Source organism: Schistocerca gregaria, chromosome 1, assembly GCF_023897955.1.
Source record: "Schistocerca gregaria isolate iqSchGreg1 chromosome 1, iqSchGreg1.2, whole genome shotgun sequence".
NCBI classification, from domain to species: domain Eukaryota; kingdom Metazoa; phylum Arthropoda; class Insecta; order Orthoptera; family Acrididae; genus Schistocerca; species Schistocerca gregaria.
The window spans coordinates 977,870,753-977,942,841 of record NC_064920.1 but is presented as its reverse complement, the minus strand read 5'-3'; the positions used below and the strand labels follow the sequence as shown (position 1 = coordinate 977,942,841).

The following is a 72,089-nucleotide window of genomic DNA, read 5'->3' as shown; positions in this document are numbered from 1 at the left end:
TTCTTCGATGTATTCCTACAACCATGGCCATATTCTCCGATAACCCTTTCTTCTACTCATTCTCCTACAACTGCATTCCAATACTCCATCATTAGTTTTCATCCCTCTTTACTTACTGAGTTACCAGTTAAATATTCTCATATACTTCCCCTGTCTCTTCTTCACCTTGTGACGTCAGCACGTATACCTCAACTACCGGTGTTGGTGTTGGTTGTCTGTCGATTCTAATGAGAACCACTCTCTCACGGAATTGTGCACATTAACTCAGTCCCTGCCTGAATTCCTATTCATAACGAATCTTACTCCCATTGTACGATTTTCTGCTGATGTTGATGTTACCGTGTACTCATCTGACCGGAAATCATTATCTTCTTTCCATTTCACTTCACCGACCCACACTATATCTAGATTGAGATTTAGCATTTCCCTTTTCAGGCCTTCTAGCTTCCCTGTACCTTTCAAACTTCTGAAATTTCTCGCCTCCACTCGTAGAAGTTTATCCTTTCGTTCATTATTCAGTCATTTTCCCATGACCACATTCTCGTTGGCAGTCCCCTCCCTGAGATCCGAATGGGGGAGTAGTCCGGAATCTTTTGCCAATGAGAGATCATCATGATACTTTTCAATTACGGGCCACATGTCCTGTGGATACACAATGTGTCTTTCACCTAATGGTTTCCGTTGCCACCTGCGTCCTCATGCCGTTGATCACTGCCAATTCTTCCGTGTTTTAGGGACAGTCTTCCATCACAAGGGCAAAAGAGTGACCTGAACATCTGTCCGTTTCTCCGCCTCTTCCACAAGGCCGTTGGGTGTATGAGGGTTGGCATCTTGTATCGGAAGTCTTTGGCCGCCACGGACAATGAGTTGTTTGCTATAAAAAGTGTCATCTTCTAAATTAATCTGGAAGGATATTATTTTTATCTTAGGGCCTTCGAAATTCAAATCTGTTATCAGGGAAGGCCTCTATGACCCTATAAATAGATGCTCTGAAAAATAATTTGTAAAAAGATTTGGCTTCCTCGAAAATTATATATTATCACGCCATCTCTTAATCTAATCAACCCACCAGATTGATGGTCTGTATGCTGGCCTGCGTGGATGTGGTTTTTAGGCAATTTTCCACATGGTGCTATACGTTCTGCAACAGATAGACTCTGCGGAAACTTTCTCACACCTCCACACAGAATTTACCACACAGGCTGTTCGGCAAGTAAGTTCCTATCTGTCGCAAAATGGAAATTACTTTGAAAACCAAAAATGTTTTATTTTCAATAGTTAGTTAACCCTACAGCTACTGCCCTACATACTCGCAACTCCCACTTACACATTTGTCATAACGCTGCAGCAACTTACAATACCCTCGCCATAGAAGGCAGCCGCCTGTACTTTCCACCAATTCTCTACACTCCTCTACAGTTCGTTGACTGTGCCAAAATGCTGGCTTCATGGCCAGCCGTTCGTGTGAGCAGAAATGACACAGGATGAGCCAACAATGGGCTGTGTGGTGGGTGATCAAACAGTTCCCATCCAAAACGCTGCACGAGGATCTTCATTCCCCCTGAAGGGTGTGGCTGATGATAGTCATGAAGAAATAAATGCGTGACAGTTATGTTATGTGGACTGCATAACATCAGGCGAAATCTCTCACCAGGCCATCATACTTGGCAGAAAACACTCTTTTCTAGGCATCTTTAAGTGCTTTCTGTGGGCTCAGAATTGAAAAGAGCAACCTGCTACAATAGACAGGCATACTAGCGACACATTAGAGCAAAACTTTCGGATTTTCAGAATGGTTTCCATTTGGGCCCGATCGGAACTTAGAGGAAGGCGGAGCAAGATGGGGGAGCTAACTTTAAACCCTTACAAAAGGAACAAAAATAAACAAATTCAAGTAAGTTTGATTATCATGTGTTTACTTAACCATTGAATTACAATAGCATGGAAAGAAACCTGCAAACATGTTACATTTAGTTAGAAATATCTCGATTTAAAACATAAACTACCAATTCCCCGTCTTGCCCCATATGTGGGGTAAGATGGGGAACTAGCATGAATTCATCTCTAAAGCTTAAATAAGGACTGGAATAACGAAATCATGTGACGATAAGGTTTCGAAACATGGTTCTGCGAATTTTAGTATCAGGTATTACGTTTTATTTAGGTCTGTTACTTTCACATAGTACACAAGTGTGGACAGCCTCGTCATCATCACTTTCTATCCCTGCACAAGTGTCGTGTGCCCAGCGTCCGCAGCTAATACACCGAATCCAGCCTCCTTCAGAGACGTCATAGCAGTATAAACATTCTTCACTCTCTTCCTCATTGTCATTCGACCTCAGTTTATTATCCCTTGAGCATGAAGGGGTGGTTAGGACGTCAGTAACGAAAATGGCTCTGAGCACTATGGGACTTAACATCTGTGGTCATCAGTCCCCTAGTTCTTAGAACTACTTAAACCTAACTAACCTAAGGACATCACACACATCCATGCCCGAGGCAAGATTCGGATCTGCGACCGTAGTGGTCACGCGGTTCCAGACTGAAGCGCATAGAACCGCACGGCCACACCGGCCGGCAGACGTCAGCAACGTTCGTCACATTTTCGTTGTCATAATGTCCTTTTGGTGGTATCCCAGGTTTATTAAACATCTTTGAGAAGAGTTTTCGTTTACATGCAGCACGTTTGGGGACTCCTTTTCGTTTAATTTCTTCAGATAGTTCACTCCTATTAGGAGATTCGGTTAAAACAACGGGTTTTCCATGCCTTTTAGATTTTTATCCACCATTTCAGGTCTGGTAACCTGAAAGTTAGACGAAACAGAGGCTTGATCGTCAGTAGTTAATTGTTCATGTGTTTTACGTCTTGACAACATCTTTGGTATTTGGTCATCCGTTTCTGTAACTTCAGATGTGTGAGCCTGATGAATGTCTGTAGTTGAACAGGGAAGGTAATCACTTCCTTGAAACACATTTCTTTTTACAGACCAAATGCCTGTTCTCCGAAACCCGTTCACTGCTGTGGACATTTTACCTGAATGAATGAAGGCTTTGCCGAATAAACTTGCGGTCTGTTGCAGCGTAACAACTTTTCCAGGATGGGTGCGAAACCACGATCTTACTTCGTCTTCGTAAAATTTACTGAGAGGTTTCATAAATGCCACGTCCAATGGTTGAAGACGGTCTGAGCAGCTCCATTTTCGCGGGCCACATCTGTCAGTTCTAAATTCTTAGTGTGCTTTTTGTGGCCGTGCAATATGAGAAGTATTGGTCTTTCCTTGACGCTCCAGTAAATTCAATAAACTTCTTAAACCAAGTCAAAAATAATTCTTTCGTCATCCAACCAGTTTCTTGGACTTCTGCCCAGGCACCAGGGGCCAGGTCAGTCTCAAACGCTTGTCGCATTCTTTTTAGAGGATAAATTAACATAGGTGGTACGTAGCGCCCCGTGGCTGAACCACAGATTTATGCAGTCACAGTCTGGCCTCTTTCTGCTGAAGTAACTGCTCCCACCGGTCTGCGCCCTTTGAAAGCAACCACCTTTGTGTGACATTTTGGAATGACTGTTAAACGAGTCTGATCGCAATTGAAAATTCTGTCTCCTGTAAACTTGAATGGGTCTTATTGACTTTCTAACAGATCGAAAAACCGATCTACAGCAACTCGATTAAACCCCATTGCTCTGGTTTTCATATTGTTAAGGTAGGATTTCGTGCAAGAAACCCATTTAACCAATCTCTTCCAGCAGATTTGGCTGTAGTATGAAATGGATGTTTTATGTTGTTTCGTTCAGCTAGCTGAAAAGCACGTTCACAAAGTTCTTTAAGTGTTAGGCCAAAATACTGTCCATCCATCGGTGTTAAGTAGTCTTTAAGTTCTGCCTCTTGTTCTGAGGTAAACACACTAGTGATTGTTCCTAACCTTTTCACAACTGTATAGCAAGTATTAACACGTTCCTTTCCTACATGTCGTTCAATAGTTGTCTGTGGCACGTTGAAATGTTGAGTAGCTCTGAAAGAACCCATATGGCCTTCTATAACAGCATTTACAGCGCTTTCCATTGACTCCAATGACCAATCTTGCCTCGACGTTTGTCACCGATACTCGCGAACCATCTGAAATAAAACACGTGGAACGTACTATTGAGTCAGATCATTCCTGGTAATCTATATTATATAGTAAATACCATATTTCCAATAGTCAGTCGTTAAAGCATAGCAAGAATACTGACTTTGCACGTTTTGTGTATTTTTATTCACCATATAGCCTAACGCATACTTTGTAATTAATTAGGAAACTTTGGAATAACGAATACCATTCTGTTTACCATCGTATTCAACGTATAATGTACGTGTTCAAAACCCGCAGCGAGGTAAACACATGAGACGATAAGAACGTAATGGTTGGACAAATAGTAGAGGCAAAACTTGGAAGCTCCCCATCTTGCCCCACCCTTTCTTGCCCCCTGCCATGCTGTCAGGTTATGTTACACCTACATGAACACTATTTAGTGAGCATTGACCACTGACACAGCAGTTTAATGTTAATAACACGTACTATTCAGTGCTATGTACACAATCTGCACAAATGTTCACGAAACACATGTTTTAGGACCTCGAAATGTGTAAAACATTGCAAATCGGTATAACAATTGTACGTACCTTGCAAAGCTCACAGAAACAACCGCGAAACTAATGTTCAGCAATGTCAACACACTGGGACCTGTGTATTGATGATGTTGAGGTAGCTATCCGCAGATGGCAGCACTCTAACTGTAGCTTATAGCCCTTCCCCGTCTTACCCCGCCTCCCCGTCTTGCCCCGTCTTCCCTTACTTTCAGAATAGCTTTCGTATTTCACGAAGACATGGAAATATTTTTATATGTTATTTTACAAGTAAAACTAAATAAAAAAGTTCTGATAAACATATGTCTGCAAATGTTTAGTTATGGAGTTACGACCAGTAAAAGATTTTGCCTGAAATTTAGCAACTTCACTAATATGAAGCCATCATAATACTGTCAGGATAACGTAAAGCGCGATTTACTTTTATTTTGTTGTTATTGATCTAGTGAATGTAATAGAACATGTGCAACACGTATATCTGCAGTAGTTTTCCAAAACATCCAGAGAAGCAAAGATGTAATTTCATAAAAATTTTAATTCATTAAGTCCTTGGCCCAATTTATTTTTTAAATTCCAGACAACTACACAGAGCATTCAAAAGAATTTGTAGGGAATTTAATTTTGTAGAAATGATGGTAATAACGTTAACTGAAACTGTATGAATGTGTCATATAATCTTCTTTTATTAATACCACAGCATGCGTGAATTCATGTTAAACCGGAAAATACAAAGTCAATGTCGATTAAGCACCAATGAACTTTTGTGTATGGGGACGGACGAAAGACATAGTTTATGAGGACAAAGACAATAAACCTGATGTATTACTTGCTCTCATTATGAATGCAACAGACAAAATTAAGAACAACCGCATGAAACTGAAACAAGCAGTAAAATCTGTTCATACACGTGCAGCTAACTGTAGTGAGCTCAACGGAGACAGTTTTGAACATTTATTGCGAATGTTTTGTGAAAGTGTGTGAGCACTGTACAACTTTCTTTACAGTGAGCCTTGCTTTTCCAGCTGGATTAACTTTCCTACATAGTTTTAATTATATGTGACATTTGTTTGAGTACAAAAGCCTCTTAGTGTTAAAATTTGTGCATCATGGTCTGAAAGGCTATTCTCCATTTTACTGACAGAATGCCCATCTAGAAATGAATAATGAATAAAAATATTGTCTATGGCTGTGCAAGTGTTCCGCTGCTCCCTAGTTGGAAGAAACACAATCTGCATTAGATCTTATGAATTTAGGAGATCTAACAACGTGCTTTTTCTTGCTAAATCATATACAAAATTAATATTGAAATCACCACATTTCAGGTACTTCCTATAAAGTGAATGAAAAAGCATCTCTAGCTTGAGCAGAAATTCTCTAAAGTCAGAGTTACGGGACCTACAACCAACAACAATTACAAGTTTAGTTTCACGAAATTCAACTGCCCCTGCAGAACACTCAAATATATGTTCAGTGCAGTGCTGTGGTACGTCTATGGACTCAAATGGAATACTTTTTTTACTTATATGGCCACTCCCAAACTCCGCAAGAAATTCCTTGAAAAACAGCAGGCTGAGCTGTATCCTGGCAAAGGAAGCCTCTGAATTATCAAGTTCGTTAAGTGGTGATCCGATTTCAGAGTCAACATATAAGCAGTTCACTATCTTTATCTCTAATACCTCTTATATTTTAATAAAATGTGCTAATTCTTTCTCTACCTGGGAATATGACGTCCTCTGAAGGTGATTCCTCAGTTACAGGGACTTCCTTTAAGCAGGTACATCTATCAGCTGACTTCAATCTAAAAAAGATGCACCTCTTTCATCAACTACTACTGGAATATTTGCATGAGTGATCCCACCACCACCCACTACACTGTCATCTATAAGCTTTGCCAGCCTCCCCTTCCCATACCTATTGAGGTGCAGAAGACGCTCTACATTACCATCTAGTTAGTAGTCTTCAGGAGATCAAAACGAATTACGTAACGTATGTTACACATGTTTCTACGCTGGAAGCTATCTGTCGATTTAATGGAAAGAAATTTCTTCAGAAACCTAGACTGATAAATATTATTTTTGTATATTTATATGTGATTTATATTTTCGTATTCTTATCACTAACAAACCAGTGTTCTTGCGCTGTATTATGAGTGGAATGTGTTACAACTATGCGTTCATGTCTATGATTTTTAAGTTTCCAGAGATCAGAAGATGACAGCAAGCTTCCGTCGAAACCGGTCATCAAGAAATAAATAACATTTAGTGTCTTGGCTTCAGAAGAAATGTCTTTCCATTAATTACAGGATGAGTTAGATAAGGTATCTACGTGGTGCGGATAGTGGCAATCGACCCTAAATAACAACGAGGGTAAGATCCTCCAAATGATATAATGGCTCTCTTTCTCCTGATTTTCTTTCTGATTACAATTTTTTCTCGTCGCTATGGCGTAAAATGCAGTCCATTTACCTTTGCCGATGTACGAGGCGTGCTGAAAAGTACCGTTTCCGTGTCTTTTATATGAAAACTAAACCAACGTTATTAACAATCTTCCTCTCTGTTCTTCGCGTCTACATATTAGCAGCCCTCTGCCGCTAGAGGGCTCCGAACTGTAGCTGTTGTAAGGCGAGTACGTCGGTGCGTGAAAAACAGCGAGCTGCAGTCGAGTGTCGAAGAATTCCTCCACACATGGAGCATCCCCTGCTTCAACATGGCAGTGCCAGACAACACACAGGCGCCGCAACATCTGCAATGATCAGACACTTTGAGCTCACTGTCATCGATCATCCTCCATACAATCCCGATCTGGGCCCATTCGATGTTCACCTGCTCCCGAAACTTAAAGAGTACCTTCGAGGACTTCACTTTGATAGACATAAAGCGTTGCAAGCAGAGGTGAGACTGTGGTTCCATCAAAAACGTCAATCACTGTTGCAGTGATTGTATCGATGAGCCGGTCTCTGTCGTTGGGAGAAATATGTTCGTCACCAGAGTGATTATATTGAGAAACAAATATGTGCACTTGAAAAATAAAGTCGTACAATTTTAACAACGTTTGTTTTATTTAAAAACTGCTTTATGTAATCGAACTGGTGATGTTGCTCTTTTGATTTCAATTGCTTGAATGTTAAATTTCAGTGGCGGAAATTTTATTTATTATTACAATTTTACCTCAAATGAAGAGGAATTTGTTTTTAGAACGCCGTCGTATAATTTTTTTTCTCATGTTACATTCTCCTCAACTGACATGATGTACTCTCATGTTCAGAAAAAACAGAAGACTTTGAACGACTAGAGACAGGACATCCATGTTCACAGGACATGTACATTAGTATGTTCTGCAGAAATGACTACCACTTAAGTCACCTTGATTCCGCATGTGACCTTTTGCCTAGGAGGCACAGGGTCCGCCATGGGCCCTGATAACTTCTTTCGTGCGTGATAGTATCGACGTCCTGTGGTATAGCCATCCATGCTGCATTCGTCTGTTTCTAAAGTTCATCTGTAGTGGTTGGCACTGGATCACAGCTGTGCACCGTCGTTTCTCTATGTCCCATACATTTTCGATTGGCGACAAGTCTGGCGATCTGGGAGTCAGGGCTAAAGGCTGACATTCTGTGACTCCAAGAGGGCACATGCTCGTGCAGCAACATGTGTCGTGCACTATCGTGCTGAAAAATGGCTTCTGGGGTGTTGTGAAGGCCTATACTTGGCGCTGTATGTGTTAAGCGAATGTAGGCCCTGTCATGTCGCTCCCACCTGACTGAAGTGAACCAAAATGCGTCCATCATTTGCAAACAAACAGAAAATGGATTGGTCCGAAAACACTATCTGATGCCATTAATGTCCACGGTAACGTCTTTCCATACACCTTTGCCGTCTAGCATGTTTCTGTACATGTCAAAGATAAGAGGAGAAGTGAAAGTCGTGCTGCAATAGGCGATGACGGACTGTCACCTCTTATAATTTTCCACAGTTGCACCAGACCAGAGGAGGACGCAGATCTGTCCTTCAATGCCATTCGGATGAGCGCTTGTCTGTAGATGGTCTGTGTGGTGCGATCGAATTCATCTCGTCATGTTCTACGGCCTTCCTTGAACCATTCAGCACTACCGCTTGCACTGCTGAAACACTCCGTCCCTTACGAGCAGCTATTTCCCGGATGGATGCATCACATTCTCAGACCAACAATGCGCCCTCTTTTAAACTCACTGATTTGACGGTACGGTTTGCGCATACATCTGCGAGACGTCCTGCACGTCTGCTCAAGTCACACTGTTGCATTATCTTCGCTTTATAGCGCCAGCGAGAGCCGCAGTCACATTTCACCAGTAGGTGGTGCTGCGCTGCGATATCGATGTTGATCTCGAAGCGGCGGGCCCATGTGGTTCAATTGCTAAAGATTTCTCCAGAACTTATTAAAGTACATCTTCTGCCAATATGAACGTCCTATCTCTAGTGGTCCAAAGTGTTCTGCTTCTTCTGAACGTGAGTGTATAAGACTTTTTACTTTTGTGATAAGCTTTGCAATCAGTCTCGAGAAACAGTTGACAGTAATTTATTGTTAAGAAGTAAGGTACCTCCTTGGCGTCATGGAGCCCCGGCAGGCGCAACAGCGGGCAGTTGATATCGCTCTGTGGACCACCTCAGCCGATCGCGGAGCTCTCTCGCCTCACACGAAATGAAACAATTACAATAACAATGAAATCATTGTAGATTAAATATGTAACATAGTAGTACATTGAACCAATACATTGAACCAAACGTAGTCAAATGAAACCATATTAGTAATTGCGCCGGCGACAGGAGAACGAATCCTAACGTCAACTATTTTGTGACATTACAAGGTTCCATTAAATTTCGGTTACACGATAAATCACAGAGATTTAATGGTTTGCGTTTCAAATAGTTGCTATGGTGTACAATTTCGAATAACTAATTTTGTAGTCGTCGTACACGAATTGTTGTGAGGTAGACAAATGAAACACTGTGTTTTTTTTGGAGGAAGACATAGAAGACGCAAGAAACGTACTACAGAGACTACCTATAGGACGCATGTTCGTCCTGCTTCGGAGTATTGCTGCACATTGTGGGATCCTTACCAGGTAAAACTGACAGAGGTCGTCGGTAAAACTGAAAGAGAGGCAGTTCGTTTTCTTATAAGGTGTTTCAAAAAGAATATACGTACAGATATAAAGACTTTGGTAGCATTTATTAAACTGAACTTATAAATGTAAATAATACGTAAAATGAAAGAGAAACCTGGTTTTTCCATGGACGTATTGAATTTGAGCACCGTTGACTAATTGATAGGCGAATTCTCCCAAACCTAGACCACTGTGTCTGGAGTAATTGTTGCAACAATGCTGTTTTTATAGTCGGGTAAATCAGGTGGTAGCGAAGGCACATTCACATGATCTTATATGAATCTACAAAAGCAAAAACCGCATGACGTGAGATCACGTGTGAACATGGGGATCACGCAAAAGAAACTCTGTGACCCTGCCGCCTGCTGTCAGTCCCGTGTTCTGATACAATGTCGTTTAGCCATTCGGGTACTGAGTTACGCCAGTGAGGCGGCGACCATCTTGCTCCAAATTATGTTATTTGGTCCAGCTTCTCCCAGCTGAGTTAGTAGCCACAGTTCTAGTGCATCAAGATACGAAACAGCAGTTTTAGTTGCTTCACCTTTAAGAGAGGTACTTGGTCATTCCGCCGTGGAGTGGGACAAAAAAATTCAGTTTAGGGGAATCTTCTTGCAACTGTACCATCTCGTAGGGATTTGCTGACCACCAGACGTGTATTGACATTTTCACGGAGGTGAAATGTCGATCCATCAATGAAGACGACACGATCCAGAAAATCTTCATCGTCATGTAGCAACATTTCCTTTGAAAAATTGGCACATACACCACAATCTGTAGGCTGTAGAGCTTGTAACAACTGCCAACGATAAGCACATAGTTGTAAATGTCTCCTTAAGCTCCCGCATAGAAGTCACTGAAATTGCAAATTCAGGGCTAGCTTTCTGAACTGATTTCTTGGGGCTACGAGTGAAAGACTGTCACTTGTTTACACGTTCTTCAGTCAATCTCGTTCTTTCCTCATTTTTGAAATTGCGCGCAGATACACAAACAAAACTGTATGAGCTGCTCTTTGATTTGATCTATTACTTATAATTGAAAGTTGAATGTAATAAATGCTACAAAGCCGTATATTCAATTTGAAACACCCTGTATTATTGCGAAATAGGGCAGAGAATGTCACTGATATGGTACGTTAGATGGAGTGTCAATCACTAAAAAAAATTGTTGTTAGTTGCGGTGAGTTGTTTTCACGAAATTCCCATCACCAGTATTCTGCGCCAAATTCCAAAGTGTTTTGAGGTGTCCCTCCTATACAGGCAGAAATGACCACCGCATTAAAATCAGAGAAATCCGACATCACACAGAAAAATTTGGGTGTTCATTTTTTTTCGCTTGTTACACTACTGGTCATTAAAATTGCTCCACCAAGAAGAAATGCAGATGATAAAAGGGTATTCACTGGAAAAATATATTAAACTAGAACTGACATGTCATTACATTTTCACGCAATTTGGGTGCATAGATCCTGAGAAATCAGTACTCAGAACAACCACCTCTGGCCGTAATAACGGCCTTGATACGCCTGGGCATTGAGTCAAACAGAGCTTGGATGGGGTGTACAGGTACAGCTGTCCACGCACCTTCAACACGATACCACAGTTCATCAAGAGTAGTCAGTGGCGTATTGTGACGAGTCAGTTGCTCGGCCACTATTGATCCGGCGTTTCCCGATTGGTGAGAGATCTGGAGAATGTCGTCGAACTGTTCGTGCAGATGGTTGTTGTCTTGCAAATGTCCTTATCTGTTGACTCAGGGATCGAGACGTGGCTGCACTATACGTTACATCCATGCGGATAAGATGCCTGTCATCTTGACTGCTAGTGATACGAGGCCGTTGGGATCCAGCACGGCGCTCCGTATTACCATCCTGAACCCACCGATTCCATATTCCGCCAACAGTCATTGCATCTCGACCAATTCGAGCAGCAATGTCGCGATACGATAAACCACAATCGCGATAGGCTACAACCCGACCTTTATCAAAGTCGGAAACGTGAGGGTACGCATTTCTCCTCCTTACACGAGGCATCACAACAACGTTTCACCAGGCAACGCTGGTCAACTGCTATTTGTACACGAGAAATCGCTTGGAAACTTTCCTCATGTCAGCACGTTGTAGGTGTCGCCACCGGTGCCAACATTGTGTGAATGCTCTGAAAAGCTAATCATTTGCATATCGCAGCATCGTCTTCCTGTCTGTTTAATTTCGCGTCTTTAGCACGTCATCTTCGTGGTGTGGCAATTTTAATCGCCAGTAGTGTAACTGAGAGCGGAACGCTAGAGAAAAACTGAAAGTCCTACCGTGAAACCCGTGCCAAACAAGTGTGAACTGCAGAGCAAGTCATGCAGATTTAGGAGTTGATCAAAATTTTTTCCCAGCATTTCCAAACCCGAGAGAAGAAATTTCAAATGTGGGTTCATTCATGATTGAAGAGTATATGAAGCGTAGGTTTTCCAACTTACGCTCAGAATCAAAAGCGTCCGTCTTGCTATACGGCCTTTACGAGCTGGCCAGCTGGGTAGTGTACTAGATCGTTTGGTTAATATTAATACCTGGCCGGAATTTCCCGGTAATACCGTACAGTGTACCGAAAATTTAATGATGTTATGTAGGAAGGATTTCTGCCAGATTTCGGGGCAAAAATAACCGTGTAGTATGTTGCGTCAGAATTACACATAAAACAAATTCTGAAAGAGCTGATCGTGGGCCTGCAGTGCAACGACACACAACTCGGGCGTGTGAGAGTCCTCTGCAAATCTCCAGAGCTAAATCGGATCGGCGGAGGCGGCGCAGCTGCCGGCCCTGCTCTGAATAAAAGATGCGTGGCTGCGGCGGTGCCCGCCCACGGCGCACGCTGCTGTTCGCGAACGCAAAGCCTCCCCAGCATCGGCTCCGCCCCTATTGAAAGGCTGGCGGCTTCCCCGGCAGCGCGCCTGCCGAGTGGGTTGCCGACCGCACGGCGCTGCAATGTCCAAACACTCTGCAACACGTCAGAACGACCGTGACCTCCAGCTACAGCTAAAGACTTTGATGTTACCCGAGTATTCAGTGTGTATTACACATATATCATAAACATTCGAATTTAATAGTAACTACGAGAAGCAGATGAACTAAATCTTTACTCACTACCAACTTCGAACACGTATCGTCATCTGATATCATAAAATTATTTCAATCAGTTTGTAAGACAATGTTGTGACTGTGGCGTCTAAACTAAACCGACCTGTCTCACTGAAACAGGATGTTTGTGTTATTTTTGACGCTATGGTAAGAACGTTACCGTGCAGGCTAACATAAATACTTTTGATTAAATTACTTGATTAATTTACTTGATGGCGATAGGTTGTTTGAATCTAGTTGTTTGGGCTTACTTCACCAGCAGCTCTTGGTGTTTGTTTTTCAAGTATTTATGAAATGCACAAAAAGAACCTACAACAGTGTTATTTCCAAGAATGTAGATCATTTTAAATGGAAATAGAAATGAGCGTTTCGCGCCATTGGCCGAGACGCCCCTTGCGGGGCAGGTCCGGCTGCCTTGGTGCAGGTCTTATTACATTCGACGCCACATTGGGAGACCCGCGCGCCGGATGGGGATGAAATGATGATGAAGACAGCACAACAAACAGTCCCTGAGTGGAAAAAATCCACGACCCAGTCGGGAATCAAACCCGGGCCCGTAAGGAGGCAATCCGCCACTGACTATGGGGGCGGACATTATTTTAAATAAATGCATAACTCTGTCTTCGTTTATAATTTGAAATGCCACCTCCTTTTCTCTCGGTAACCTTAATAAACAAAGTTAACGCTTGTCTTTTGTTCTGATTGTGATTACACTTCTTCTTGTTTTGAGTTAATGTATCCATTCTTACGACAAACTAAGTACATATTCTTTTTCATTTACATACTTCTTATGACACAAATATGAGTATTCCTCGTTACATTATTAAATGTTTTCTGTTTTTCCTAGTCTTTTGGTAAATTATGTTTTGATGAAAACCTCCAGGATTTCTAGGTAGTGTTGAAGAAATAGTTTTCCACAATTGTTGGAGAATGATAAGTATAATACAACTTATGTTGTATTCTATTGTAATGTGTGGAACTGGAGACCTAGAAACGACAGAGAGGCTTCGTCCCCGCCGTAGCCCGCAGCGGTACACAACCCCACAACAGACCACAGCAGTCCATTCACTCCACCGCCGCCCCACACCAAACCGAGGGTTATTGTGTCGGTTGCCCTCCCCCCCACCTCACCATCACGTGAACGTCTCACACCAGACGAGTGTAACCCCATGTTTGCGTTGTAGGGTAATTATGGTGTACGCATACGTGGAGAAAGTGTTATGATACAACTTAGTTTTTACCATTTATAATGCCATACCTGATTTCTGTTTTAAAATTCGTCAAAAAATCCTACTGTTAACGATCTACTTCCGTAGAGTGATGGGCTCTAGACGAAGTTTCACAAAGTATCTCTGAATTATCTGGCAAATATTTGATAACAATAGTCAAAGGCCTTGCCGACGTGGTAACACCGTTTCAGACCAGACCACCAAAATCACGCCAAATGCTGATGGCAAGAGGAGTGCAGTCAGCTTTTGTGATCCAATTGAGGACATGATTTACTGAGAATTAGCGGCTCCGATCAAAAAAACTGACAACGACCGGGACAGAGGTGTGCTGAGCACATCCCACTCCATATCTGCATACCGTGACGTCTATCAGCCAAGGATGACACGGCGGCTTGTCGGTACCGTTGGGTAGTCCGACGCTTCTCCGGCCGGTGTTTAGTTTCTGTTTTTAGTTCTATTTTATAAGAATGAAAACGCACTGCCGACATAGACTTTCACGCTTATTTCAGTCTGCTTCTGATACTTCTATTACCTCAACTATCTCCTTTTCACATCTCTTAGTGTCCTTACTTCTATTGGTTCGTGTGACGAGCAGTGACGTTTATCAAGTAACTGTTGCAAGTAACTGTTCTTACAATCAAATAACACAGCGGTGGGTATCGTAAGCATTATTTCCTGTTCCCCAATTACGTACTCACTAGTAGCACTATCTCACTAAAATGTTGTATTGCAGATTCAGCCGCTTTGTGTCATCTAAAGTCAATTCACCTATGACTATTCATTTTTATAACTTTAATTACAACTTATGTAACTGCAAATAAGGAAAGTTGCAGAACTGGCACGCGTGGAAGAAAGTTTTCCAGAAGAGTTTTTGTGAATTTTAGAGGGTAGGAGACTAGGTAGTGGCGGAAGTAAAGCTGTGAGGACGATTCATGAGTTGTGCTTGGGTAGTTCAGATGGTAGAGAACTTGCTCGCGAAAGGCAAAGAACCCAAGTTCGAATCTCGGTCCGGCGCACAGTTCGGATCTGCCAGGAAGTTCCATAAACAACTGGTTAAAATTATAGCTGTGCCTCTCACTTTTTCAATACAGAGCTGCCCCCATGTGCTACAGTCGGATTCTCTAAATGACATGAGGTTTAATCGTCCACTAACACGTGTACGGTAATATCTAATTCATTATTTTCAGAGTCCACAAACGATCAATACAAGTTCTTGGAGTACTTTGATGAAAATTTTTTTCACACTAATTATATCAAACACGCCACATTTGTGAGATTTGTAACAAAGCCCATGGCGCTTGCGCTGAAAGCTGTCGCACACGTAGCATAGTGCACCTGCTACACTGCAGAGATGATGCTACGAGGAGCGAGATGACTCAACCGACACAGTTGCCACTATGATGTGCTGTCGTCTGCGTCTTTGAGAGGCGATACACGTTAAAACGGGGTTCCAAGCCCTGCCTAAGGGCAATCCATTAACTGTTATTGTCGTGGTCTTCAATAAAGAGACTGCTTTGACGGCGCTCTCCATGCTACTCTATCCTGTGCAAGCTTCTTCATCTCCCACTACCTACTGAAACCTACATCCTTCTGAATCGGCTTGGTGTATTAATCTCTTGGTCTCCCTCTACGTTTTTACCCCCCCGCGCTGCCCTCCAATACTAAATTGATGATCCCTTGATGCCTCAGAATATCTCCTACTAACCGATCCCTTCTTGTAGTCAAGTTGTGCCACAAATTTTCCATCTCCCCAATTCTATTCAGTACCTCCTCATTAGTTATAGGATCTAACGATCTAATCTTCCGCATTCTTGTGTAGCACCACATTCCGAAAGCTTCTATTCACTTCTCGTCTAAACTTCTTATCGCCCATGTTTCACTTCCATACATGACTACACTCCATAAAATACTTTCAGAAACGACTTCCTGACAAATCTACAGTCAATAAATTTCTCTTCTTTAGACACGCTTTCCTGGATATTGCCAGTCTACATTTTATATCTTCTCTACTTGGACCATGTTTCCCAAATAGCTAAACTCTTCTACTACTTTAGGTGCTTCATTTCCTGATCTAATTCCCTCAGTATCACCCGATTTAATACGACTACATTGCATTTATCCTCGTTTTGCTTTTGTTGATGTTCATCTTACATCCTCCTTTCAAGACACTGTACATTCCGTTTAACTGCTCTTCCAGGTTCTTTGCTGTCTCTGACAGAATTACAATGCCATCGTCAAACCTCAAAGTTTTTATTTCTTCTGCATGGATTTTAATTCCTACTCCGAATTTTTCTATTGTTTCCTTTACTGCTTGCTCAATATACAGATTGAATAACATCAATGATAGGATAAAATTCTGTCTCATTCCCTTCCCAACCACTGTTTCCCTTTCATACCCCTCGACTCTTATAACTGCCATCTGGTTTCTGTATAAATTGTAAATAGCCTTTCGCTCCCTGCATTGTACGCTTGACATCTTCAGGATTAGAAAGAGAATATTCCAGTCAGCATTGTCCAAGCTTTCTCTAAGTCTACTAATGCAAAAAATGTTGGGCTACCATCTATCTTGTAAGACAAGTGGGCTTGCCTTCCCTTAATCTCTCTTCTAGGATAAGTCGTAGGGTCAGTATTGCCTCACGTGTTCCAACATTTCTATGGAATCCATACTGATCCTCCCGGAGGATGTCTTTCCATTCGTCTGTAAAGAATTCGTGTTAGTATTTTGCATCCGTGACTTATTAAACAGATAGTTCGGTAGTTTTCACATCTGTCAACATCTGCTTTCTTTGGGATTGGAATTATTACATTCGTCTTGAAGTCTGCCTCATACATCTTGCACACCAGATGGTAGAGTTTTGTCAAGGCTGGCTCTCCCAAGGCTATAAGTAGTTCTAATGGAATGTTGTCTACTCCCGGGGCCTTTTTTCGGGTCAGGTCTTTTAGTGCTCTGTCAAACTCTTCATGCAGTATCGTATTTTCCATATCATCTTCAGCTACGCCCTCTTCCATTTCCGTAATATTGTGAAGAACATCGCCCTTGTATAGATCCTCTGTATACTCCTTCCACCTTTCTTCTTCCCCTTCTTTTCTGTTTGCGCCTAAGGTCTATTTAATTTTCTTGTAGGCAGTATTTATCTTATCACTAGTGATATACGCCTCTAGCTATCACTGCTTAGCCATTTTGCACCTCCTGATATCTCATTTTTGAGATTTTTGCAATCCTTCTTGCCTGCTTCATTCACTCCTTCCATCAGTTAAATTCAATATATATTCTATTACCCAAGAATTTCTACTAGCCCTCGCTTTTTTATCTACTTGTTCCTCTACTGCCTTTACTTCAAATGGTTCCAATGGCGCTGAGCACATCTGAGGTCATCAGTCTCCTAGAACTGAGAACTATTTAAACCTAACTTACCTAAGGACATCACACTCATCCATGCCCGAGGCAGGATTCGAACCTGTGACCTTAGCGGTCTCGTGATTCCAAACTGAAGCGTCTAGAACTGCTCGGCGATACTGGCCGGCTGCTGCCTTTACTGTTTCAACTCTCAAAGCTACTCATTCATCTTCTACTGTATTTCTTTCTTCCATTCTTGTCAGTCGTTCCCTACAGCTCTCACTGAAGCTCTCGACAACCTCTGGTTCACTCAGTTTATCCAGGTCCCATCTCCTTTTATTCCAACCTTTTCGCCGTTTCTTCAGTTTTAATCTACAGTTCATAATCAATAGGTTGTCGTCACTGGCCACATCTTCCCCTGGAAATGTCTTACAACTTAAAACTTGGTTCCTAAATCTCTGTCTTACTATTATATAATCTATCTGTAAACTTCCATTGTCTCCAGGCTTCTTCCACGTATACAACCTATTTTCATGATTCTTGAAACAAGTGTTAGCTATGATTAAGTTATGCTCTGTGCAAATTCTATCAGTCAGCTTCCTGTATCATTCTTTACCCCCATTCCATATTCACCTACTACTTTTCCTTCTCTTCCCTTTCCTACTATCGAATTCCAGTCACCCATGACTATTAAATTTTCGTCGCCCTTTACTATCTGAGTAATTTCTTTTAATTATCACACATGTCATCAGTTTCTTCTTCATCTGCGGATCTAGTTGGCATATAAGCTTGTACTACTGTTGTTTGCGTTGGCGTCGTGCCTGTCTTTGCTACAATAATGCGTTCACTATGCTGTTTGTATTAGCTTACCCGCACTCCTACTTTTTTATTCAATTTTCAACGTACTCCTTCATTACGCGTATTTGATTTTGTATTTATAACCTTGTATCCACCTGACCAGAAGTCTTCTTCCTCTTGCCACTGTACTTCACCATTTCCCACTATATCTTTGACCTATCCATTTCGCTTTTTAAACTTCCTGACCTAACTGCCCGATTAAGGGATCTGACATTCCACGCTACGTTCCGTAGAACGCCAGTTTTCTTTCTCATGATAACGATGTCATTCTGAGTAGTCTTAGCCCGGAGATCCGAATGGGGAAGAATTTTACCTCCAGAATATTTGACCCAAGAGGACGCCGTCATCATTTAACCATACGGCAAAGCTGGATGCCCTCGGGAAAAATTACGGCTGTAGTTTCCCCTTGCTTTCAGCCGTTCGCAGAACCAGCACAGCAAGGTCGTTTTGGTTAATGTTACAAGGCCAGATAAGTCAATCATCCAGACTGTTACCCCTGCAATTACTGAAAAGGCTGCTGCCCCTCTTTAGGAACCACACATTTGTCTGGCCTCTCAACAGATACCACCCCGTTGTGGTTGCACCTACTGTACGGCTATCTGTATCGCTGAGGCACGCAAGCTTCCCCACCAACGGCAAGATCCACGGTTCATGACTACAAAATACATTATCTGCCTCCTTATAGATACAGCCCCCGTACCGAGACGCGCAAGTAACTGTCTGCAAGCACTCATATTTCGTCTATCACCCGTCGGTTAAACAGTACTCGACCATCATCCAGTCCTTCGGTTGTTAAGGCCTTCCAGTGCTCTCCACCAGTAGCGATGCATGTGCACTCAGGTGGGGCGGGGGAGGGAGGGGGGACCGATGTGGCTTCCCAGCAGCTCTGCTTCGCATCTGAAAATGGCGGCCAGAGGGTGCGCCGAGCTTTTAATCATACTGTTTTATCTACAGAACATGTAGAACCATCACAGTCCGTATCGAAAACGCTGCAGTGCTGTTAATGGGAGTGTTTTCTGCACCACTCTGCGATTGTACGGTAATAAATCAAACACTGAATGCGATCACTGATTAATGTCTGTTAGCTCGGATAAATAAATATGGAGTGTAAATGAGGATACCCAACGGTGACATTAAATTTCATAAATTGTCACTATGTATTAAACAATTCCACATATCAAACAATGTACTGGTGAAGGCTTAATTGCTCTTGCTAATTAAACCCTGTGTCTCGACTTCCTGCACTGGTTTCAAAAGTATAATATACTTGAAAAGCGTAACAAATTTAAATAAATGTAAAAAAAATATTCAAAATAATTCCACGAGTAAGTGTCAACAGATGCGAAATATTTTGTCTAAGACAGCAACTTATTCAAGTGGTCAACATAATAAATAAAGGATGAAAAGTGTAAATCAAATAGGATCACAGGCTAAATTGTACATACATCGATTAAATTCTATGTTACAAGGACATGTAAGTGATTTGTGATTTGTTCCTGCGTATGTTACTGGTTCCATTAAGACGGTACCACGGAGTCCCGGGTTCGATTCCCGCGCGAGTTGGGGATATTCTCTTCCTGGGGATTGGGTGTTTGTGTTGTCCTCAACATTTTGATTCAAATGGCTCTGAGCCAGCTGAGATCAGCAGTCCCCTAGAACTTAGAACTATTTAAACCTAACTGATCTAAGGACATCACACACAGCCATGCCCGAGGCAGAATTCGAATCTGCAGTCGTAGCTGTCGCGCGGGTCCAGACTGTAGCGCCTAGCCGCTCGGCTTCCCCAGGCCGGCCTCAACATTTTATCGTCATCATTTGTGACAGTGACTAGATTGGACTATGAACAAATTGGATTGTGTTTAAGTTGGGACTTTGTACGGGCGCTGACGACCGCCCAGATTTGCGCCCCAAATATCGCATATAGTATCATTATTATTTTCCAGTACAACGAATTATCAGCATTGGGACAATCTAACGTATATTAGTCAGCGGCCTACAATTAATATGCAGTACAAATACTGAAATAGCAATCGATCGATCTGACAAGAATAACTTGAAATATAAGGGGTGAGCAAAAAGTTTTCTTTCGAAGGCCGTACAGTCCAGTATCGTTATGCCAATCAGGCAATATCGCCGTGAATGTTGAGGCAATCATACCATGGACGTACAAGGTTGAAGATACCGGTTTCATAGAAAAACCGTGTCCTGTTGCGTGAAGTAGTCTGTAACAGCCTGCTGCACATCCTCGTCCGACAGAATAGTCGACCATTCAGGGTTTTTTACGGGTACGAAGGCGTAATAATCGCATGAAGACAGATGAGATCTATAGGACGGTGAGCCGCGCGCCGCTCGTGTTCATGCCGTTTCTTGCTTGACAGCTTCTCTTTACTGAACTGTCGCCTCGTTTCTTATTCGATTTACTGGCGTCACTAAGCTGCTGCTTGCCTGCCCGTGAGTGGCAGCAGTAGCGCGTATCGATAAGAGAACTGTCGTTTTATCTTTGTAGAGACCGCTAGTACACTCTTGGAAATTGAAATAAGAACACCGTAAATTCATTGTCCCAGGAAGGGGAAACTTTATTGACACATTCCTGGGGTCAGATACATCACATGATCACACTGACAGAACCACAGGCACATGCACAATGTCGGCACTAGTACAGTGTATATCCACCTTTCGCAGCAATGCAGGCTGCTATTCTCCCATGGAGACGATCGTAGAGATGCTGGATGTAGTCCTGTGGAACGGCTTGCCATGCCATTTCCACCTGGCGCCTCAGTTGGACCAGCGTTCGTGCTGGACGTGCAGACCGCGTGAGACGACGCTTCATCCAGTCCCAAACATGCTCAATGGGGGACAGATCCGGAGATCTTGCTGGCCAGGGTAGTTGACTTACACCTTCTAGAGCACGTTGGGTGGCACGGGATACATGCGGACGTGCATTGTCCTGTTGGAACAGCAAGTTCCCTTGCCGGTCTAGGAATGGTAGAACGATGGGTTCGATGACGGTTTGGATGTACCGTGCACTATTCAGTGTCCCCTCGACGATCACCAGAGGTGTACGGCCAGTGTAGGAGATCGCTCCCCACACCATGATGCCGAGTGTTGGCCCTGTGTGCCTCGGTAGTATGCAGTCCTGATTGTGGCGCTCACCTGCACGGCGCCAAACACGCATACGACCATCATTGGCACCAAGGCAGAAGCGACTCTCGTCGCTGAAGACGACACGTCTCCATTCGTCCCTCCATTCACGCCTGTCGCGACACCACTGGAGGCGGGCTGCACGATGTTGGGGCGTGAACGGAAGACGACCTAACGGTGTGCGGGACCGTAGCCCAGCTTCATGGAGACGGTTGCGAATGGTCCTCGCCGATACCCCATGAGCAACAGTGTCCCTAATTTGCTGGGAAGTGGCGGTGCGGTCCCCTAAGGCACTGTGTAGAATCCTACGGTCTTGGCGGGCATCCGTGCGTTGCTGCGGTCCGGTCCCAGGTCGGGCACGTGCACCTTCCGCCGACCACTGGCGACAACATCGATGTACTGTGGAGACCTCACGCCCCACGTGTTGAGCAATTCGGCGGTACGTCCACCCGGCCTCCCGCATGCCCACTATACGCCCTCGCTCAAAGTCCGTCAACTGCACATACGGTTCACGTCCACGCTGTCGCGGCATGCTACCAGTGTTAAAGACTGCGATGGAGCTGACACTGACACTGACGGCGGCGGTGCACAAATGCTGCGCAGCTAGCGCAATTCGACGGCCAACACCGCGGTTCCTGGTGTGTCCGCTGTGTCCTCTCGCAGTGTCCGGAGCAAGTATTGTGGGTCTGACACACCGGTGTCAATGTGTTCTTTTTTCCATTTCCAGGAGTGTAGTAGTCATGAAGAGTAGGCTGAAGCTCAAGACATTAGTCAGGAAGAATCAATACGCAAAGAAGTGGGATACGGAAGTACTAAGGAATGATGAGATACGTTTCAAGTTCTCTAACGCTATATATACAGCAATAATGAATAGCGCAGTATTCATTATTGTTGAAGAGGAATGGACATCTCTAAAAAGGGTCATCACAGAAGTTGGGAAGTAAAACATAGATATAAAGAAGGTAGCTGCGAAGAAACCATGGGTAACAGAAGAAATACTTCAGTTGATTGATGAAAGGAGGAAGTACAAATCAGGAATACAAAAAAAAAAAAAGCCGCTGAGGAATGAAATAAATAGGAAGTGCACGGAAGCTAAGACGAAATGGCTGCAGGAAAAATGTGAAGACATTGAAAAAGATATGATTGTCGGAAGGACAGACTCAGCATACAGAAAAGTCAAAACAACCTTTGGTGACATTAAAAGCAACGTTGGTAACATTAAGAGTGCAACGGGGGTTCCGCTGTTGAATGCAGAGGAGAGAGCAGATAGGTGGAAAGAATACATTGAAAGCCTCTATGAAGGTGAAGATTTGTCTGATGTGATAGAAGAAGAAACATGAGTCGATTTAGAAGACATAGGGGATCCAGTATTAGAATCGGAATTTAAAAGAGCTTTGGAGGACTTACGGTCAAATAAGGCAGAAGGAATAGATAACATTCCATCAGAATTTCTAAAATCATTGGGGGAAGTGGCAACAAAACGACTATTCACGTTGGTGTGTAGAATATATGAGTCTGGCGACATACCATCTGACTTTCGGAAAAGCATCATCCACACAATTCCGAAGACGACAAGAGCTGACAAGTGCGAAAATTATCGCACAATCACCTTAACAGCTCATGCATCGAAGCTGCTTACAAGAATAATATACAGAAGAATGGAAAAGAAAATTGAGAATGCGCAGGTGACGATCAATTTGGCTTTAGGAAAAGTAAAGGGACGAGAGAGGCAATTCTGACGTTACGGCTAATAATGGAAGCAAGGCTAAAGAAAAATCAAGAGACGTTCATAGGGTTTGTCGACCTGGAAAAAGCGTTCGACGATATAAAATGGTGCAAGCTGTTCGAGACTCTGAAAAAGTAGGGGTAAGCTATAGGGAGAGACGCGTCATATACAATATGTACAACAACCAAGAGGGCATAATAAGAGTCGACGATCAAGAACGAAGTGCTCGTATTAAGAATGGTGTAAGACAAGGCTGTAGCCTTTCGCCCCTACTCTTCAATCTGTACATCGAGGAAGCAATGATGGAAATAAAAGAAAGCTTCAGTAGTGGAATTAAAATACAAGGTGAAAGGATATCAATGATACGATTCGCTGATGACATTGCTATCCTGAGTGAAAGTGAAGAAGAATTAAATAATCTGCTGAACGGAATGAACAGTCTAATGAGTACACAGTATGGTTTGAGAGTAAATTGGAGAAAGACGGAGGTAATGAGAAGTAGTAGAAATGAGAACAGCGAGAAACTTAACATCAGGATTGATGGTCACGAAGTAAATGAAGTTAAGAAATTCTGCTACCTAGGCAGTAAAATAACCAATGACGGACGGAGTAAGGAGGACATCAAAAGCAGACTCGCTGTGGCAAAAAAGGCATTTCTGGCCAAGAGAAGTCTACTAATATCAAATACCGGCCTTAATTTGAGGAATAAGTTTCTGAGGATGTACGTCTGTAGTACAGCATTGTATGGTAGTGAAACATGGACTGTGGGAAAACCGGAACAGAAGAGAATAGAAGCATTTGAGATGTAGTGCTATAGAAGAATGTTGAAGATTAGGTGGACTGATAAGATAAGGAATGAGGAGATTGTACGCAGAATCGGTGAGGAAAGGAATATGTGGAAAACTCTGATGAGGAGAAGGGACAGGGTGATAGGACATCTGCTAAGACATGAGGGAATGAATTCCATGGTACTAGAGGGAGCTGTAGAGGGAAAAAACTGTAGAGGAAGACAGAGATTGGAATACGTCAAGCAAATAATTGAGGATGTAGGTTGCAAGTGCTACTCTGAGATGAAGAAGTTAGCACAGGAAAGGAATTCGTGGTGGACCGCATCAAACCAGTTAGTAGACTGATGACCAAAAAAAAAAAAGTTCTAAGGGACTAATGACTTCAGAAGTTAAGTCCCGTAGTTTTCAGAGCCATTTTGAACGCACCTGCCTAATATCGAGCACGCAGAAGTGCTACAACACGACATGGCATGGACTCGACTAATGCCTCAAGTAGTTTTGGAGGGTATTAACACCATGAATCCTGCGGCGCTGTCCATAAATCCGTAAGAGTTCGAGGGTGTGGAGATCTCTGAACAGCACGTTGCAAAGCATCCCAGATATACTCAATAATATTCATGTCTGGGGAGTTTGGTGGCCAGCGGAAGGTGTTCAAACTCAGAATACTGTTCCTTGTGGCATTCTGTAGCAATTGTGGACGTGTAAGGTATCGCATTGTCCTGCGCCCAAGACCGTCGTTATTCACAATGAACATGAATGCATGCAAGTGATCAGACATGATGCTTACGTACGTGTCACCTGTGAGAGTCATATCTAGACGTATCAAGGGTCCTAAATCACTCCAACTCCACACACCCCACACCATTACAGGGACTCTACCAGCTTGAACAGTTCCCTGCTGACATTTCCACGATCACATGCAGGGTCCATAGATTCATGAGGAGGTCTTCATACCCGTACACGTCCATCCGGTCGATACAATCTGAAATGAGACTCACCCGACCAGACAACGTGTTTCCAGTCATCAAGAGTCCAATGTCCGTGATAACGGGCCCAGGAGAGACGTAAAGTTTTAGGTCGTGCAGACATTAAGGGTATACTAGTGGATTTTAGCCTCCAAAAGTCCTTATCGATAACGTTTCGTTGAATGGTTCGTTCGCCGATCCATGTTCACGTCCCAGCACTGAAAGCCGCAGAAATTTGCGGAAGGGTTGAACGATTCTCTTCAGTCGTCTTTGGTCCCGTTCTTGCAGGACCTTGCAACGATGTCAAAATGTGATGTTTTTTCCGATACCTGATATTCACGGTACACTTGTGAAATGGTGGTTGGTGGTGGTGGTGGTTGTTAGTGTTTAACGTCCCGTCGACAACGAGGTCATTAGAGACGGAGCGCAAGCTCGGGTTAGGGAAGGATTGGGAAGGAATTCGGCCGTGCCCTTTCAAAGGAACCATCCCGGTATTTGCCTGAAACGATTTAGGGAAATCACGGAAAACCTAAATCAGGATGGCCGGAGACGGGATTGAACCGTCGTCCTCCCGAGTGGGAGTCCAGTGTGCTAACCACACTTGTGAAATGGTTGTACAGGAAAATCCCCACTTCAACGCTACTTCGGATATGCTGTGTCCCATCGTTCGAGCTCCAACTATGACACCACATTCAAACTCACTTAAATCTTGATAAACTGCCATTGTAGCAACAGTAACTGATCTAACAACTGCGCCGGACTCGTGTTTTATATAGGCATTGCCTGTTTACATATCTCTGTATTTAGATGCACATGCCTGTATCAGTTTCTTTGGCGCTTCAGTGTATATTAAGTGGGTGTATTTCATGTGCCATGTCCTGCATGTGGTATTACTAGAGTACAAAATTTATTGTCTTACTGGGTTTTTATGTTAACATTTTTTTTTCTCCTATGAGTCTCTACTAATGTCTTATACGCCCACCTGAAGTGAGTTTGGTGCAATTTGTGGTTGGCGGTCGAACTTCCTGGTCGATAACAGTATCAGGAGGTTCTTTCAGATATTGGTCGTTCTACAAGACCCGCTGATTTGACTCCATTAAGTTACTGAAAAATTATTTACTGTCGTGCGACGGCATTCAAATGGTTCAAATGGCTCTAAGTAGTACGGAGACTTAACATCTGACGTCATCAGTCCCCTAGACTTAGGACCACGTAAACTTAACTAACCTAAGGACATCACAGTCCATGCCCAAGACAGGATTCGAACCTGCGACCGTAGCAGCAGCATGGTTCCGGACTGAAGCGCCTAGAACCGCTCGGTCACAGCGGCCGGCGCGACGGCATTCGCTCTATAATAGAGGCCTAGCTCAGTTCCTATACTAAAGTCGGAACTTCTCTGTTAATTAGGCTACCATTTGTGTTTCTTTTGGTGGGACGTGGGTGAAATCTGTCTCGTTCATAGAGCAGGCGCAGTGTTCGTAAGCGGCGGCAAGTCCGCGTCCGACCGAATACCCAGCCGTGTGCAGGTGACCCTGAGCCACTTAATCTTTCCGAGGCCACTGCGCCTTGCCAAAACAAGGTTGTATAGCATGTCGATGTATTTATTTGTCTCTTAGCCATTGCACACCTAATGAAATTCTCCTTTAAATTTTTTTTTATTTGTGGCTCATGTAAATTCTTGAACTGGTAACCGGCTAATTTGCCAATTGATTGTTTACTTAAATGTGTTTCTGCAAGCGTGACTCGGCCAACTGAATGGTTATTAATCTTACTCCTTGCATGCACTGTTCGGTTTTGACTGGCCAAAAGAATAGGAAATTTTAGATTTGTTAATTTTATGAAGGTTCTCTCACTGACTGTTCGGATCAATCGGGACGCAATAGCTAACACCAGTTTGGTCTGTTTATTTCTTTTGCGTGCCTTGCGCACCACCGCTGTACGATGATACAGTATTTTTCTTATATGTCGCTTATTTACGGGATATACTTCTATTTTTGAGTGTAAATCTTAATGCTTCTTTCGAGAAAGAATTTTAGCTCTTTTATTACATTGCTACATTTTTTTATTATTGTATTTAATCTGTTTGGTATTAATCAGTTTGGTACAGTTCCATGATTGTAAATTATTCTGTTTCGTGGTAGTCAATGGACCTGGAGGTGTTTTCCAAATACCGTGTAATAAATCTAACTTGGTGTGTTCTCCTGAAACAAAATGAAAGTTCAACCTTCCTTTGGTCCTATTCTTCTACCACAGACAGCATGATGCGACTATTGTATACCACCGAGCACTTCGTTCTTCGTCTTTCAGCCTTATTTTTCCCTCTTGGCTCCCGTACATACTGTACATTACCCGACGTTCCCTATACCTTATCCCTATTTTCCTCAGAATTTGTCTATCTTACACCATTTGACATAGTCTAACGCTTTTTCCATGTCGACAAATCCTATGAACGTGTCTTGCATTTCATTTGGCCTTGCTTACATTATCAACGGCATCACGAGAATTGCCTCTCTGGCGCCATTACTTTTCCTATACCCAAACTGATCGTCATCTAATGCAGTCTCAGTTTTCTTTCCCATTCTTATGGATACTATTCTTGTCAGCAATTTGGAGGCGTGAGCTGTGAAGCTGATTGTGGGATAATTCTTGCATTCGTCAGCTCTTGCTGTCTTCGGAATTGTGGGGACGATATTTTTCCAAAAGTCAGACGGCATATAGGCAGATTCATATATTTCGCCCACTTCTACCAAATGTTTTAGAGATTCTGATGGAATGTTATCTATCCGTTCTGCCTTATTTGACCTTAAGTGTTCCAAAGCTCTTTTAAGTTCTGATTCTAACACTAAATCCGCTATCTCTGCTCTATAGATTCCTGTTTCTTCTTCTACCACGTCATCATATAAGTCTCCCCCTTGTACAGGCCTTCAACGTATTCTTTCCATTTATCCGCATTCTCTTCTCGATTTAACAGTGGAATCCCCATTGCACTCTCAATGCCATCACCCCTGCTTTCAATTTCACTAAAGGTTGTTTTGACTTTTCTATATGCCGAGTCAGTCCTTCCGACAAACATGTCTTTTACGAAACTTCCTGGCAGATTAAAACTGTGTGCCCGACCGAGACTCGAACTCGAGACCTTTGCCTTCCGCGGGCAAGTGCTCTACCAACTGAGCTACCGAAGCACGACTCACGCACGGTACTCACAGCTTTACTTCTGCGCTACGAGTTCGAGTCTCGGTCGGGCACACAGTTTTAATCTGCCAGGAAGTTTCATATCAGCGCACACTCCGCTGCAGAGTGAAAATCTCATTCTGGAAACATCCCCTACGCTGTGGCTAAGCCATGTCTCCGCAATATCCGTTCTTTCAGGAGTGCTAGTTCTGCATGGTTCGCAGGAGAGCTTCTGTAAAGTTTGGAAAGTAGGAGACGAGGTACTGCCTGAAGTAAAGCTGTGAGTACCGGGCGTGAGTCGTGCTTTGGTAGCTCAGATGGTAGAGCACTTGCCCACGAAAGGCAAAGGTCCCGAGTTCGAGTCTCGGTCGGGCACACAGTTTTAATCTGCCAGGAAGTTTCATATCAGCGCACACTCCGCTGCAGAGTGAAAATCTCATTATGGTATGTCTTTTTCGATTTCTTCAAATTTTTCATGCAGTCATTTCGTCTTAGGTTCCATCAATTCATATTTAATTCGTTCCTAAGTAACTTGTATTTCTGAATTCCTGAGTTGCCTTGAACTGTTTTTGTAATTCCTTCTTTCATCGATCAACTGAAGTATTTCCTCTGTTACCCACTGTTCCTTCGTCACGTTGTTTGCACCTGTGTTTTTCTTTCTAATTCCTGTGATCGTCCTTTTAGAGTCGTCCATTCCTCTCAACTGAACTATCTACTGGTTTATTCCTTATTGCAGTAGCTATAGCCTCAGAGAACTTCAAGTATATCTCGCCATTCCTTAGTCCTTCTGTATCCCGGTTCTTTGCGCTTTGATTCATCTGACTTGTCTCTTAAAAGTCAGCCGAGTCTTCATCACTACTAAATTGTGAACTGAGTCTATATCTGCTCCTGGGTGCAATCCTGATAGCTCAAAACTAGGGTTGGGACAGCTGTAAGTAAAACACATGTAAGGTGGACCCACATATTTCGTCATTTGTTGTGTCATGGAATACATTTTATTATTCAACAACAATATTATCATTACAATTTTTTAATTTATTAAAATTATCACGACCCTCACAATAAAAATTTGAACAGGCGCAATTTATGAGAAACAAATTTTAACGATTATACTATTAAGTGCAGCGCTTGAAACCGGAAGTATAAAGGCCACACCAACTTGGCGTGGCTGCAAGTAGTTTCAAAATCTATTTTATCGTCAAATGAATTACAATGACAGCCATTAAATGTACCAACAATTTTCAAGCTTAGATAACCGTTGTATAATTGGATAACAATCATGCAAATACAGGAAGGATCACAAGTCACGCCATTGATTGTAGCTGTTGGAAAGCAGCTTAACAATGTATAATCCTTAATAAAAAAAATCACTCAAGGAATCCCCCATAACAGACAAACTGGGAGGATGTCAATTTAAATATAAATCCCAACTTGTACACTCCAACCAAACATTGAAAATGAACCTCAAATAAAAAAATACAATTGCCCAAAATACAAGAGAAGATGGGAGACCATGCAATTGAAATGTAACTCCCACAACTGCTGCAACACAGCAGAAACGTTGACTATGACCGTTAATAAATATACAGTTGCCCAAAATTCAAAGGAAGCAGAGATCTACAGCAGATGGCTACCACAGCCAACAAGGAACGAGCAGCCAAGTTCCACAATGAGTGGAGTTAGCTAATGACTGTGGAACAAGCTAAGGTTTGAGAGTTTATATTGCTAAGTAGCATGTCTTAAACTCAGCCCGCTAAGAAACAGTAATAAGAGTGCAAGATTTAAACGAGTGTTGCTGTTGGATTAACTTTTCTACATAGTTTGTAGTTATACCTGACACTTGTTTGAGTACAAACAGTGTTATAATTTGTGCTTCACAGTCTGAAAGGCCATTCTCCCTCTTACTAACAGAATGCCCATCTAGTAATGACGAATGAATAAAAATATTGTCTATGGCTGTCCTACTGTTCCCCTGCACCCTAGTTAGAGAAAACACAGTTTGCATCAGACCATATGAATTTAGGAGATCTACCAGCATCCTTTTTCTTGCACCATCATATACAAACCTTATATTGAAGTCACCGTATAAAACTAATTTCTGGTACATCCTATAAAGTGAATCAAGAACCCTCTCTAGCTTGAGCAGAAATGCTCTGAAGTCAGAGAGGACCTATAAAAACAACAATTAGAAGTTTAATTTCATTAAATACAACTTCCCCTGCACATCATTCAAACATCTGTTCAATGCAGTGTCGTGATACGTCTGTGGACTCAAATTAAATACTGTTTGTTACGGATATGGCCACTCCCCCACCCCACAAAACTCCTTCAAAAACAGCCAGCTAACATGTCTCCTGGTAAAGGAAGCCTCTAAATTGTCAAATTGTGTAAGTGGTGCCCTGATATATCAATAACTTCAGAGTCAACATCTATAAGCAGTTCACTCATTTTATCTCTAAAACCTCTTGTATTCTGATGAAGTTTGCTAATTTTTTCCCTGCTTGGAAACATGACGTCCTCTGAAGGTGATTCCTCAGTTAGAGGGACTGCCTTTAAGCAGTTATATCTATCAGCTGACTTCAATCTAAAAAAGGTGCAGCTCGAACACCAACTTCTACAGGAATTTTTCCATGAGTGATCCCACCACCACCCATTACACTGTCAGCTATAAGCTGTGCGAGCCTCCCCTTCTCGTACCTATTGAGGTGCAGGCCACACCTAGTGAAACCCGATCTACTGATGGACCCAACTGACACCATCTAAATGTGACCCATGCCACCTGTCATCAGCGCCCCCTCTCACCCCTTGTTAACGCACCCAACATCAGCATTAAGATGAGGCCGACCATGACACTGAAACAGTTGCACGAAAATGCACATTAGTGCCACCAGTTTGAGTAGCTGTATTTACCAGGTCACTACCTGATTCCTACATAACTTTCCTATGGTGTCAGTCACCTGACAAACCCTGCACTAGGCTTCACAATACTGATGACCTGGTACTCACTCCCCAATACTCCCTGCAACTGCTGGTCCACACTTCTGCCATGCGAACAACCCATCAGCAGAACCTTCTTCTGTCTGTTAGACTTTGCAACCAGACTGCCAACAGGCACAGTTCAAATGGCTCTGAGCATTTTGTAACTTAACTTCTAAGGTCATCAGTCCCCTAGAACTTAGAACTACTTAAACCTAGATAACCTAAAGACATCACACAGATCCATGCCCGAGGCAGGATTCGAACCTGCTACCGTAGCGGTCTCGCGGTTCCGGACTGTAGCGCCTAGAATCGCTCGGCCACTCTGGCCGGCAACAGGAATAGTGTCAGGAGGTTGTGGGGCAGGGAGATGCGGAAATAAGAATCAAAACAGAGACGAGTAGGGAAAGACTGGTGGATGCATTGGCAGAGGGCTGCAAATAAACATAGTGGGAGATGACAACAGGGAGGATACAATGGGACAGAGGGCGTGGATACTGTTAGGTGGAGGGTGTGGGGTCAATATGTTATCGCACGTTGAGTTGGCGGTCGTGTGTGCTAGAAGTGTGCTGATTTATGTGTGTGTGTGTGTGTGTGTGTGTGTGTGTGTGTGTGTGTGTGTGTGTGTGTTTGTTTATGTGTGTGGTTTACTGGTCAAGGCCGTGGCCGAAAGCTATATGTAAGTGGCCTTTAATTGTGCCTGTCTGCAACTTGACGTGTCTTCTTTACGGTAAGTAGCAATCTATTCTTTTCTACTCGTACATTGTTCATTTTATTTACTATTATGTTATCCGCACGTGTTTTGTTTATCACTTACAATGGCATTTACAGTGAAAAGGGAAATTACTGCTTTCTGAAGAGATCAAAATGCGTTTGCCAAGAGACATGCAATCACATTATGCTTCAAAATAGGTAGTCTCGAACTGGATGCCTTCAATTCCTGCTTACATCTGTTAGTGTGCAGGGAAGCATGTCACAATATACTAAGAGGTAGGCAATAATGTTTTCTTGTGTACATTGTACTGAACCAACAGTTTCTTTCACTGATCCAACAGTTTCCTTCACAGTTTCTTATGGTCAATAGAGTGAATTGTCTACAAACCACAATAACGCACTTTGTTGCTCCTATCTCCAGATGTTACCTTGCGTGGTCGTGTTATTAACAGTCTACTATTGGCCTCTTCCTTCTTCTTTAAACCCATGTAAGTAAGGCGTATCTTAAGACGAATGTGGTAAACGGCAGCAGTTTATAGTACGCCACATTTATCGATTGTTACATAATCCTTATAAAATCCAGTCTTTTCGTTCCATTACAAATGTGCTTACTTTAGGACGCTGGTATTATGCCTCCCCTTGGAGCTTCACATTACGAGACAATAGTCCAGATTCCAACGACGTCTGCAGCTATGCCCCCTCTCTTCCCCTGGCACAATTACGAGCTCTTGTCCAATCACGAACCCCCCGGCCGGGCTCCGGCAATCGGTCACGTCAGTGGCGGCGGCAGGTCCCGGGCGAGCGACAATTGAGCCGCTGTCTACCCTTCTGTCAACAACGGCTCCATCGGGTCGGAAAGGCCCATCGCATTTCGCCGCGACCGTCCCGCCGTCGGAATGTCTCTCGGCAGACGTCGTGGCCGGAGAAGAGGCACAGGCTGCCTCAGGAGAAGGGCCGCCGTTTGTATGAGAGAATTTCTCTGCGCCACTGGACTTTCCGCTAGATGGCAGCGCTATTACACCGTATTTCGTTCACAGAAGTAATCATAAATATAGTAGTATCGACAGTAGCCATTATACATCCAATTGCGGATAAATACCTCTTGTACGTACAATGCCTGAAAAAAACGTGAAGCACCCAGAACACGTGCTCGTATTTCAGTGCACTTTCGCACACGTACAGAACGTTGGCAGGTATATAAATGATTAGCGTTAAGATACTCTGTGACAGACAGAACTGCCACCAGAGTGCATTAGCGTTACCAACTCGTATACAAATAGCGTATTAAGGGTCAGATATTAAGTGATAACTGTGAAGGATGCGAAGATGCTCCATACACGTGTGATACGGCGCTATCAGCACCTGGCAGAGCATCAAATGGGCGTCATTGTGGTAGGTGGTCGAATCGTGCATATCCAGATTTGTGGGCCAGTCGGATGCTGCAGTGGCCTAATGTTAGACTACATGGAAAACTTTATCGAGGCTCCAGTCGGCCACGTCTGACCACGGCAATGGAAGATCGCCGTATTGTGCAACAAGCACGTTGTAACCGCTTCAAGTGCTCAAATGTGTGTCAAATCTTATGGAACTTAACTGCTGAGGTCATCAGTCCCTAAGCTTACACACTACTTAACCTAAATTACCCTAAGGACAAACACACAAACCCATGCCCGAGGGACGACTCGAACCTCCGCCGGGACCACCCGCACAGCTGCTCCTAATATCCGAGAACAAGTGTCGGTGTCGCCGTGGTTAGTCCTTTCTCGTCGTTGTGGGCCAGTTTGTTTATGGAGGACTTGGTGCTAAAGACGCTGGAATCTGCTGTCTTAAATCCCATACTAGTTTGTAGGCATGTTTGCTACACAGTTGTAGTGTGGCCCCATTGTGAAGATAAAATACAAGATTTTCAAACCACATGAACTCAATTCATGCGTAAATACAGTTTACAATGAAACTTGAAACTGACATATGCCTTCCATTTTTGGATGTTTTGGTTCGGCGCGGAGATGATGGCACTTTGGGACAAACAATACTGACTCATACAGTTTTATATCTACTTGCAAAGAGCTGCCACCAGTCTTCGCAGACGACTAGAGTTCTCAGGACTTTGGTCCGTAGCGCACACATTATTGTTGACGAGAGCAGTCTGCAGGATGAGGCCCTACACGTAAAGAACCAACTTGCAGCCAGCGGATGTTCTCCACTGTAGATACTTACGGCGACACGAATGTCCATAAGCAATGCAGAAGAAGACACAGAAATATTTACATCCTTGACTTTTCTGCTGTATGCGGGTAGTCTATCGTCAAAACTGGAACGAATCCTCAGCAGGCACAAAGTAATGGAGAATTTTCGTCCTTCACCAAAGACAGCAGCATCCTTAGGTTCCGTTAAAGAAGATTTGATTGTCTGTCTTACAAGATCCGCTACGAATGTGGCCTAACATACTTGGGCAGTCGATTCGTAAAATCCATGGAAGATGTACAGAACACCGGAGAGACACCATCCTCCTAAAGCCAAATAAATCGGACGTAACAGAACACTGTATTGATATGGGTCACTATGTTGTACGAAAGCGTCGAAATTTTAACAGATACCACACCTATCTAATTGGGATTCGATGTTGTAAGAGCCAACAGAAATTCGCTGGGCGACGAATTTAATTAATAGAGATAGCGGTTTCAGAGTGGTTAAGTCATGGAATCCGACATTTTCTGTAATAAACAGCTCAGAGTGATACACCAACATTGCAGAGTGGATCGAATAATCAGCCACAAATATAATTCGTGCACATTGTACTTCTCTGCCGCCGATGAACGTCTCTGGCGCCTGTGTATCCGTAGCCGCAAGCGCAGTGGCGGGGTCCTCAAGTTTAAAACACCGAACGAGTGCTCGAGCCTCAGTTTCTCGGCTCAATCTGAAGAAGATTATATACAGCCCAAATATTAGAGGAAGAAGAAGTTTAATTTACGCAGCAGCACACTCGAAATTTAATGGAGAAATTATCGCTACAGAGAATTCATGAAGATAATGATTGCTTACTATGGATCGCACATTTGTGATTTACAAAACACGTTGGTGAGACCTGCACCTTTATGCTGTGTAACACGCTATATTAACCTTTTGGTATCCCATTATATATGTAACCTACTTAGAGTGATAATTTCTTCGTGTTTCCATGAATAATCTGTATCTTCACACTGTTAACAACATTGATACATTGTAACACGATGTTCTTCTCAGACATACCTATAATGTTTCCACCTTTTTGATTACTGATCGTGTATATGTTTGTATGTATTCTACACCAAGAGCCAAAGAAACTGGTACAGTGACCTAATATTGTGTAGGGCCCTCGCGATCACGCAGAAGTGCCACAGCACGATGTGGCATGGACTCGGCTAATGTCTGAAGCAGCGCTGGAGCGAACTGACACACTGAATCCTGCAGGACTGTCCATAGATCCGTAAGAGTACGAGGGAGTGGAGGTCTCTTTAGAACAGTACGTTGCAAGGCGTCCCAGATATGCTCATTAATGTTCATATCTGGGACGTTTGGTGGCCAGAGGAAGTGTTTAAACTCAAACGAGTGTTCCTGTACCCACTCTGTAGCAATTCTAGACGTTTGGAGTGTCGCACTGTCCTGCTGGAATTGCCCAAATCCGTCAGAGTGCACAATTCACATGAATGGATACATGTGATCAGACAGGATGTTTACGTAAGTGTCACCTGTCAGAGTCGTATCTAGACGTATGAGAGGTCCCAGTCACTCCAACTGCACACATCCCATACCACTACAAAGCTTCCACCAGCTTGAACAGTCCCCTGCTGACAAGCAAGACCCGCCGGCCGGTGTGGCCGTGCGGTTCTAGGTGCTTCAGTTTCGAACCGCGTGACCGCTACGGTCGCACGTTCGAATCCGCATCGGGCATGGATGTGTGTGATATCCTTAGGTAAGTAGTTCGAAGTTCTAGGGGACTGATGACCTCAGATGTTAAGTCCCACAGTGCTCAGAGTCATTTGAACCATGCAAGGCTCATGGATTCATGAGGTTTTCACTGTACCTGTACTTGTCCATCCGCTCGATACAATTTGAAACTAGACTCGTCCGATAAGGCAACATGTTCCCAGTCATCAACAGGCCAATGTCGGTGTTGACGGGCCCACTTGAGGCGTAAAGCTTTGTGTCATACAGTCGTCAAGGGTACAAGAGAGGGCCTTCGTGTCCGAAAGCCCATATCGATGATGTTTCGTTGATTGGTTCGCACGCTGACACTAGCTGATGCCACAGCATTGGAATCTGCAGCAATTTGCTGAAGGGTTGCACTTCTGTCACGCTGAACGATTCTCTTCAGTCATCGTTGGTCCCGTTCTTCCGGGATCTTTTTCCGGCCACAGCGATGTCGGAGATTCGACGTTTCACCGGATTTCTGATATTCACCATACATTCATGAAATGGTCGTACGGGAAAATTTCCACTTCATCGCTACCTCGGAGATGCTGTATCCCGTCGCTCGTGCGCCGACTATAACATCACGTACAACCTCACTTAAATCTTGATAACCTGCCATTGTAGTAGTAATAAATGATCCAGACACTTGTTGTCTTATATAGGCGTTGCTGACAGCAGCGTCACATTCTGCCTGTTTACATATCTCTGTATTTGAACACGGATGCCTATACCAATGTCTTGGGCGCTTCAGTGTGTATCGAATATGTTTTGCATTATATTCTTTGGAGTTCTTACATACACATATTTTAACTGACTTCCTCCGTTTAATTAAAATTAGCCCTCTAGCCATTACTTTCATACTTTATACCGAGCTATTGTGGTGCCAGCTCTACGCTGTTTAGTGTCATGGTGTATGACGTATGATTATGTGAATATCTTATGCCTTTGAGGTCTTTCAAATTATCTAAAGGAAAGGTTAATTGCTCTTGGAAGTACCTACTCATTTGTTATCTTGTTTGCTTGATCGTTTGTGTACACTTTATATGTCATGTTTCTTGATCGTCTTCCTGTGATGATGGTCGACTTGAAAGAAATGTATTAAGGGTAAAGAACAGCTCGTACAGCTGATGAGTGAAATGCAATTATTCAACTTTCTGACAGCAATAGCAGGTTACCTCACTAAAATATTACAAACGTCTGCTTCTGCATTCGTACTGTGTTCGGGAAGCATGGGCTGTTGATAAATGGAGTCGCATTGTGAACAGCAATGAATCGCGGTGGTGTACACCCCAGTTGACAATCATAGACGAATATGGGGGATTAGGTCCCATTATTCCAATGTTTAAGAGAGGCGAAGAGGAACCACTCCTGGTCATGGTGTTGGGAGACATAGGCTACGACTTCAGGTCACGGCTGGCAGCGATTAAGGGAGCTCTGACGGCACAACGGTACGCCAGGAACATCCTTATGTGTTACCTCTCATGCGACATTATTATGGTACATTTTTCAACAAGACAATGGTTGTCCATACGTGGCACGTGGCGCTATGAATTTCTGCGTGGTGTTGGTATACTCTCGTGGCCCAAAATCTGACCTCGATAGAAGAACTGTGTATCAAGCTCGGAAGTTTTCTCCGGCCCTTTGCTAGTATCCAGAATGACTATTACCACGGTTGTGGTCCAGCTTGCCTCAGGAGAGAATACAGCGGCTGCATGACTCCCTTCTCCGCCGAGTCAATGCTTGCACCCCAGCCAGAGGAGGTGGAAGATCATAATGTCAAAGCGGTTGAGATCGCCAAGTCTATTGTAAATTTTATTTAGTTTTGTATCAGTGAAACAACATCATGTACCCTCTCAACCAGTGAAGTTTCGCTTCATTTCCTCGTCCACTTGTGAATGCTTTACTTACTTCTGTTGGTCCTTGCATTTCCTTTCCAATGTCTTCAGCGAAACGCATCCACCTGTGTTTTGTAATGGCGCGTTCCCATCTTCCACCAGGACATCGCCTCGACTTTTTTGTGTCTCCAGGAAATAACGTCCTTGGTCCAACAAACATTCGTTCATCTGAGTACACATCCGTCAACTCAATTTCATTTCTATTTCTTTCCTCTCCATCCTATTGCCTGATATTCTTGTTTTACAGTCTCTCATACTGAATTCCAGCACTGATTCCTAAATTACTCACTCGACAGCCCTGAGTTCCTGAATATCTTCTTCTTTAAAAATACATATCACTGTCTTACGTTAAGCCTATTCTCGCGCACTAATTGTAAGCTTCCAAACTCCTCTGAAGCTTCGTTGTGAGAACCAAATTTTTACCCAATGTGTATTTTATTTACTTATTTTTTTCTGCCAGTCCAGTCATAGTTTCAACTACTCTAAATACAAAAACACATCCACTGGCTACGCGACTTCACTGTTAAATTGTATTATTTTATTTTCCATATATAGGTTACAAATTACGTTATTCTTCTCATAACAAATTTTCATGCCTACTTTCAAAGTCACTACCTTTTAACAAGAATGCACAGCCTCGCGTCGGTGACCGAATAAAAAGTTCTTGTTTTTCCATCCGCGTCAAGAGATTAAAGTTACACGAGCTTTGGGCAAGCGCTACTTAGCCATTGTCAAGTGGCATGACTGCCAGTGGACTGCTTGTATATATGCTATATCCAGGCTGTGACGTCACTAGTCCTCGCACCATCGCCATGTATGGACATCGCTGACGCGGCTTTCGATGTGCCTGTATTAACATCGCCATCAGTGGAGCCCATGTCATGCTGAGCTGCTAGCCATCGACTCTGAATGATGTTATCACTGATTTTAATTTAAATCACTTCTTCAATTACACAATCCTAGAAGGCGTTAGTACGAGCCACGACACTGGCTTCGTCGCTTATGATCCCGTGACCGGTTTAGAAGGCATACTCAGCTAAGGCATATTTCTCGGGCAACGTAAACGATAAAACCTCCCATGCTCCTTCCAGCTTTGCACTGCAGAGCGTACTGTTTGTCCAAAGTCATCGTAGAACCCAACTACTGTGAACCAGAAAGGGACGTTTAGCCACGTTTCGCAGCAACAGCACTGTGCGGGTCACAGACTTCCAACCGAACCGTCATCAACCTGACGGCGAGAGATATAGACACGAATACTACTCCGCTCTTAAGGACTTGGCTTTCCAACTTCACCGCGGGACATTTCTGTCAATGAAATAATGAGTGGTGTTGAATAGGCAATCCGCAAGCTGTCAAGTGAGAAAGGGGACGAAATACAGCGTGAAATGGGCCATGTGCTCATGAAAGCAAACCTAAAAGCACCCACTACGACCAGGGATGGTGTAATGGTCCGCACGCCTTACGCACTGATGGAACCACTTTAGTTTTTTCTTCTGACAAAGGGAACGCAGCCGCATTTATGGAACACACGGAATACGAGACGAAGAGCTGTGAGCTACAGGACGAACCTCCTACATGACCCTATATCGAGAATAATAAGAAAAACATCTGAGCTTCTCAAACGCTCTTGGGTGGAGGAGAGTGTGGTTAAGGATCTTCTCCCTGAGAAACCTAGACCACGAACTGCTTATGCTTTTCCGAAGATCCACAAGAATGGGACGCCACTCCAACGTATTCACAATTGGTTCATAAACGTACACTACTGGCCATTAAAATTGCTACACCAAGAAGAAATGCAGATGATAAACGGGTATTCATTGGACAACTATATTATACTAGAATTGACATGTGATTACATTTCCACTCAATTTGAGTGCATAGATCCTGAGAAATCAGTACTCAGAACAACCACGTCTGGCCATAATAACGACCTTGATACGCCAGGCAATTGAGTCAAACAGAGCCTGGATAGCTTGTACAGGTACAGCTTCCCATGCAGCATCAACACGATACTACAGTTCATCACGAGTAGTAACTGGCGTATTGTGACGAGGCAGTTGCTCGGCCACCATAGACCAGAGGGTTTTCAATTGTTGAGAGATCTGGAGAATGTGCTGGCCAGGGCAGCAGTCGAACGTTTTCTGTATCCAGAACGCCCAGTACAAGAACTGCAACATGCTGTCGTGCGTTATCCTGCTGAAATGTAGGGTTTTGCAGGGATCTATTGAAGGGTAGAGCCACGGATCGTAACACATCTGAAATTTACCGTCCACTGTTCAAAGTGCCGTCAATGCGAACAAGAGGTGACCGAGACGTGTAACCAATGGCACCCCATGCCATCACGCCGGGCGATACGCCAGTATGGCGATGGTAAATACACGCATCCAATGTGCGTTCACCGCGATGTCGCCAAACACGGATGCGACTATCTTGATGTTGTAAACAGAACCTGAATTCATAAAAAAAATGACGTTTTGGCATTCGTGCACCCACGTTCGTCGTTGAGTACACCATTGCAGGCGCTCCTGTCAGTGATGCAGCGTCAAGGGGAACCGCAGCCATGGTCTCCGAGCTGATAGTCCATGCTGCTGCAAACGTCATCTAACTGTTCGTTCAGATGGTTATTGTCTTGCAAACGTCCCCATCTGCTGACTCAGGGATCGAGACGTGGCTGCACGATCCGTTACAGCCATGCTGATAAGATGCCTGTCATCTCGACTGCTAGTGATACGAGGCCGTTGGGATCCAGCGCGGCGTTCCGTATTACCCTCCTGATCCCACCGATTTCATATTCTGCTAACAGCCATTGGATCTCGAACAACGCGAGCAGCAATGTCGCGATACGATAAACCTCAATCGCGATAGGCTACAATCCGACCTTTATCAAAGTCGGAAACGTGATGGTACGCATTTCTCCTCCTTACACGAGGCATCACAACGTTTCACCAGGCAACGCTGGTCAACTGCTGTTTGTGTATGAGAAATCGGTTGGAAACTTTCCTCATGTCAGCACGTTGTATGTGTCGCCACCGGCGCCAACCTTGTGTAAATGCTCTGAAAAGCTAATCATTTGCATATTACAGCATCTTCTTCCTGTCAGTTAAATTTCGCGTCTGTAGATTGTCATCTTCGTGGTGTAGCAATTTTAATGGCCAGTAGTGTACAATCTGACTAACTGCTTGGCCAATCTCCTCGCTACACATGTATGACACTGTAAACATCGTATTGAAAGTCCACCCGATTTATTCAACAGAATATGCCTATCAAAGGCTCTTTAGACCTAGTTTCGTAGTTCTTTGTACTTGACGTGGTCCACTTGACTTGGTCCACCTTATTAGACTCACTATACGTCTTCTTATTTTCTGTATAGTGGTCAGAACTACGATAGAACGGACGGCGTTGCGAAGTGAAACCTTTAGTTGCAGCTGTTGCAAACCTCTTCATGGAAAATTATGAAGATATTACATTAGACATGGCCTTGTTGTTTCTTTCGATATGTTGACGACACGTTCGTCATTTGGCCCCAAAGAAGTGAGAAACTTGACAAGTTGTTGGAATATCTCAGCATTGCTGGGGGAGGAAGAGGATGAGGAGGAGGAGGAGGAGAAGAAGAAGAAGAAGGAGAAGAAGATAAAAGTTTAACTTCCCGTCGACAACAATGTCATTAGGAACGGAGCAAAATCTCGGATTAGAGAAAGATGAAGAAGGAAATCTGCAGGCCCTTTAAAAGGCACCATTTACCTTAAGCGATTTAGGGAAACCACGGAAAACCTAAATCAGGGTAGCCGGACGCGGGTTTGAACTGCTGGTGACCTGCCCCACGAGCTGAGCCACCTACCCATTGTCTTCAGGAAGAAACACTAAACGTCGATCAAATAAATAAAGTGATTTCAAGTAATAATCTTAATAAGACCGCAGACGAGGAGCAGGAAAAGAAATTTGCTTTCTTGAAATTTTTGGTTCCGTGCCGGGAAATATAAGGCGCTTGCTGAAAAAACAGAAGCTCAAATAGATCTTCATGCCTCCGAGGATACTCCAACAATTACTGACGCAGCAGGACTCAGAACTCCTAGGCTCTGCAAGATACCTTGCGAGTGCGTCTATTCTGAATTCGGACAAACAGTATGCATTGTACATCAACGCCGGAAGAAGACTACACAACCCCGCCAAATCTGCTTGAGCTGAGCTTCCATTAGAAAACAGTTATCTGATCAAATTCGATGAAACTTGTGTCGTGGCTCTCACTACTGACATCTGGGATGGTGTGATCAGTGAAGCTATTGAAATAAAAGTGACCGATAACACCCTCAGTAGAAACAGCAGCTCAGTGTAGCCTCGGATCTTGTGATCTTGTGATCAACCGGACACATCGAATTCCGAGTCGACGTATGTCCAAATATGGCATTGCCGCGTGCACCAGTGACATCACAACTGGCAGATAAGGTGAGTGAGGGAGTACCAGCTGCCCATTGGCATTCATGTCACTTAGCATTGGCTAAAGAGCTCCTGACAGAAAACTTGCACAATTTCAATCACTGTACGCATCTGGAAACGCGAGGACTTTTTATTCGCTCTGTTTAGTTCTTCCACTCAGTTAAGTGCGTTGGCATTACAGGAAAATGCTAAGTGTAATCTGAAAAAGGAATTTCAGCCACTGGGTAATACCAGAAGATTCCTGAACAAGATACCTGTTGTAGGATGGAAACACCGGTTTTGTAGAAGTTTGGTGAGAAACACGACGCTAATCAGTCAGATTTGACCTTCAAACGTAGGTGCTTCATATATTTTCTATTAGCGATTACTCATTCCGCGTGTTCCCACTTCAGCTAGACGAATGTTTCCCCTAGAGTTGTTGGTACGAAATTTCTTCGTGTAATTCCTCTTCCAGTTCCGAATGACTTTGTTAGGTGTAACGTCATCCGTAGCGTTAACGCGTGTATTATTTAGGGCACTAACAAATTGTAAGAAAATGTCTGCTTTCAATACAATAGACTGGAATATTTAAATATAACCACTATCTTAAAAATGTTTCTTCCTGTAGATGTTGTTCAAACTATCCTTAACACGCGAGTAATAAAGCGCCAAAACTTTTTTACAAAACTCAGAACTCCCACCAACAACACTAATTTTCTACCTTCTTTCCACTTCACACAGAAAACATTAATCCATATTCTAGCAGCTGAGTTCGTCATTCATTTCGTCCACAGTGTTTGATCTGAAATGCATTTCAATAGAAAAAAATAGGCCTTAGAATTTTCGAAGAAGAGGATTGGTACCTATTCCTACGGCACGTCTTGAGACAGCATAAGTAGCTTATGACATTAAGGGGTCAGAAATGCTTAAACACAACTGACTTACAGGCTCCACATGTACCTTTACCTCAGTCCCATGTTGCACAACGGATGCAACGAACATTTCGCATACAATATATTCAAATACTCCCAACCTTGAATAAACCAAACTAAGTCAGTATAAGTCTGTTTCCACTGTAACTATCTCACCACATCGACAATATATTTTCATTAAACTTTCTGAAACACTACTTATATGATGGTTGGAAGTTAAATAGTGGCAACTATTTACGCACAACCGATACAAAAGAGTTATATGTTTGCACCTGTTACTGTCCTTCAAAGTAGTCACCAGCGTTGTGTACAATCCGTTGCCAGCGATGTGGAAGGCGTAGTATACCGTTAGCAGATCCTGTTCTATTGATGGTGCCAATGGAGCGGTGTACTGCCTGTCGAATCTCTGTAACAGTTCTGAAGCGAATCCCACGAAGTGGTTCCTTCATCTTCGAAATAAAGCCAAAGTCAGAAGGATTCAAGTCCGGGGAGTATGATGGATGGTACAGTACTTCCCAGTGCCATCGACTGAACAGAGCAGCCACAGCTTGCGCTGTATGCACCCGCGCATTGTCATGCAAAATGATGGGTGGGTTGCGTAGAAAGTGTCGCCACGTCTTTCGCAAAGCTGGCCGTAGGTGATTCTCCAAAAGTCAATGGTAATACCATGCATTGATGGTATGCCTTGGAGGAACGTAATGCCTTAGCATAACACCACCACAGTCGTAAACGAGAATCATCATAACTTTAGACATCTCCATTCGCACCATCAGCAGAACAGGCTCTGCTAACGGTATACTACGCCTTCCACATCGCTGACAACGGGTTCTACACAAAGCTGGTGACTACTTTGAAGGACAGTAACAAGTGCAAACTTGTAACTCTTTTGTATCGGTTCTGAATAAATAGTTGCCACTATTTAAGTTGCAACCCTCGCATGTTACACTGTTTGCACTCAAACGGATAGGCCGACAACTGTTGCTGAAGAGGGAAAACGAACGCCAATGAAACAAGGTAATTAATACGCAACATCTCACCAATATTGTGCACCACCATACTCAAACTTGCAGAGTTACTTACGACTATGAATGAAGTCTTGTGCGTCCGCCGCTCTCAAGGGTTCAGGTGAAGTGTCCATTTTCGAATGGTATTGTCCAAAGAATGACTCGCGCAACAGATGTTTGTGCCAGCCATTCAGGAGCCGATGCCTCACTGCAACCTACTTTAACGTTTAATTTCATTTAAAAGTGATTGAAAAGTGGCTGAAAAACAAATTAGTTTTTCCGGTTGACTTGGTGGGAAAACCACCCTATTTACCTGCACGATATGTCTTGAATTCAAGAACTAGTAAATTTTTTTTGCTAGCCAAAAATGTCTAGGTTGCAGATGTCAGATGACTCAAAAACGCCACATGCGTAAGTAAAGCTTCTGCTGTCATTTTCAACCTGTAGTCCTTACTGAAAAAGTATGACACTAAGGTTGTCGTACCATAACCGTGGAAAGGAATGAGTAGTATTTATTACAGCGGACATACACAATTTATGTACAGGGTTGTTGTTAGCTGACTCAGCTTATGCCACGCAAGGCTAGCTGGACCTCTGACTCTCACCCTCGGGAGTTGAAAGGGATGCCCAGTGCCCCCCCCCTCCCCCCCACCTGCAAAATCGCATTCCACCTGTCCACTGACGAAGGACTATTATGTCAGTCCTACAGCCAGTCTGGCTGGACCACTTTCCACTCTGGCATCAGCACTTACATCATTTTTGAGCGCATCCGCAGTATCTGAAATTAAGCTTGCTGTCTTCTTATATATGTGCTCCATTCCATTATAGTCTGGAACTGCATGTACAATACATATATGAAATAATAGAAAAGATTTCAACCTAGATTTATTCCGTTCAAAGTGCGTTAACGTGGTACAGACTCACAGATTTGAATTTTAGTTGGAATCCATTGGGTGAACAGATGTGGATAAGTATATCTGCAGGCTGCATCGTGTCAAAGTTCATTTGCGTTTTCCTAGCAGTCCACCGAGTCCAGAGCCACTTGGCTTCGAACTCCCAGTGCTGCCAGATAGGAGACCCCCACCGGATCCAGTGGCGCCAGACACTACGTCACTAACGATGTTGGAGGAGCCCGAGCTCCCGGTGAGACCCGACGTCAGACCACCTGTAACATCGGACACGACCCCGGTCCCGTTGCCGGTTATTCCAGACGCGACATCTGCCACCGACGAACCGTTCGCCAGGTTATTCAGGGCGTCCTGAACGGTGCCAGTGACGTTGGAGTTGCCGGTGACGCCGGAGAGGATGCCGCCCACACTGCCGGTCACTGAGCCCAGTGCGTCGCCCAGCACGCCGTCCAGATTTCCCAGGATGCCCAGCAGGGCGTCGGCCAGGCACTGGGCTACCTCCCCAGAGAGGCCGGCCAGCACGCTGCCCGCGCCTTGGCCCAGAGCGGCAGAGCTGCTGGAGCCCTGCATCAGCGCTGCGGCGATCGCGTCCACCATGGCGTCCACCACCTGGTCGGCCACCTGCTCCGCGGCCTGCGCCCCCACCTTGCCCAGGTCTGCCATGCACTTCATCATCGTCGACTCGAGCGAGTTGGCCTGCAGCAGCTGCTCGGCGAGCTGCTCGAAGACGTCGATCCCGACCTCTGCGACGTCCTCCGCGGCGCCGATGATGTCGTGTCCGAGGACGTCCCCGGCGGTCAGGGCGCCGCCCACCACCGTGTTCACCACATCGGTGAAGGGGAAGAAGAGGGTCCGCTTAGGCTTGTTGCTGACAGACCGCGAGTCCACAACCTGCAGAGAGAAGTGTTCAAATGTCGGAACGAAACGAGAGCACAATCAAACCGGAAGAAATAAAAATACAGGGTAATCAAAAAGTCAGTATAAATTTGAAAACTTAGTAAACCACGGTTTCATGTAGATAGAGAGTTTAAAATTAACACACATTCTGGAAATGACATGGGGTTTTATTAGAACCGAAAAAAAAGAAAACTTCACGGAATGTCCGAGAGATAGCGCGTGAAAGATCTCTTGCGCGCGTCGTTTGGTGATGATCGTGTGCTCAGCCGCCACTCCCGTCATGTTTGGCCTCCCAGGTCCCCAGACCTCAGTCCGTGCCATTATTGGCTTTGAGGTTACCTCAAGTCGCAAGTGTATCGTGATCGATCGACATCTCTAGGGATGCTGAAAGACAACATTCGACGCCAATGCCTCCCCAACTCTCTCGACATGCTTTACAGTGCTGTTCACAACATTATTCCTCTTCTACAGCTATTGTTGAGAAATGACGGTGGGCATATTGAGTATTTCCTGTAAACAATGTCATCTTTGAAACTTCCTGGCAGATTAAAACTGTGTGCCCGACCGAGACTCGAACTCGGGACCGAGTTCGAGTCTCGGTCGGGCACACAGTTTTAATCTGCCAGGAAGTTTCATATCAGCGCACACTCCGCTGCAGAGTGAAAATCTCATTCTGGAATGTCATCTTTGCTTTCTCTTGCTTTATTATGCTAGTTATTGCTATTCTGATCAGATGTAGCGCCATCTGTTGGACATATTTTGAACTTTCCTGTATTTGTTTGGTTCTAATAAAACCCCATGTCATTCCAAGCAAGTGTGTCAATTTTTACCTCTCTATCTACATTATTCCGTGATTTATTCAGTTTTCAAATTTATACAGACTTTTTGATCACCCAGTATATTACAATTAGAAGGGTCGGAACGGTAATAGTGAGTACTAGTTATTTACAATTTAAACCAAATACATGTTTCATGTTTCAAAGTTTTAGTGTCCTTCAAAATAGTCAGAAGCATTGTGTATAACCCACTGCCAGCACTGTGGAATCCTATCATACCGTTAGCAGCGCCAGGGTGTTGAACGTCGAGTGGAGCAGTTTATTGCCCGACTAATCTCTGTAACAGTTATAAAGCGGATGACATGAAATGCTCTCTTCAGTTTAGGATTCGAGTTACTAGGGCTGAAGTCTGGGGAATGTGGTGGGTGGAACAGCTCTTCCCAACCCCATATATGAAAAAAAAAATCAATCACAACTAGCATCAAATATACCCAAGCATTGTCCTGCAAAATGATCTACATCTAAATGATTATTCTAAAGTTCACAGTTAAGTGCCTGGCAGAGGGTTCATCAACCATGGATGGGTCCTGCAGAAAATGTCGACGTTTCTTCCTCTAAGCTGTTCGTGTTTGGAAGGCAGCCTGCAACCAGAGGAACTGGAGAAGAATACGTTTCAGAAGTGTTGCAGAGATTCGTCGGGCAATAGACTACTCCACTAGGGTATCTTCCAGCTTTCACATCACGAGCAACGGGCCTTGCACAACGCTGGTAACTACTTTGCTGGACAGTAAAATTTTGAAACATGTATCAGTTTTCTCTAAGTTGTAAATAAATAGTTGCTGTTATTGAAGTTCCGACCCTCGTACCTTTCAGATATTCTAAATCTTCTTAATTTACGTGCTTGCAAAGAAAAATTAGAGCAAATTTCCGTCTTTCGCGACCACAATTCGTTAGTGTTGCCCTCTTACCTACACCCGTCCCAGCGCTTTGTGTGCTGTATTCACTGTTTTTCTTATGATTATTCTGTTTTCTCTAACACTGTCAGCTACTTTGTGTCGGTAACGTCACATGTTCATTATGGTGAACGAGAACACAACGGGCAAAATTTCTGTGGTTGTCGAGAGATATTTCTGAATGTTTCGGTAGGGGCCTGTGACCTCCGGTGGCTGGTTATATGATATTAATGTAGTTATGATTTATTCCTGTCTTTGTTTCTTGAAGAAGCATGTAACACAATCACCAACACCTAGTAATATGAAAGGATCCGGCTATTCGCGGGCCCCATGTAGACACCAAAAACTATTGTTTTGTCGTTTCCGTCGCCGTGGGAACAGCAACGCACAGCGTAGCTTTGTGTCGCTTTTGCACTGCATTCAGTGGACCCAAGGGCGCGATGCATTTGGCCAATTCTTCAGCAGTAAACCTATCCAAATTAACGTGTATCACTGTCCACGCACAACTACAACATGTACAAAAACAAACCCGAGGCGGGACCGAGTAGTACTGAATACAAGGTTCACGACCGAGGGTAAGGTAAGCCGTATTGTTGTCAACAGTATGTAACATGTGTGAACAGAACAAGTTTATTACCATAGTGCATAACCTCGACATTTGCACTGGTGCGCAGTTATTTTCAATGCATTAATAATACAAGGGGTGAGAAATCAAACGAAATATAATTACTCTATAACGAGTCATCGGGGACCGTATGTCCCTCATACTAAAATATTCGGAAACTGCCCCTGAACAACCTCCGAAAGCTTTTGGTTGGTGTCCTGGTTCACCCACTATATTATACAGTTTGTCACAGAATAATGTGTTGTTTCGTCAACTTGGTTCAAATGGTTCAAATGGCTCTGAGCACTATGGGACTTATCTTCTGAGGTCAGTAGTCCCCTAGAACTTAGAACTATTTAAACCTAAGTAACCTAAGGACATCACACGCATCCACGCCCGAGGCAAAATTCGAACCTGCGACCGTAGCGGTCGCGCGTTTCCAGACTGTCGCGACTATAACGGCACCGCCACGCCGGCCGGCGTCAACTTGATACTATAAGTACTACAATAAGGTTTTTTGCTCGCTATCACTATTTTAACTTTTTAATAGTAAAATACTTAGCATGCATATTTAACAGTTAAATGAAAGTAAGATAACCGCTACCTTTACATACTGAAGAGCAGTAAAAACACTAAAAATAATATAATAGCATACGAAGTGGAGAAAAAGATATGGGTATAGGAGAAGAATCATTCAGACATGATGAGCACAGTTACCGCTGGTAGTAAGTTATATACAGTGTAATGTGTCATAAAAGGGCCATAAGGAGAGACTAACATGTCATAATGCCGAGTTGACTACACAATATATCATAATTAATAGCTGAAATTGACACAGGTGAAAGTTTAGAATAGTAGCAGGAAATTCGTTCCGGTAAAAAATAGGCCTGCAAACGACTTGTTTGCAAGATGTTTTTAGAGTGTGGTTACGACCCGTCACTGACTTCAGTACAAAATATTATCCTAGTTAGGAAAAATGTATTTGAAAATTTAACATTTCACTTAGGTCTCCACCTAATTGGGCGTAAATTTAAGTCACGGCCTACCTTACCAAGAAATGCTACACCACCGTAGCACGTAACATACACTGTATACACTCGTACGTGTTAACAGAGGTGATCCACGTGTTGTCGACACGTTCGGGTCCAGTACTACAGTCGTCTGCGGAGGGAGGTACGGATTCTTTCATATAACCCCGGATTTGTCTCCTAAATCTTGACTAGGTTGTACAATTGGCTGCTCCAGTTCTCCAATCGTATCGGCGGAAGCGCTGTTCACTTCGCATCTGAGATGAAGCACCGCGCGGTTTGAGGCCACATGCCGTGCGGAATTAGCCGAGCGGTCAGGGGCGCTACAGTCATGGATTGTGCGGCTGGTCCCGGCATGATTCGAGTCCTCCCTCGGGCATGGGTGTGTGTGTTTGTCCGTAGGATAATTTAGGTTAAGTAGTGTGTACATTTAGGGACTGATGACATTAGCAGTTAAGCCATATAAGATTTTACACACATTTGAACAGTTTTTGAGGCGATATGTCAAGGATTGCGAGGCCCCTCCCGCCGAAGGTTCGAGTCCTCTCTCGGGCATGGGCGTGTGTGTTGTTCTTAGCGTAAGTTAGTTCAAGTAGTGTGTACGTCTAGCAGTTTAGTCCCTTAGGAATTCACACACAATTGACCATTTGGGATAAAGCCAGACACAGTAATCCAGAGGACTGAAGTCAGGTGATCTCGGAGGCCCAAGCTATGGTATATCCATCTTGAACAACATCGGCTGTAGATGTCGTGTTACACCAGCAAAAAAATCTGCCTGGGACCACCATGCCATTCTCCTCTACGATGGGTCATGACTAAAATTCGACAATAAGTTAAGATTTTAATCGAAACGTTTACATATCAAATAGATCTATACCAACTCAGTATTTCATACTTAAGTCAGTCGCGCTTCGTACCCACCAATAAGAAATTATCTCTCATACGTCTCATTCGTGAACTCATATTTACTGAAAGCTTTCTGCTTCTGTTATCGGTACACTTTCACCAGTGTCACTTTTAGCTGGTATATCCTGTGTATATTGATATTTAAAGCTATGGTTCCACAGTGGCTGTAAATTTTTGTCAAAATCAATGCATTGTTACAAGTGCCTACATGTATCTTGACGTAGCTCATTTAGTTAATTTGTCAACCGTTTATAATACATGTAGTTCATGCTAATACAGTCGACAGATGTTGACATTATTTATCGACGCACAAGTTCATCAATGTGCTAATGTTTCCACTAAACCGTAAGAGGAAGTCTGCCGCAGAGATTGTGTGTTGTGTGGCAGATAAAAGGAGTACCTTTGATGGCGGACGCGCTGGATAGAGAATGAGATGTTCTCTGGTGTGACTGAGAATAGCATACGACTTTGAGATGATATGATAGAGACGGAACACATTTAGAAAAACGTAGCATGAATATACTTCTTAATTTCTGCAAGTGCTAGCTATGTAATTATTGTAGTGTAAAGACTCCATTTTGTTCAATAATATCTGCGTTTTGGATCTAAGGCAAACTATCGGTCCTGTCCGTCGTATGTTCGGAATCTTCATTACTGCTTGTAACGCGCCACCAAAATGACTACTTGTCAGTACAGAAATTTTCGTCACGCGCGCTGTTATGTTAGCTGTACTTAACAATGTCTCAAATGACGGAACAGAACTATAACGCATGTTAATAAATTTTTAACTTTGACAAAAATTTACATGTTTAGGGGGAACTGTAATTTATACATACCGGAATATGGGACCATGCCTTGTGAAATATGCAAGTTGATGAATAAACTAATTCAAAATATTAAACGCTGACATGTATTAGTATTTTTTTCGTCGTCTTCTGGCTGGCTGGATACGAACCGCCACAACTCCCTGTCGTGAGAATCTACGGAAACTGTTCGAAGAACTGTGAACACACGATATGGTGTTGAACGTCTAAGAATGTCGGAGAATTCCTGCTCAGTAAAGTAGGGCAGGTGGTAATCTGTGGCAGCTCAGAAGACAAAGTAGCTGCAGGCACAAGTGTTCCGGGGCACATCGTATACGTTGAAGAATATGGGGCTACGCAGCACACGATCCTTACATACACCCATTTGACGAAAAGCTAGCATTAGGCACAGGACCATTGAAACTGGCCCGTAGAATATTGGAATCGTGTCGTCTGACTGGATGAATTAAGTTTGTGTTAAACTTGATCAAGGGTCGTGTCCGGATACGCCCTCATCCAGGCAAATGTCTGATCGAAATGTGCACAGCGCCACGGGCGCAGTCTGGTTGGTGAAGTATTATGATATGGAGGACATTCACTTTTACTTTAATTGGGCCTGTGGTAGTAATCGAAGGCAGGACGTCAGCTGTGGCCTACATGTAAATTATAACGGATTATCTGCAGGGAGAGGGAGAGAGAGAGAGAGAGAGAGAGAGAGAGAGAGAGAGAGAGAGAGCTCTTTCAGCAATGGATGATAACGTAAAAGGGTAATGGAAAATATGTTACGTAAAAGAAGCTGTGCCAACAGATGTATGTAAAACGTAAAAGCAGACTTAAAATTCATCGTAGACTCACCGACGACAAGGCGCAGAATAACAGGAGGACCGCTGCGGTGTTCATGGCGGAGGCTTCAGGCGTTCTGTGGGGACTGGAGGTGGCTACCAAGAGGTGGTCGGCAGTCTTATAAGCCACGGAGTGCCCCGCGCGTTGACACAGGTGCAAAAAATCTGTAAAAATAGGCACAATCAGTACACAGCGAGTGCGTCAGGCCGCGTCCAGTGACGTAACTGGCGTCACCTCATCCGGCCAAGTGTATTTCGGAGTGGCGGAAATGCGGACTCAGTGACAATTGTCTGCTGCATACTTTCCGCACTTGTGTCACTCTACAGCAGCTGTATCAACCCAGATGAACATCACATGTAAGATAAAGCATGTAGTTGCAAGGCACTGCATATTAAGCCAAGAAAATTAAAGTACATATTCACCTTTCACATTGGGCGCATATTATGGCTTTGTTTATAAAGATAACAAAAGTTGAAATGTTTGTATATCATGAGAGATGGCGGTTTTCTTTCAAATCTGTGCCACTTTGAGAGTCTTCGGATGCCTGAACATATGTTACTCTAAGGCTACCAGAGGATATATTAGTAGTAAACAGAAAGGAACTCAAAGGCAGAGATTGTGTGTTGTGTGTCAGATTAGTGAGTAGATTTGATGGCGGACGTGCTGAATAGAGAATGAATTCAATCTGAGATGCTCCTTGGTGTGACTGAAAATAGAGAACGACTTTGAGAAGATATCACAGAGAGAGAAAACATTTCGAAAAAGGTAGCATGAATATAGTTCTTAATTGCTGTAAGCGCTAACCGTTTAATTATTGTAGCGTGAAAATTCTATTTTGTGCAACAGTATCTATATTTTCGACCAAGGCAAAGTATCGGTTCTATCATCGGTCGTGTGTTCGGAGTCTTCATTACTATCTGTAACGCTCCATTTTTAATTCAAAGTTTGTCATAAGAAAAGAAAAAAAATGAATTTGTAGCTTAAATACCGTTTGTCTGAAACACTCCCCATTTTGTACGACAATGCCACAAAGAAGTTATAGCTTCATGTTAATTTGTTTCAATTTTATATTCTCTAAGAGGTACCACGACCACTTCAATTTAAAATAAACTTCATATTCATTTGCTAATATTTGAATAAATTTATTTTTACAGCTTGAATGCGAGTTGTAATACTACTGCACTGCCACGCCTTGCACAATTGTGTGGGAAAATAGCTGCGTTTTTGGAAAGATAACAACACAATTCTCATTTGGCAAAGCAGTCTAAAACAAATGATAAGCTAATTACTCGCACAGTGATTTATTCCAGGTACATGCAGTTCAGCACTTCATATTCTTGCAGGAAAACATTACAGTGCTGAAGAGATTTATCTGTTGTAGGTGACAAACAAATGTAGTGCCTAAACAAAATTCGTAAGTTGGAACTTGGAAACTGTATTCATTTGCAGAAGTTTCATACAATTCAGTATGTTCGTCTGATAAGAGGGGACTGCTTGTGTTGCGATTGTTTGATAAGGAATACATTCTGTTTACTGTTGATAGCCATACTTTGTATCCAGTTTCAGTTACAGATAGTCAGAATCAGTTAAGAGGAACTGGAACCACACACAACGACAGTAATTTACGCAGGTAATGTTCGTGTTCAGAAATACGGTAAAAAAGGCTGTTCTAGATCAGAGAACATGGCGACTCCGTAATCGGAATTTAGAGCATTTGTTTCCACATTGGGAGTAATACAGCCATGTGGCTAAGACAGTGTATTCTTGTAGAAACATAAACGTTCATCCTATTGCTATATAGTAGCCTAATGGTAACAAAAACCGTAAAAGAAAAGTTCATACTACTGCTAAAGTGTACAAACTATAGTGACGGGAGAAAAATCACAACACCAAGAAGAGGTTGTGATAGATGATGTCAAATGGTTCAAATGGCTCTGACATCAGTCCCCAAGAATTTAGAACTACTTAAACCAAACTAATCTGAGGACATCACACACATCCATGCCCGAGGCAGAATTCGAACCTGCGACCGTAGCCGTCGCGCGGTTCCAGACTGTAGGGCCTAGAACCGCTCGGCCACCCCGGCCGGCAAAAGACGATGTCATTCAAATGTCGCGCCAATCACATAAGAGCGGAGTTAGTAGCCTCAGTATAAAGATACAAATCAAGTTTGCTTTAAATAAAAGCTGTAGCGGTTGTGACAGCTACCTTTGAGTCTGGGCGTGTTTAGTTGATCTTAGTCAAGAATGCCTTTCAGGCGACAAAGACAGCATTATCATCACCTTACTGAGTTTCAACGCGGACGTGTAATAGGTCTACGACAAGCTGGATATTTCTTCTGCGATACTACAGTAACACGTGACAGGAATGTAGCCACTGTATGTGATTATTAGCAGCGGTGGTAACGAGAATGTACGGGCGCAAGAAGACCACGCTCCGGAATGCCACATGGCGCTACCGTGTTCGGCGTTTGGCTCTGGCGCATCGTACTGCGTCTGCAGGAATAACTTGAACAGCAGCTGGCACCACGGGTGACGCAATGAACAGTTACCAATCGATTAGTTAAAGGACAGCTCCGTGCCAGGTACCATGTAGCATGCATTCTGCTGGCCCCAGTCAGCAGCCATATGCGACTTCTGTGGTGTCAGACGAAAGCTCATTGGTGCGCAGGTGGAAGTCTGTTGTGTTTTTTGGTGGAAGCTGATTCTATCTCGATGCCAGTGATGTGTTCATTAGAAAGAGGCCAATTAAGGGCCTGAAACTAACCCGTATGCGTGCTAGGCACACTGGACTTACACCTGGTAACATGATCTAGGGTGCGATTTCGTATGACAGATCTGTTTCCAGTTGAGCACATGTGGGGCATCATCATCGGACGGTAACTCCAGCGTCATCCACAACCATCTTTCACCGTGTCTGTATTGAGCGACCAAGTGCAACAGGCATGGAACTCCATCCCACAAATTGACACAACACAATACATACACGTTTGCATGCTTACATTCACCATTCCGGCCGTTACACTGATTATTAATATACCAGCATTTCACATGTGCAATGGCTTATCTTGCACTTACATTAATCTGTTATGTCGCAATGTTAATAATTTAAATACGGCAAATATATTTCCGAAATTTCATACCTCTAGATCAATTATTTTTTGGTGTTGCAATTTTTTTCCTCTGATGGACATAGTAATGACAATAAGCAACATTCTTAAGTAAGAGATTTTGTCACTCATACTTTCCAAGTAGCAGCAATTTAGCTTCATCTGTCAGCGTTCCTGCTCACGATACTATCTTATCGGTAGTTTCTGATTCAACAGTTCGATGAAGAGTCATGCTCTGCAAATGCATTTACAACGAAAGACTATTTACACGCCTTGATTTGTTAATTTATATTTCATGTGTTACCAATAACAGAAGAGTTTCCGCACCTCACAGCGTTGTAATTGAGAAAGAAATATTATGTAACAGCATAGTATAAAAGGTTTTAGCTTACTTGATGTTTTGGAGAATGTATTGTCTTTTAAGCTTTGTTTGGTTCCGCTGAACGTTACTGTTGGCCTATAGTAATATGTAGTTAGGCAGTGATTCGTGGTCGATGTTACGCTGAATATTCGTTTCTGTGTTGGTGGCAGTCTATACAATACATTTGCATTTTTTCTAGCATGTTTATGTTTTGGGACAGGAGCATTGCTAGCATTTTCCTGTACTATTATTGATTCTTAGATCTGTTGTGGAGTTGTTTGTCGTTTCAGCAATTATTTGTGTACAGTAATTATTCACTGCTTGTGTTAGGATATTTGTGAGTGTCACTCATTGTAGCGTCTATCGGAAGTAAAATAACATGAATCACTAGACCCAAATCAGGTGATAGAGGGCTAGGGGAAGCTGCTGCCAATGAGTTATTAAATGTAGAAAATATGACTGAACAAAGACCTTCTCAGATTAGTGGTTCAAGTGAAGTAGGAATGACTATGGTAGAAAGATATGATCAGAGTAGTCACCTTTTAATACGTAGAGATGAACATGAGAATACTTTACAGATTCCATACTGGAATTTTGTAGGACGTGTCACAACATTCTAGTTCAGTGGTTGAGGCTTCAGTGCAAACTGACATAGCTTCTCCATTTTTCAGTAGTAATGCAGACGTTGGCACGAAGGACCCTTTGTAACTTATATATACTGATGTAATCTCTTCCTCTTTAGTTGGTAATCATCCACATGGAAATATGGATATTATATTAATCTGACGGAATTGGGTAAGGAAATGAAAGAAAGCGATAAACAACATATTGAAGAAATGAAGGAATGTAATAAAGAGCTCACGGAGGTAAAAAAAGTAGTAAAACGTAGGAAGAAAATATCAAAAAACGGGAGGGGAATATTGTTAAAAGCTTAGAACAGAATAACACTATATGTCTATAAGTGAACAACAAAAAATTCACGGATTATATTTTGGAAACTTTGATGAAACGTCAGTGCAGATTAGCGTAAAAATGTGTGAAGAACTCAAATCCGAGATAAGCAGAATACAGTCCAGATTTGAACATATACATTGCTCGAAAAAAAATTTGTCCATCTTGAAAGAAGACGTCAATTTTTATCCGATGACGGCGTATACCACATGGGAGACAAGAGATGTGCATTTAATAAGGAATGCTCACAGTCAGAAGGTTCAGTGTGGAGCAAACGCGTGAAGCAAGGAGGCAACCATGCACGGAATGCTCTCGTGCTCCCTACAGCCAACTGAACGAGTTTGAAAGAAGTGAAATTGTGGCCTTCCGATTGGCTGCTTGGTCCTTTCGGTGAACTGAAAAGCGGTTGCTAATGCTGTCAATTGTACAGCAGTGGTGTTGTTAGTGGTCACCTGAACATTCTCTCATTCGTAGACGAGCACAGATGCCCACCAGGATCGTCGTACTGTAAGGACAGCAGTGACTGATCAAACAGCTACTGCAGCGCTGATACGGAGGTTTGTGAGCCCATACATATCAGCCCTTTTGAACTGGTTATTAGCACTGGCACTCCGGGCATGTACACTTCTAGATAGAAGAGCGCGTTGTGATCTTCAGTGCTGATAGCAGATTCTGCCTGCAGGCAACGGACGGTCGTACACGCGTACGTCGTAGACCAGGCGGGTGAGCGGAGGATTTGGATGGGATTCGGTTGACGAAAAGGCGACATACAATTCAAGGTTTATTTTCCCAAAACAATTAATTAATTGTAATAAATTACAGTGACACAAACAAATCAAGCTGCTTACAATACAAGATAATAAAAATGTTATATACGACAGGTGAACAGAGAAACTTCAAAACTGTTTACAGTTTGATATATTAACAAATAATCATTGTGCATTAAACTACATACTTTCACCTAATACAGTTAAATTTTATAATGTCTAGCACAAATGTATAATTTACAACTAAATTTTCAGTCGAAGTTACTCCTTCCTGTACCTTCTTTAAAAAAGTTATAAAATTTCCGAAAGGTATCTCAATTAAAAATGCCCTAAAGCCCTCAACACAACAACACGTACATGACTAGCTCAAATAATAAATATATGTTCGGCAAAGCCCAACATCAACAGCGCAGACCACATTCAAACTCGAGCCAACATGGGCCGCTTTCCGGTCAAAACATGTTACGACTGCGGCAGCGGGCAAACTTACATAGGTAATAAAAGAACACAGGCCACCTAGCAGTCTTGCCAAAATCAGTTTACACGAAGGAGGAAGAGGGGGGGGGGCATAATAAATACCATACGCAACTGCACTTGCCAAACCCACTACTAAAAATACAGTATAAAATATCTCAATTAATGACAAATCCGGGATAGACCCGGCAATATTACACCTGAGCGCTAGTAGCCAAAATAATGTTGACAGATGCCAAGGTCTGACATCATCTTAGGGATAACTGGCACAACAAATAAATAAGAGTAAAAGAACAAGCAAATGGCAATGCCAGAGAATTTAAATAGGATAAAGTACACACAAGGCTAAAATCAATTGCTAGCACCTTGGACATCGTCTTAGGCTTAATTGACACTGCAAATAAATAAAGGTAAAAGAACAAACAAATGACAATGCCCAAAAGGCTAAAAGCAATTTCTAGCAACTTAACAAGCAAACATAAAAATATCAGACTGCTGCCACATCACAAAACGGAACAGGTGCGCGAGCAGTCCCCAGCAAGCCAGAAAACCAATAACACACACTCCAGCTATCGAGCCAGCCTGACCACAGTAATTTGAACTGAGAATCAGGGAGTGTGAGCACGCACGCAAAACTCACACTGCCGAATAATTCCCACCAACAGATATGGCTGCCCTCCGGGTGGGAAAACGGGGGCGACGACCGGGTACACGCCAACAGAAAACTCGACACCTAGACTCCGGCCAAAACGGAATCACGCAGAAAATATAAACAACAGCTGAAGTAAGTTGACACGAACCCCGCCACGCTGACCGGACAGAGCAAACACACAGAAAGCCTGCCCTGCAGTCCTTACAACTCCCGGGAGCGGAAACCCAAGCGTGGCACCCTTTTCAGAGGTGGACAACCTCGAGCGATCGCGTGCGGGGATCCATCAGTTGTACCCTACAGCATGTCACCAACATGCCAAGTCGCCCAACGGCCAAATCAACGAGGCCCGCCAACAACAAGACCACACCTCCGTGCCGGGGCGGAAGGCAAAATACCAGCAGCTCGGTGCGAATCCAATTGCCGAGCCGAGCGCGCGCTGCCCCCCGCGACAAACGCTCCAAAGGGCAGCAGCCGCCTCAGCGCCTGCGCAGGCCGAACCACACGGAAACTGAAATACAAGTCGCTCTCGATAGTGCCGGATACGCAACGCGCCAGAGAAATGGCACAGTGGGTATTGTTTCGTAGAGTACAATCGTCCAATGCACACGGCCCTACCCCGTGCCTTTATGGTCTGGTTCGTGATGAGCTGCAACTCTCGTTCACTTTTGGTGTTTCTGGAGGGAACGCTAACCACCATTCAGTGCGTGCAGAATGTTGTTAGACTCGTTCTTTTGTCGTTCTTCCAATAGGAAGGTTATGTGTTATTCTAACAAGATAAAGCTCGCCCACTCATTGGCTGTGAGGCTCAACGTGCTCTTCAACTTCCATGGCCAGCACAATCTCAGGACATCTCCAATCGAGTATGTGGTCAATATAATGGGATAAGAAGAGACGCATGTGATTCATCAATCAATAACAGAACTACATGAACAGGTCGATCAGACGTGTCATAACGTATCCCATCTGAACGATCGAGTGGATGGCGGAACCAGGGCCTGCATTGCTGCTTCTGGAGGCTACACCATCTAGTATTATGAGTGTTTCAGCTTGGGGAGATACCTGGTACCTCAGAACCCCTTTCGATATTAATCTGTAAAATTAAACTTTTCATGTACGCCATATTCAGTGTTGCAACAATAAATCTAGAGTGAATTGGGAAGCTCTAAAAGGGAGTACTAATTTCTTTCTAGCAGTGTAGGTAGTGTTGAAACTTCATTGCTGAAAGGACAAGGGAGTCAGTACAATACATGGAAAAGAGAGTTAGAAGCATTTAAATTACAGTCTGGAACCCATTAACTAAAGATTCATCAACATTTAATACAGTTAAAAAACAAACAGAAGGACTGACTGCAAATATGACACAACTACTCACCAATTCTGATAAAATTTCTGACTTTCATCCAGTCCAGTTTATTGATACTGAAGGATTTCAATCGTTGACACATTTCAAACAAGGTGAAATGAACATTAATTAGCAACAAAAGCAAGGGGTTAAGCAAATTCATGAACAGTTCCCTCACTTGGAAAATAAAATCGTTCGGGATGTTTATGATAGTGGGCATGACAGTTTTCATTTTGCAAATTCTGATGAGCACGCAAACTCATAGCATGTGGGAGAGCTTACACAAGGACATAACGCTTCTCTGGGACAAAATAGCTGGGATGCAACTTGCGGTGTGAGAGAAAATTCGTGCACTCATAAGAATGATGGGCTTCATTAAGAACATTTTCTCAGTCTTAGGAAGTTTAAAATATTTCAAAGTGTTTGTAACAAGATAAACCTAAAGGAGTGACTACAGCAATTTGACAATTCTCTTCAGCTAACGTGACCAATTGGTAATAAATTAGAATTTATGTGCAGCTATTCGAGGCTGAAGAAGCTTGAAACTGTCCAACTCATCCTGATTTCTGTGATGCATTTTTGTCAGCTTACTGATCACAGATGACAAAACACCACAACAACTACAATATTATTATGGTTAAAAAAACTTGCATCAGGATGATGATAAAAGTGCACCAAACGTCGATCACTGAGCAATGCACCTTCAAGTTTTGAAAACCTTCTTGGCACTCATCTGTCCAAACAAAGAGGACGTTCTTGAGACGCAAGCGATGCGATGAAGCTACGATTTGTGCAGCATCCAGTATGAGCCGAATATAACAGTTCATTTTCCCTAATATTGACTGTAGTTCTGTGACAATGCGAGAAACTGGCAGATCACGTATGGCTAACAAATGTGACTGAAGAGGATGTACACCTTGAGTGTTATGACATGACCAAGATATTGCAACTCAGATTTTAAAAAAATTCACCCTTATCCAGTCTACACTTTAATCATGCATCAGGTAACACACGAAAGAAATCACGCAAATTTACAATGTGTTCTACAGTTGTACGACCTGCTACGACAATATCGCCAGGCCGGCCGCGGTGGTCTCGCGGTTCTAGGCGCGCAGTCCGGAACCGTGCGACTGCTACGGTCGCAGATTTGAATCCTGCCTCGGGCATGGATGTGTGTGATGTCCTTAGGTTAGTTAGGTTTAACTAGTTCTAAGTTCTAGGGGACTGATGACCACAGCAGTTGAGTCCCATAGTGCTCAGAGCCATATGAACCATTTGACAATATCGCCCAAATAGTTTGAACAGTTTGGTACTTGAGCAGTCAGCTGTTCCAAATAACGTCAGCTGTTCTAAATACCGTTGGTAAATGGCTGGTGCAGAAGCACAGCCAAAAGGCAAACGGAAATATTTAAACAAGCCCAAATGAGTGTTCACAAGACACTCTTTTTGAGATTCTTCATCTAGTGGTATTTGAAGATATGCGTCGCTCATATCAGTTTCTGAATAGTAACGACCAGTGCCTAATTTGTACATGATATCCTCAGGGGATGACAGTGGATAAGTATCAATCACAGTTTGGGGGTTGGCTGTAGACTTAAAGTCAACACAGAGGCGAATGCAATCTGAAGGTTTGGGTAGCAAAGCCATTGGACTTGCGAATTGACTAGCTTGTATGGGCACAATAGCTCTGCTATCTTGCATTTCTTTACGTTCACCAGCGACTTTGTCTCATAATGCAATAGGAACAGTTCTGGCCTAGCAAAATTTCGGCTGAGCATTGTATTCCATAGTAATATCTGCAACAAAATCGTTAGCCTTGCCTAAACCTTCAGAAAAAAGCTCAAGGAATTCTTTCAGCAAGCTCGCTACGCTGTCCTTAGCATTGAATGCAGTCAATGGCAACACATCGTCCAGAATTTTCAAGCCAAACAATCAAAGGATTGAAGGCCAGATATGTTTTCACAATCGCGTGATTGTAGCACAGTGAAAGTCACAGTTCGGGGAATGCGAGCGATACAGAGCAGACAAAGTACACATCGTGTCCATTATAAGCCACCAGGTGCGTGCTAGATAGATGTGGGGAGCCAAACAGCTCGTGTGTGTTACGATTCAGCAATGTAACAGAGGCACCCATGTCCAACTGAAATTTCGTACATTTTCCACTAATATTCAAATGAACAAAAAGTTTGTTGGACTGGCATAGCACTGAAGAAACTGTTTGCTTGCTAGTTTTGCTAATTTTCCTAATTCCTGCAGCAGGCTTTAAGATACTGCATTGATTAAATGGACCTTGAGACTAGAACTACATTACGTGATCAAAAGTATCCGGACAACCCCAAAAACTCACATTTCATATTAGGTTCATTATGCTGACACCTACTGCCAGGTATTCCGCATCAGCGACCTCAGCATCGTGAGAGAGCAGAATGGAGTGCACCACGAAATTCACGGAGATCGAACGTGGTCAGCTGATTGCGTGTCTCTTGTGTCATGCATCTGTACGCGAGATTTCCACACTCCTAAACATCCCTAGGTCCACTGTAGCCGATTTGATAATGAAGTGGAAACGTGACGGCAAACGAACAGCACAAAAGCGTACAGCCCTACTTCGCCTATTGACTGACAGAGGCCGCAGACATATGTATAATAGGCAGACATCTATCCAGACCATCACACAGGAATTCCAACCTGCATCAGGACCCACTGCAAGTACTATGACACTTCGGCGGGAGGTGAGAAAACTTGGATTTCATGGTCGAGCTAATGCTCATAAGCCACACATCACGCTGTTAAATGCCAAACGACACCTCGCTTGGTGTAAAGAGCCCAAACACTGGACGATTGAACAGCGGGAAAAAGTTGTGTGGAGTGACGAATCACGGTACACAATGTGGCGTCCGATGGCAGGGTGTGAGCATGGTGAATGCCAGGTGAGCGTCATCTGCCAGCGTGTGTAGTGGCGATAGTAAAATTCGAAGGCAGCGGTGTTATGGTTTGATCGTGTTTTCGTGGAGGGATCTTGCACCGCTTGTTGTTTTGCATGGCACTATCACAGCACAGGCCTACACTGATGTTTAAAGCACCTTCTTGCTGTTAAAGATGAATTCGGGGATGGCGATTGCATCTTTCAACACGATCGAGCACCTGTTCATAATGCAGAGCCAGTAACGAAGTGGCTACACGACAATAACAACCGTGTAATGGACTGATCTGCACAGAGTCCTGACCTGAATCCTGTAGCACACCTTTGGTTTTTTTTTTTTTAACTCCATGCCAGGACTCACCAACGGACATCGATACCTCTCCTCAGTTCAGCACTCCGTTATGAATGGGCTCCCATTCCCCAAGAAACCTAGCAACTGGTTGAACGTATGCCTGCGAGAGTGGAAGCTGTCATCAGTGCTAAGGGTGGGCCAACACCATACTGAATTCCAACATAGCCGATGGAGGACGCCACGAACTTGTAAGTCATTTTCAGCCAGATGTTCGAATACTTTTGATCACATAGTGTATGTGAGTGGACGGAATGTTTATGTTTGTTCCGTTGCAAACATACGGATTGTACATGACCTTTCTTGCTTCAAGTGCTTGTCTGGACAAGTAATCTTGATGTTTGTACCGTAAACAGCACCAAGGGCATGGCTTAATCCTATTTACCTCTTTAGAGAGCTGTTTACAGACTCGCCAGGATAGCCGAGAGCGCTGCTTCCTGGAATCGGGTAGGCGAGCCTGCCCCGAATAGAATCCACCTAGCGGAGTAACGACGAGGGCCGGTGTGCCGGCCAGATAGGATGTGGTTTTTAGGCGGTTTTCACATCCTGCTAGTTGAATACGCGGCTGGTCCCCACCTTCCACCTCAGCTACCCGGTTTGCAGACATCATCGCATATTTGCACTTTTCCATGGATTGCTCTAGACTCATACAGTTGGGCTACACTAATTCCTTCCCTGGGGGCATGGGGTCGTGACAGGAAGGGCATCAAGCCACCCCTTAAAATTAACATGCCACATCCAGATAACTAGCAGACCCCACAAGTCGATATTAATGCTTGGAAAGAGAGAGAGCTGTTTATACTGCATGGCTCGCGCGGGCTGTCCTGCCTAACGGGCCAGTCACGAGGAAGGCACGACTCAATCCGACAAATTGGTGGCTGCTGAAGTGTATCGGCTCCCGTAGCACGTGAATCATACTGATCTAGTATTTGCTCTACGTGCTGGAGTGATGGATCGGACTGTTTCAAAAGCTGTGCTCGAACTCTGACATCAGTTACATTGTGCACGAAACATAATATCTGCATATAAAGCACCATAAGCACTTTCGAATTTGCATTTCCTGATCATACCGTGCTAATCTGTTACCCACTTGTGATAAATTTGTTCTGACCTTCTCTTGCAACGAAAGAATTGATACTTAGGTGCCGCCACAATCACTTGTTGGTCATTGTATTGTGTGTATGTATTAAACTGGGGTCCTATAAAAGATGGAGAGGCTTCGTCCCGCCATAGCTGTGAGTGGTTCACAACCACAAAACAGGCCACAACAGTCCACCCACCCCACCACCGCCCCGCACCGAACCCAGGGTTTTCTGCGGTTCTTTCCCTAGTGGACAACCCCCGCCCACCCTTCTCACCCCCCACCCGGGTACGTCTCATGCCAGACGAGTGTAATCGGAAATGTTTGCGTGGTAGAGTAATTATGGTGTACGCGTACGTGGAGACGGTGTTTGAGCAGTAATCGCCGACATAGAGTAACTGAGTGGGAATAAGAGGAACCAGCCCACATTCGCGGAGGCAGATGGAAAACCGCCTTAAAAACCATCCACAGGCTGGCCGGACACCGGACCTCGGCATTAATCCGCCAGGCGGATTCGTGCAGGGGACCGGCACCCATTCCCGCTCGGGAAGCAGCACCTTAGACCGCGCAGCTAGCCGAGGGGCCATTGGTCATGATAGTTAGAGAATCTACAACCTGATCATGGGAAAGGTCACTCGGAATTGCGTTAGTGAGCAATTAATGAATGAGGAAAAACACTGCACTTCCTACCATTCACAAAAAGTAATGTAGTTTCACACTACCTGCTAAATTGTGAGCAATTAGGTGGGCGTCAAACTGTTGTAACCACTCGCACCATTCCTCGTCTTTGTCGTTAAACTGGGGAAAGGCGGTATGGCCCCTGGAGCTACAGTTGTTGCCTGCTGCACTGTATTGGTAATTTCACTGACGAGTAGCTCCTGTACCATGTTTAGTATCACTGATATTTATGGGACTGAAACAAACACTTGTGTTAGGTGCGTTGCATCTCATGATTGCAGATGAAGCGCCTCAGCAGCGGGTGGGAGAGGTGGTTGCTCATTTTCGATTATGCAGATGCAAAGAAAATTGCCGCAACGCCCACCTGAAGGCACTGATGAGCAGAAACACTATACTGTTAACGCAAGTAAACACACATCTGCAACGAAAAAGACAAAGTATAATTAAGGAGCCAGCAAAACACAAAAGCCCACGAAAAACTGTAGCAGTCAGGCCCTGAGTTAACACTGTGGGATCCCTTCACCTTCTCGTCGCCAAATGTTAAATCCAGCCTAGTCTTCAAATGTGGGATGTCTAGGAAATCTGCTTTCTTGGATCGCTAGACAACATTAAAACAAATCCTATTATTCGGTTTTATTAAAAATGGTAAATATTACAATACTTAACTTTGTTAATTACACTGATGTGACCCAAGCAAAGGGCGACCTACGAAATAAGCTAGCTTCTTCGATATAAAAGTTTTCTAAGTCGGTGCTATACAAGTGCTTATCCTTGAAGCTACTCCTCAACTGGGCCGCAACCAGTCGGGCGGGGCGCCTATTTTCTCTTCACATAGAGGGCCGCTGCTATCCCGTTGTCGTCCTGGAGATGGATCGCACAGCATGCTATTGGCTGGTTTACTGTCACAGCTGTCTCTTTTCTCCCATTTCCGACTGGCGTGACGGCGCTTTGACTTTACGCCGTAACACATGACACAATATCGGCATAAAAGCTTATGAAACGAATGTGTGAACATTATATCAGTTAAATTGAGACATATACATCATGTTGTTGTTGTTGTTGTTTTTGTTGTTGTGGTCTTCAGTCCAGAGACTGGTTTGATGCAGCTCTCCATGCTACTCTATCCTGTGCAAGGTTCTTCATCTCCCAGTACCTACTGCAACCTACATCCTTCTGAATCTGCTTAGTGTATTCATCTCTTGGTCTCCCTCTACGATTTTTGCCCTCCACGCTGCCCTGCAATACTAAACTGGTGATCCCTTGATGCCTCAGAACATGTCCTACCAACCGATCCCTTCTTCTCCCCAATCCTATTCAATACTTCCTCATTAGTTATGTGATGTACCCATCTAACCTTCAGCATTCTTCTGTAGCACCACATTTCGAAAGCTTCTATTCTCTTCTTGTCCAAACTATTTATCGTCCATGTTTCACTTCCATACATGGCTACACTCCATACAAATACTTTCAGAAATGACTTCCTGACACTTAAATCTATACTCGATGTTAACAAATTTCTCTTCTTCAGAAACGCTTTCCTTGCCATTGCCAGTCTACATTTTATATCCTCTCTACTTCGACCATCATCAGTTATTTTGCTCCCCAAATAGCAAAACTCCTTTACTACTTTAAGTGTCTCATTTCCTAATCTAATTCCCTCAGCGTTTTAATTCGACTACATTCCATTATCCTCGTTATGCTTTTGTTGATGTTCATCTTATATCCTCCTTTCAAGACAATATCCATTCCATTCAACTGCTATTCCAAGTCCTTTGCTGTCTCTGACAGAATTACAATGTCATCGGCGATCCTCAAAGTTTTTATTTCTTCTCCATGGATTTTAATACCTACTCCGAATTTTTCTTTTTATTCCTTCACTGCTCGCTCAATATACAGATTGAATAACATCGGGGAGAGGCTACAACCCTGTCTCACTCCCTTCCCAACCCCTGCTTCCCTTTCATGCCCCTCGACTCTTATAACTGCCATCTGGTTTCTGTAAAAATTGTAAATAGCTTTCGCTCTTTGTGTTTTACCCCTGCTACCTTCAGAATATGCTTAAATATCTCATGAAAATACCTTATCGGAGTTGTAGGTAGCTCCCACAATTAATAAAAATGTCTTCAGTCTTCACTTCGCAACATATAAACGAACTAATTGACTGCACAACACAGTAGTAACTATGTAATGGCTACTACATTGCTGTAAACCCTATTATTATTATTATTACCTACAGCAATAAGATTTGTGATGTTGGTAGTACTGGTAGCAGTAGCAGCAGTAGTCGTAGTAGTAGCAGTGGCGGCAGTGGTCAGACACAAAGCATTGGTAGGCTGAAGCCTTCAAGTCTCTACCAGCTCTGAAGTGACGTGATTTACAAACAGAAAGTATACGGCACAGAAGAGGGGTGGCAGGGCTTGGTCGAAACAAGTAGCGCTAGGGAGAGGCGTGGTGCAGAGGAAGCATATTTTGCATCAAATGTCTACCCACAATGTGGGTAGCTATTTATCTTTTGAGAAGGAGTTGTAAATGGCATTCATGATGCACTCAGTATTGATTGTTCATTCTACAAAGAAAAATATTGTTAGAAATAAGCAATACCAGTTGTCTCATTGGCTCATTAGTTCATTGTTCAACGAAACGCCTACAAAACCGCATATCATTTATCTGTCGTCATTTCGAGGCCTGTTACATGAGCTTGAATTCGACATTGATGAACAATCATCGTGCAATAACAGCAACAATAAATGTGGGCAGAACTACCACCCAAAACATGATAAGTCACGTAACTGGTATTCAACGAGTCAATTTAACAGTAAACGGGGAGATAACAGACCCGCTGTGAGACACCAGCCTTACCGAACAAGCAACTGATAATCCAGAGCCAGAAATACTCACCGAGGCAGAAACAGAACGCAGCCCGCAAAACCAAAGAACCTGAAATGAAAACCATTCTATTCTTAATAATTATGATGAAAGATGTAATCACAAATGGGGAAAGCAAAGAAGGTTTGGCCCAGGGTGGAATGCCAAAACTCTTGAATTCGGATCACCAGATCCTTGTAATAATCCGAGACGGCACCCGCAACTATGACATAAAGTACAGCCAGCAAACGATTCGTTTACCGAGGCAGAAAACATTTCAACCAACAGAATAAATACCGCACATCTGAAAGACATTAGTGGACAATGGCATTAGGCAAAAGACTTTAGCTCTTCCTGTCATTACCATTTCCGTTGGAAGGGTTTCGGTATCTGCTGTTTTATATTCTGCGAGTCCTATTTCTCTTCTTGGCGACTCGGCATTTAGCAGGTGTGAGAAAGCAGAAGTCTGTTCAACAGTACCACCACAGTATACAAAGCTAAAAGGAGCGATTACAGGAAAGAGTGCTTATGTGAGGAATCAAACTCATTTACGTTTCGTATATCAAGGACCCTCCCCCCATGAACCATGGACCTTGCCGTTGGTGGGGAGGCTTGCGTGCCTCAGCGATACAGATGGCCGTACCGTAGGTGCAACCACAACGGAGGGGTATCTGTTGAGAGGCCAGACAAACGTGTGGTTCCTGAAGAGGGGCAGCAGCCTTTTCAGTAGTTGCAGGGGCAACAGTCTGGATGATTGACTGATCTGGCCTTGCAACATTAACCAAAACGGCCTTGCTGTGCTGGTACTGCGAACGGCTGAAAGCAAGGGGAAACTACAGCCGTAATTTTTCCCGAGGACATGCAGCTTTACTGTATGATTAAATGATGATGGCATCCTCTTGGGTAAAATATTCCGGAGGTAAAATAGTCCCCCATTCGGATCTCCGGGCGGGGACTACTCAGGAGGATGTCGTTATCAGGAGAAAGAAAACTGGCGTTCTACGGATCGGAGCGTGGAATGTCAGATCCCTTAATCGGGCAGGTAGGTTAGAAAATTTAAAAAGGGAAATGGATAGGTTAAAGTTAGATATAGTGGGAATTAGTGAAGTTCGGTGGCAGGAGGAACAAGACTTCTGGTCAGGTGACTACAGGGTTATAAACACAAAATCAAATAGGGGTAATGCAGGAGTAGGTTTAATAATGAATAGGAAAATAGGAATGCGGGTAAGCTATTACAAACAGCATAGTGAACGCATTATTGTGGCCAAGATAGATACGAAGCCCACACCTACTACAGTAGTACAAGTTTATATGCCAACTAGCTCTGCAGATGATGAAGAAATTGAAGAAATGTACGATGAAATAAAAGAAATTATTCAGATAGTGAAGGGAGATGAAAATTTAATAGTAATGGGTGACTGGAATTCGAGTGTAGGAAAAGGGAGAGAAGGAAACATAGTAGGTGAATATGGATTGGGGCTAAGAAATGAAAGAGGAAGCCGCCTAGTAGAATTTTGCACAGAGCACAACTTAATCATAGCTAACACTTGGTTTAAGAATCATGAAAGAAGGTTGTATACGTGGAAGAACCCTGGAGATACTAAAAGGTATCAGATAGATTATATAATAGTAAAACAGAGATTTAGGAACCAGGTTTTAAGTTGTAAGACATTTCCAGGGGCAGATGTGGACTCTGACCACAATCTATTGGTTATGCCCTGTAGATTAAAACTGAAGAAACTGCAAACATGTGGGAAATTAAGGAGATGGGACCTGGATAAACTGAAAGAACCAGAGGTTGTACAGAGTCTCAGAGAGAGCATAAGGGAACAATTGACAGGAATAGGGGAAAGAAATACAGTAGAAGAAGAATGGGTAGCTCTGAGGGATGTAGTACTGAAGGCAGCAGAGGATAAAGTAGGTACAAAGACGAGGGCTGCTAGAAATCCTTGGGTAACAGAAGAAATATTGAATTTAATTGATGAAAGGAGAAAATATAAAAATGCAGTAAATGAAGCAGGCAAAAAGGAATACAAACGTCTCAAAAATGAGATCGACAGGAAGCGCAAAATGGCTAAACAGGGATGGCTAGAGGACAAATGTAAGGATGTAGAAGCTTATCTCACTAGGGGTAAGATAGATACTGCCTACAGGAAAATTAAAGAGACCTTTGGAGAGAAGAGAACCACGTGTATGAATATCAAGAGCTCAGATGGCAGCCCAGTTCTAAGCAAAGAAGGGAAGGCAGAAAGGTGGAAGGAGTATATAGAAGGTTTATACAAGGGCGATGTACTTGAGGACAATATTATGGAAATGGAAGAAGATGTAGATGAAGACGAAATGGGAGATACGATACTGCGTGAAGAGTTTGACAGAGCACTGAAAGACCTGAGTCGAAACAAGGCCCCCGGAGTAGACAACATTCCGTTAGAACTACTGACGGCCTTGGGAGAGCCAGTCATGACAAAACTCTACCAGCTGGTGAGCAAGATGTATGAGACAGGCGAAATACCCTCAGACTTCAAGAAGAATATAATAATTCCAATCCCAAAGAAAGCAGGTGCTGACAGATGTGGAAATTACCGAACTATCAGTTTAATAAGCCACGGCTGCAAAATACTAACGCGAATTCTTTACAGACGAATGGAAAAACTGGTAGATGCAGACCTCGGGGAGGATCAGTTTGGATTCCGTCGAAATGTTGGAACACGTGAGGCAATACTGACCTTACGACTTATCTTAGAAGAAAGATTAAGAAAAGGCAAACCTACGTTTCTAGCATTTGTAGACTTAGAGAAAGCTTTTGACAATGTTGACTGGAATACTCTTTTTCAAATTCTAAAGGTGGCAGGGGTAAAATACAGGGAGCGAAAGGCTATTTATAATTTGTACAGAAACCAGATGGCAGTAATAAGAGTCGAGGGGCATGAAAGGGAAGCAGTGGTTGGGAAAGGAATGAGACAGGGTTGTAGCCTCTCCCCGATGTTATTCAATCTGTATATTGAGCAAGCAGTAAAGGAAACAAAAGAAAAATTTGGAGTAGGTATTAAAATTCATGGAGACGAAGTAAAAACTTGGAGGTTCGCCGATGACATTGTAATTCTGTCAGAGACGGCAAAGGACTTGGAAGAGCAGTTGAACGGAATAGACAGTGTCTTGAAAGGAGGATATAAGATGAACATTAACAAAAGCAAAACGAGGATAATGGAATGTAGTCAAATTAAATCGGGTGATGCTGAGGGAATTAGATTAGGAAATGAGACACTTAAAGTAGTAAAGGAGTTTTGCTATTTAGGAAGTAAAATAACTGATGATGGTCGAAGTAGAGAGGATATAAAATGTAGACTGGCAATGGGAAGGAAAGCATTTCTGAAGAAGAGAAATTTGTTAACATCGAATATAGATTTACGTATCAGGAAGTCGTTTCTGAAAGTATTTGTTTGGAGTGTAGCCAGGTATGGAAGTGAAACATGGACGATAACTAGTTTGGACAAGAAGAGAATAGAAGCTTTTGAAATGTGGTGCTACAGAAGAATACTGAAGATAAGGTGGATAGATCACGTAACTAATGAGGAGGTATTGAATAGGATTGGGGAGAAGAGAAGTTTGTGGCACAACTTGACTAGAAGAAGGGATCGGTTGGTAGGACATGTTTTGAGGCATCAAGGGATCACAAATTTAGCATTGGAGGGCAGCGTGGAGGGTAAAAATCGTAGAGGGAGACCGAGAGATGAGTACACTAAGCAGATTCAGAAGGATGTAGGTTGCAGTAGGTACTGGGAGATGAAGCAGCTTGCACAGGATAGAGTAGCATGGAGAGCTGCATCAAACCAGTCTCAGGACTGAAGACAACAACAACAACATATCAAGGACATGAGTTTTCGGCAAAATTTTGGATGGTCTCTCTGCTTACTGCAGAAATTGGTTCGGGTGTTGGCTGCTTAAGTGAATACAAACGTTTACGGTGCACAGGACAAACATGGAGTTAATGTGCCTAGAATTTAAAGATCGGATTCCAAACGAAGAGGAGGACGTGAAACGTTCAAAGTTACCTTCTCCAGTCAAATCGTAAACTTCACGCCGGTCATTTTGTTTTAAAGTGCGTAATGTAAAGTACCTTATCAAAATTATTGATACATTGACATACAAAGAATGATACGAGACAAGATGGATAAAGTTGAGGCTTCCTCTGAGGCAGATAAAGAAGATTTATTTGAAATTCTGCTATACCACATCAAAGCTTTTACTAACAGGCCAGGAATTATAAAACATTTTCTGTACAAATTCAGTGTAAAGGAACACACAAAGCTTTGCTTCCTTTTGTATATTGAGACATGTTATTATAAGAAATACAACCGATGTTAGCTCAAGGAATTATTGAACCCGATGTTAAGTTCATACAATAGTCCCCCTTATATTTTTTTTTTTTAAAAAAAAGATGGATCCATAAGGTTAAGGCGCGATCCGAGACAAATCAACACTATTATTTTACCAGAAACAGATTGGCCACAAACCTTAAATGAGCTATTACAAAAATTTCATGCGATACATATGCTATATTTTTTTACTTCCTCTTTAGCTTTTGGAAAGCTGAACTGCAGCTTGCTTGTAGAAAATAAGCATCCTTTCTTCATTTTGAAACACGTTGCCAATTTTGTATGTTACAATTTGATCTTAATATTTCGTCTGATGCTTTCACCTCGAGATTAAACGCCACTCTTCTTAACCGTTTAAGGGAAAAGATTACGTATTATGTTGATGACATATTAATTGCGGAAGACTCTTGGTCTGAACACAATCACGTATTAAACTTTTTGTTATCGGAATTTT

The 72,089-nt window shown here is 43.3% G+C and overlaps 1 protein-coding gene across 1 annotated transcript; it reads right to left on the bottom strand.

Moving 5' to 3' along the window:
• Positions 1-44,857: 44,857 nt before the first annotated feature.
• LOC126277383 (putative lysozyme-like protein) lies at positions 44,858-51,821 on the bottom strand. Its single transcript, XM_049977354.1, has 2 exons — positions 51,720-51,821; positions 44,858-45,788 (listed from the first exon to the last, which is right to left on the bottom strand). Exons 1-2 carry the CDS (start codon positions 51,762-51,764, stop codon positions 44,991-44,993), a joined length of 843 nt encoding a protein of 280 aa, XP_049833311.1. The 5' UTR covers positions 51,765-51,821; the 3' UTR covers positions 44,858-44,990.
• Positions 51,822-72,089: the final 20,268 nt, after the last annotated feature.

Excerpts from the sequence above, each read along its gene's own strand:
- LOC126277383 (XM_049977354.1), bottom strand. The coding sequence starts at position 51,764 with ATGAACACCGCAGCGGTCCTCCTGTTATTCTGCGCCTTGTCGTCG. Across the intron at positions 45,789-51,719 it reads TATTCTGCGCCTTGTCGTCG|GTTGTGGACTCGCGGTCTGT; the intron begins GTGAGTCTACGA and ends TTCTCTCTGCAG.